General features: G+C 26.1%; 1 protein-coding gene across 3 annotated transcripts; it reads left to right on the top strand.

Moving 5' to 3' along the window:
- The first annotated feature begins 35,987 nt into the window (after positions 1-35,987).
- LOC145841072 (phosphatidylinositol 4-phosphate 5-kinase type-1 alpha-like) lies at positions 35,988-59,963 on the top strand. Of its 3 annotated transcripts, none has more exons than XM_082948438.1 (19): positions 35,988-36,067; positions 36,427-36,473; positions 38,222-38,415; positions 39,794-39,911; positions 40,510-40,662; positions 41,441-41,566; positions 43,208-43,387; positions 44,559-44,633; positions 44,965-45,010; positions 48,265-48,355; positions 48,597-48,680; positions 53,456-53,504; positions 54,085-54,163; positions 54,530-54,648; positions 55,513-55,579; positions 56,069-56,138; positions 57,473-57,580; positions 58,291-58,408; positions 59,458-59,963. In XM_082948438.1, the coding sequence occupies exons 1-19, from the start codon at positions 36,046-36,048 to the stop codon at positions 59,509-59,511; spliced, it is 1,800 nt and encodes a 599-aa protein (XP_082804564.1). In that variant the 5' UTR covers positions 35,988-36,045; the 3' UTR covers positions 59,512-59,963. The 3 variants fall into 3 exon arrangements, with proteins under 3 accessions (XP_082804564.1, XP_082804563.1, XP_082804565.1); XM_082948437.1 differs by having other exon boundaries at positions 58,291-58,450; XM_082948439.1 differs by lacking the exon at positions 57,473-57,580 and having other exon boundaries at positions 58,291-58,450.
- The last annotated feature ends 12,126 nt before the right edge of the window (positions 59,964-72,089 follow it).

Genomic DNA, 72,089 nt, shown 5'->3' with positions numbered 1-72,089 from the left:
ATTTCTCAACAACAACATATTTTTAGAACTTAACATATGCGATTATTACTAATACTTATTGATTTTTACGATTTTAACATAGTGAAAAGTGCAGTAACACTAGCTTGAAACATTAAATGCTTTTAGAAAGACATTATACATCTTAGAAAGGAAGAAAAGCGTTTCATTTGCATTAGTTTATCAAACAGAATTAACAAGTTCTTAGAAAATGATAACATGCTTGTAAGTCTTTAATAAGCAAAAAAACAAGCAAATTTTTGATTGTAAACATGTTTTAAAATTTTGTCACAAAAAAGCAGAAAAAAAAACCAAGATTTTTTGAAGGTGAAAACGATGTTTTTTTTTCTTTCATACCAGTTGGTAATATAGTTAATAAAATTGTAAAAGTTAAAATAATTATTTTATTTAAGTACCATTTAACTACAAGACAAACAAATTTTTTCATTATAAACTTTATTAAAAACTTAAGCGCTTTCGGAATGTCCAAATTCCCTTATCAAAATGCTAAACACTCCCTAGTTAAACTAACACAAAATAAATTGAGTGAAATTATATCATTTGTAAAAAACACAACTAATTAAAACGACAAGTAATTAACAAAAATGGATTTTTATAAATTATTTTATTTATTTTGTACTCTTAAATACAAACAAAACTGAAATACTTCTGCGTTAGAAGTAAAACTTAACATCTTTAAAGCTGTTACAAAGTTTGTATAATAAATATACGGAGTGACTTTTACAATATTAAATGCTGATTTCTTTATAGATATAAAAACTAACTAAAACCCAAAGTAAATTATAGTTTTTTTATATTGTTTACATAAACTTACTACTGTACTGTCATAAACTAAACCAGCTTTAATTAAATATGTTCCAAAGTATTAAAAGCTATCATTACTATCGACCTGAATTAAAACATAAATCTTAAGCTGCTAGTTTATTTAATACCAGTGTTTCTTCTTTCTTTCTCGCGCGAATTGCTTTTAAACTGAGAGAACATTTCTTTTTGTAAATAATCATTGACAAAGAGACATTTATGTTTTTGACAAACATTTGACTCTTACACCTTGTTTTTTTCTTATATTCTGTTTAAATGGTTTACGCTGCAAATAATTTTTGTACATTTCAAGTGTTCAGCAACAAAAACTCCAGTTTTACTACGCATATATCAGTTTCAAATTTCGAAGTTCTATTTGGAATTTTTTAAACAGTAGTTTCCACTTATCTGTAAAATTTTACAAAAAGTAAGCTGAAATGTATTTTCTATTACCCAACACGTTAAATCTGAGTTTAGTAAATGGTTATTAGTAGTGAGTCCTATATTATACAGTTTTTATATTAACAAAATTGTTTATTACAAAAGTTTTGGATACTGTACATATATTTATTTTTTATATGTTAAAGGAACAGTTGATTACGAAAATTGTTTAAGAATATAAAAATCAAAAGTTAAGAAATATAAACTTTTTTTTTATCTTGAATAGGTTAATATAACTTAGTTTTTACAAGCGTTTTCAAATTTTTCATACACTGTATGTTAACCATTTTACCGAAAGTAAAAGATAAAATTGTCTCTTAAACGCAAGTATAAATTGATTAAACTAAATTACTTCTTACAATAAACTAACTTTTCAAAAAATTATTTGACCAATAGTGATAGTTTCACCGTTGTGTTTATAGTATAAGTAAAATTTTGACATATTAAACACTTTAAATAACAATTTAGTAGTTAAAATAAAAATACTAAAACTAAAAACGATCTGTACAAGAAATGTTTTATTTGTACATATGCAAATTTACTTAAAAGTTTAATAAAACTCGCTAAAAACTATTTCAAGTACAAGTGGATAATTTAGTAGCAACACAGCAGTCTTCTTACTAATTAGCAATACTAATACTTTCTGAGGACCAGTTTTTTTTAGAAAACTCTCGTCAATTTTAAGTTAATGAGAATTTTTCTCAAAAAAAACGGGTTTTCACAATGTCACGGTGCAACGATGTATTGCAACAAACTATCGATTTTCTAATTTTATTTTACTTTCTTTACTTTTTGAAAAGCGCTCTTGATATATTTGCACGGTAATTGAACTTTTAAATTTACCGTGCAAATTAAATTTGTATCTAATTTTATACTTTTACAAGAAAAATCTTGGGTTATTGTTTGAAAAAGTATTTTATATTTTATATTAAACAAACATTTTGGTTGTTTATTAATGTTAATAAAGCTAATATTTATTATTACTAAAAAATACTTTAATATTTTGAAAATTACTTTGGTTGGTAAAAAAAATCGATCTATGAAAACACATTTCTTCTTTTCCGTCATAAAATAGTTTTAATGTAGTTTATACTAATAACACTTTTGTTTTGTTTAACGCTGAAACCTAACAAAATTCTCTAGTTAATACGATCTCTGCTTATAAATAATTTATCACTCCTCTAAAGACTTATTTTTTTGATCTTTTGAAAATTTTATATTCAATATTTCACTAATTATCAACAAATCAATAGCGACTCATTTAAAAAAACTAACCTTTTTTGCTTATAAATTGAAATAAAATATAAAAGTATTCTTTCACTAGGACAAATAAAAAACTTAATTTTAGTTTTAATATGTTTTGTTTATTTTATGTTTGTTTAATTCGAACTTGCATTTTTTATTTTTTTGTAAGCTACTACTTAACTAAATGTTGTTTAATTATCAACCAATTAAGTAAATGCAAACAAAAAAACTTATTATTGTAGCTACATACAACTACTACGTAACCAAAACTTATCCAAACTCACCAATTACGACATAAATTTAGCCTTTAAATTTTCTGTTTACTTTATATTATTTTAAAATACTTAAACTAAATTTTGTATGTAAAATCAGACCCTTTAAAATTTGAAACAAGTGTAATGTTTTTAAGTTTACATACTTCTAGGATTTTATTATAATTAAAAATCTGCTTTTGTTTTTTATCGTATTATTAGTTTTTAACACAAGTTTTATAAAACGTTATATGACCACTAACAGCTTTAGTATGAACTTCTTAAAAAATAACACGCCTAAATGAAATATTTAACAATCTCATTGATAATAAGTAAGTACAAAACTTTTGATGCTGAACCTGTATGTGATTTTATATTTTCAGAACGAAAAATAGTTGTTTTTGTTTTGTTTTAGAAAACTTATGTTGTTATTTAACTTAAAAAACAAAAAAAAAACACTCTGTTTATAACAAAATATACCACTTTATATAAATTTTATCCCGTAAACAAACAAATAACTTTTTAACGAATTTAACAGTTCGGTCTTGAATTATTATAAGTTTTACAAAGAAGTGTAAGTGTTTTGCTGTTTTATTAACTTATTTTTCTTTTCATCACTAATGCATCGTATTATTGTTTTAACTAGTATCTATTCTCGTGAACTGTAATTATTTTAGTTTCAACAAAATACACACAGTATGTTGTTGTATAACATTGTTGTTCACTAAGCTTTAACAAAACTAAACTAGTAATATTTAAAGTATACTCTCAAGTAAGGAAATTCCAGCATTTTCAATATGACTTTTTCTAATCTTTTTAGCTTCTTGGCTGTATGGGTAGTAACTAGATTACGAAAAGCTTTTGATTTTTTTTTGAAGCTCTTATTGATCGCAAAAACATTGTTTTTGTCTGACTTTTAACTTTCAATTAAAGCGAATGTTAGACGTCGAATAAGTTTCATCTGTTTGCGTTAAGAGTTGGATAACAAAATTGAAATTTCATGTAAACGGCACATTAGAAAGCAGTTCGTCGTATTTAATGCTTTTAATTGCAATAGAACAAAAAATAATAATTAGGAATATGTCGCTAGGTATTGCAATTAATACATTCGAATATTTCTGAGCTTAATGTTTTCAATAATAGAACTAATGCAAAGTAAGTAATTTATTAATTTCGATTGAAAAAGAGTTCGGACCTTTTCAAATGTAATAAAATAGTTTAAATAGAGCCTAATGTTTTAAAAATCTTGTTGGGAAAATTGTAAAAATATTTCTAGAGAACAAAAACGTTTGTTAGTTTTCGGTGTTTTTAGTACTTTAGTCTGCATTTTAAAAGTTTTTATTAAAAAGCTTAAACTTTTGTTTCAAAAAGCAAAAACACTAAAGGGGTTTTTATTTTAGATAACCTAATATTTGTAAACTTTTTATTTTTGTTAATTTTTTACATCCAATTTCATTTATTTTATATTTGATATGCACTAAAGTTTTGAATTCAACCTTTATATGAACAAAAAAGTTTACTTGTAAATCGCAGTTAAACATTTTTTTCGTTATAATTACTTTAAAATATAAGTACCATGATACTAATAAAATTTTTAATAACTCACCTTTAGCAATATTTTTTACTAGTGTTTTTCTAACATTGTTGTCTATATATTTATTTTTTTTTTAAAGTATTTTTTCCGATTTTATTTTCAGTTTTTATTCTTTCAACGTATTTTTTTGTTTTACTCTTGTCTGCTAATTAAAATTGTATATTTTTTATTTCTGAATCAATCACTTAAGTAGCTTAAAAGGTTTGTTATTGCCATATAAAATAAAATAAGTAAACCAGCTCCGTTAGTTTACTTTCTTTTTCACGTATAAAGGTTTAATAGACTTAAAACGTTCTTACATGACAAATTACTACGTTCAAAATATAACCTAAAAATGTAATAGCCATTTTTGTTCAATATTCTTTCAAATTAAATAATCGAAAACAGTTTTTAATATTTACTCTGTTCAAATTTTAATTTTTAGCAGAACCACAAAAAGCAGGAAAATAAAAAAATTAACTTTGCTTACCTTTTTTAACATTAGTTTATTTTCAGCATAGAATATTTTTAGTAAAGAAAACTTTGGAATCTACGCAGGTTAACGAAGTTTTCATTTAGAAATTATTTTTTTCTTAAAAGCTTAAGATATTATTATTATTAGCTTAATCTTGCGCTTAAAATTGAAAATTTAAGACACTCTTGAAAATTATACTTTTTAATTTGCGTTTGTAATGACAAAATCCAAAGAATTAATAAGTCCTAAAACTGTTATTGATCGTAATTCAAATGTTTTGTCTGACTTTTCAATCAAAGCAAATGTCAGACGTCTAAACAGTATTATAAGTCTCAAATATTGTAAGATGTGTTTTAAAAGATAAACAAAAAGTATGAAATTAATCACCATTAAGTTACAGGGCAATCTTCGATCTTAACATATAACTGTTTTATAAAGCATTTCATTAGCACTATTTTGCTAAAAGTAGTGATCTATTCATTCGAATATTTTCTGTTATTACTAAATTTTTAAAATGCTTTTCAGGTAAGTCTCAAGACTAATATAAAAAGAACTTTTTTGGTTCTTAAAAGTATTTCAGCATGTTCTTTGAAAACTGTCTTAAAAAGTTTAAATTTTCGACTGAAAAGCAACGGTAAAACACTAAATTTTTTATATGTTGAATAAGTTAAAAAAACTTAACTATATTAATGTTGTTTGTTGTTCTCGTTAAACTTTAGATTTTCTTTACAGATTTTTTTTTCTTAATATAATAACTGTCGTTCTTAAAACATTTTCATTTAGTGAAAATACTTTTAAGACATTAGTACTACAAAAACACTTTCAAAGCCTTATTGTAAACATAAGCACAACGTTTAAATAACAATTTATTCAAAGAATATTGAATAAATGTAAAGGGTTCTTTAGATGTTAATTTAAACTTTTTGTTTACTTAAGTTTGCTTACCTGTTATTTATATACTGTAAAACTTTGTTTCAAAATTAGTTACTAAAAAAAACTTGAAGGATTTGCTGTTAACTTCTAAATTAAAACAAGTAAACTAGTGTCGTTGTTTAACCGTACTTTCTATAAGCAAATTTTTTACTTAAAACTTAAACAAGTGCGAACTAACTTTTCTATTTATTACCAGGTTTCAGTGTACCTTACCAAGTATTAGTAATATAGTAAACTTCACTAGATTACAATAGTTAATTCGCACTGGTGAAGTTATTTAAATAAGCTTTTTACCCGGTAACTGAGCAATTTTTTTTACAAATAGTCATATGAACAAAGGTTTAAAAGATATTAAAGTGATAAAACATTACATTCAAAATATAACCTACAAATTAAAGTGTTATTATTTTTTAAATATATAATTATTCCGTAGGCAAAAACAATGAATACTGCTTTAAAAGCATATATTCTATCTTTTATTTTGGCATGACTTAGTGCAGGAAGCAATAAAGCAGTAAATTTCAATTTTGTTCAAGTCATAAACAAAAAACCATACGTGCATTCGAGTATATAAACTGTGTTTATATGTGATTAAAAAATAAAATTTAACTTGAAATTTTCAACTCTAGCAAAGAAAAAATACCTAAAATGACATCTTTTTAGTATTCATTTATGTTTAAAGTTGTTTAGTATAAGTACATTAAAGTTTTGATAAAGTTTTTCATCTTTGAAAAAAATTAACGTAAACATATAATACGTATATATATGTATATATATATATATAAAATAAGGTTAATGTTCAAACTTAAACACCTTCTACTGAGCCCACTTGAAGGGCTTTTAAATAATTTATTGAAATGGCGATTTTATAGTCAATTAACTGTTGTTTTCGTTAATTTTGGTTGTTTTATTAGTTAGATGGTAGATCGATTTTTTTACTGAATATTTGTAATGTACAATGTTCAATTCTTACGTCATATTGTTTTTGTTTTTTTGTAAACTTTTGCATCTTTGTTTACCAAAGTGCTTCTTATTTTAAATTTGAACTGACTACTGAAGATAAGAGACAACCTTCTTTGTCTTTATGAAACATATGTTCCAGAATTTTTAAAATCGCCATTTCAATAAATTATATATTTATGTATATATAATTAAATTTCTTAAGTAGAACTAATTTAAATAGTTTTGTTTTTTTAAGTCTGATACAATGCTATTATAAACGAGTATATTTCTTTTTTAATAAAAGTACTAGTACTAGTAGTTTTGAATAAACTTCGAAGACCTAAAGTTGTAACTATATATTCATCTCAAAATGTTCAATATTTTTTGCACTATTTTTGTTTTTTACAGCCAAATGTAAAAAATATTTTTATAAATTATCTTTATTCACATGTTATTTCAAATTGCTCTAAATTTTCTATTTGCCTTTACTTTATATAGCCTGTAAACAGACGTTAAAATAATTATTTAAACGTTACGAAACTAGTCGCTTATAACCTTTAAATAAGTATTTATTTTTATATTATCTTATAAGTAAAATGTTTAAATATTTTTCTATAAGTTGTGTGAATTAGTTAAGACTGTAAAGCTGTTTCTCTAAAAGTAAATCACGTTAAGAAAGTGTTAAACATTGAACAAAAAAGTTAATCCAAAATATCTATCTAATTACAAAACTAGTTGCAACTTGAAGTTCTGAACTAATAGACGTTTTCAGACCATTCGAAGAAAGTTTCATTGAGGTATTTTTAGATTTTCTGTATTTTTTTATTATTTTTCTTTATTTTTAAGTTTTTTAGAAGAAACCAAAAAGTTCCTTTGAGAAACTTTCTTGAAATTGTCTGAAAACGCGTAGAATGTGTTTTTATGATGATTGCTACATGTAAAAAAATGTTCAGCTAAAAACTCCAAGGTCGAAATTTTAAGGTCCCATACAATTTATATAAGGGTTGTTTTCAGAAAAATGTAAATAGCGTGACGGCGGTAAAAGGTAGGAAGCTAGTTTTTGTGCTGTCTTTTTATGTGATTTGCCACGCACAAATAGTTAAACTTTGCTCTACTACCAAATTTGAGGGGCAACAGATGCACCCTAGTGTACATCACATAGCTACTTAAACTTGTTCTATTATGGGGTATTTTCAATAGCGCATTCAAAATTTGTGCTCAAATTCTTATGGAAATTTTTGATTAGCATTTTTCATTACTGCTGAAGCGCACAAAATTTTACAGTAAACGCATTTGAATTTTGAGCAAAATGGTCATGTTATAAGTTGGAGACTTATATGAAGGCAACTTCAAAAACTAAGCTAAAACTTTGAAACTTTTTTGTTTTTCATTGATTTTTATAGTTGGAGCAAGTGCTCCATTGCCCCACCCCACGCGTCGCCCTGTTGTTTAAGTAAGCATCTACAAAAATTTTTAAACAAAAGTGAAAAAAAATTAAAAGCTAAAAAAAATCCTAAATACAAAACTATTTTCTACAACTTTTTATCATAAAAGGTTTCACGAAGTTGCCTTCATATAAGTCTTCAACTTATAACATGACCATTTTGCTCAAAATTCGAGCGCGTTTACTGTAAAATGTTTATACGTAAATGATTCTTACGTATAAACTAAAAATATTAAATTTGTTGTGCGTAATTCCAAGCGAAACCACAGTTCTTATTTTACGTACGCTTTAATCAAATGATTGAAAGTTTTTTGTTTATTATTGGAGGTTGCTTGTTATCTTTCACAACACTCTTAGTCAATTTTGAGATATTTTCGTATTAATATTTTCAAAAACAATATTTACATTAGCTTTTGTAAAATTAATAAGAACTACTAAATAAGATTCGAGCAAAGCCTTAATTCTTGCTGTAATTCGTATTTGAACTTAACTTTTGACCAACAAGTTACTAAATAATGTATAAACTTATAAGTACATCAGTTTTACTTTTAAATTCATTATTAGGTTAGATTTTTAAATACTGTTTGATAATAATTTATGAACTGCTAACTTATACTTTATTTACAGGTAAGATTTTAAGATTTAGTTTTTAAAAATTATACTATAAATAAAAGAACAGTTCTTAACCGAATTTTCAAACATTAAAAAAGTTAAACTAGTAAAAATAAATAGATCAATACAACTAATCTCAATCTTTTGATGAAATTTGTACCACAAAAGGTCTAGAAAAGTAGGTTGACTAGTGAGTTTAAGTATCAGAATAAACTTACAGTTCAAAATAACACTGATGTATTCCTTAAAATCAAAACTAATATAGAATGTTGTAGTTAGAATACTATTTTGTTTTTACCAAAACTAACTAAAAAGAATGTGATTAAAACTTTTCATAATAAGAACATCACATACTTTTTTTTTACTTTAAAACTATAAAATAGTAAAAACTGATTATGTTGAAATTTAAAATAAGTTTCTTTAAAAGTATAAAATTTAAATATTAAACATTAAACTTTTCTTTTTTAGTACAGTACTTTGCTTTTTACTTAAAAGTTTAAATTACTGGAGCTCTAGGTTTTTATATGTCAATTGCAAGTTTGTTGATTGTTGACAAAAGTTTAATATAAATCTGTTTATTTTAAAGCTTATACTTAGAGACAAGCACTTGTTTTACGTTTTCAACCAATGTTAATAAAAAATACGGTTAGTATAGGATTTTACTTTAAAAACAAAAACTAAACAAAAAAATTCTTAATAAAAAGATATTTAATTGTTGAACAATTATTTTAAATAAGTCAGTAAACTATTGATATTTTTAACCAATGTTCATAAAATTTGTAGGCACATTTTCCAGAATTCTAAAAATAAAGAGTTGAATAAACATTTGTTACAACTTGAATCAAATACTTAAGTAGTTATGTGACCAATTTCTGTTTCATATCTGGCAACTCTTCTTATGTTCATATTTGCAGCAGTTGACATATAAAAAGTTTGTATTCGCGTGCGAAAGAAAATATTTGTCTTTGATCGAGAAAATAATTGTACTGGTGTATTAACAAAGAAGCCTCCAAATGTTACAAACAGTTTTTGAAACTCCGCTCAAAAAAGGACTTTGAACCTTACCGAACACAGGGTTTTGAAACTTGATTAGTAAAGTAAACAGAGTCATCGAATCAGTATAGTTTATTAAAACAATTTTACTTTGTTCTCTTCTATGGGGATTCCCTTCAAGCGAGACAAGTGCATCACGTGTTGTGGCATCCAGCAGAGAACAAATGTGACTACCAGAGTCGCGCATGTTGAGTTAATTCCTTTACTGAATTTCGAACCTTTCAAATTTTATCTGTCGGGGGACTTAACCTTTCTTGAAACTTTGTTGCTGTTAATTTGTCTTTCGTTTGGAAATTTTCTTTATTTAATCTTTTGTTTTTACCACGATAAAATTGAAACAGAGTAAGACAGTAGCTCTAATTACAAAGTATACTTAAGAATATTTTACTCAATAGACTTGCAATAGTATTTAAAGGTATTATAATGATTGATTTAGAAGTATACGACTAACATAATAGTTTAAATAGTTATGTATCTTATGTTTATATTCTAAACTTTTTTTTTGATTGAGACTTGAGTTAAAAAGATATAGTTTATTGTGTATGCGTTTTTACATTATCTTTTAATATCTACGACTTAAAGATTATATTTACAATGTAACTCAATTGAAAACAATTATTACTATTTTATTACACCATAATATGTAATTACAAACCGTTTTAACAATAATTCCATTTGTAGTCGACATGACTAATCATTGAAGCAGAAAAAGAAAAGTTGTTAATATAAATATCTTCCAGTTTTAAGAAGTATCAAAATACTTGCAGTGTTTTGAAATAGCATTTGATCATGAGAAACCAAATTTTTTGAACTAGTTTGATTGATAATGCTCTGGTCAACATGTATGGTTTAATTTTAATAACTTTAAAACAGCCTAAAAATGTCCATTAAGTTTGGGTTCTTTTTAACTACATTTTTTGGTTTTAATTTAGACTTTTATTTGAAACGGGTTAACCTTAAAACCTTACTTTTGGTTAACTAATCAAAAAGAATATTATTATTTTTTTTAAGTCGGAGTATACTGCAAAAGACTTTCAATATTTTTCTAAATACATAACAAAAAACGTACTTGTCTTGGTTACAAATTTCATTTTTGGGAAAATAATTTTTATTAAGCTTTTATATGGTATTTTACTACAAGATGACAGTAAAAAAATAAAACTAGCAAACATTTAATTTAAATAAATGTGGTTTAGACTAAAAGAATCTTAAACTTAAAAATTAGTTTAAAATATGTTATAAACATACACACTGTTTTCAAGGCACTTGTATACTTACAAAAAAGCAGGCGTAGTAAAAATTAAAAATAAATAACAAAAAACTTGTAATTTTCCGTTTGAAGTTTATTAGAAACAAATATTTATTAAGCTCTATGTATGTGATAAAATTAAGTTTAATTAAGTAAATATAACTTTGAATTAAACTTTGCGCACATGTTTGTATATATTTTTAATACTTTTCTCCTGTGCTAATACTTGTACTAATGCTGTACATCTTATTTTAATTTTTTCAAAATTCCTTTAAAACTAAACCTAATAAGAATTTAAAACGTTTACTGTAACAATAAAAGTATTTACAGATAGGTTCGAAAGTTAAGACTTTATAAAAAACTGTAAGGATAAATCTTCTCAGCTTAAAACTTGTTAATAATTATTATAATTATTAGATTTAAAGCTAGCATTAACTAAAATTAGCGATAAATTTTGTAGTTTTTACACAAAATCTTAATTTTCAAAAAGTTAACCAAATAAAAAGAAAAGTATAACAATGAAAGAGATATGTTGGTGAGGAAAACAAAAAACTTAAAATGTTTTGATGTTGCAAAGCTATAGTTTTTTATTACATATCCAGTTAGTAAGACGCTTATGCAGTTAGACTGAATATTTAAACATACATTATTCATTACCTATTTAACTTGATTCGGACGATACAATGATATTATTTAATAAACTGTTTTTTAAGAAAGCAAATAAGTATTTGAAACAAGTTAAAAGCTGTTGCAACTTAGAGTCTAAAAAACATATTAAGATAAAAATTATACTGAACACTGAGTTTTGTGAAATTAAGACTAGTTATTTTATTATAAGTTTAAAAGCTTACGAAAAAACATATGTTTGATTTATTCTTCTTATATGTAAACTTTTATTTACACGAAAATAATTATTTTGTTAGAAGTTGTCAGAAGCCATAGTAAAAATTAAAACAGTTGTAAAAACTAATAAGTATATCTTAGTTAAAAATCAATGTTTCGCGTAAACTAGTAAACTGAAGGACTTGTTGTATTTTCCTTTTAAAGTAAAACATCTAGACATAAACAAATATACGACTTCAGCAAGCATTTATTCTAACATTATTTTATTTAAACTTTCAATGCCTTTAACAAATTTGATAATTCACATTCAGAATTAATTAATTAAAAGAAATTTGTAACAAAAATTCCAGTTTTACTGCGTATTTACATCGGTTTTTGTTTTCAAGTTAAGTTGGAAATTTTAACAGAATTTTTAGTTTGTCTGTTGGTATTTTCTATAAGCGGAATTAATATATATATCTTTTAGGACGTAGTACGTCTAACTGAACTATTATCAAATACTAGGCCGGTTTTATAACTTACAAATAAAATAAAAATATTAAAACATTCGGAATTTTTGCACTTAGTTTGGATTTTATAAATGCAGTTGCCAAAAAATACGTGACTGTTTTAAAAATATTTAACTTGAGTTAAAATTTATATTCAAGTCTCAGCAAAACCGGTTTGTATTTTAGATTTTATATGCAGAGATTGAAAATAAATTCTTGTGCAAATCAAATTACGTACTTTTTGACAAACGAATAAAAATCAATTCAAAAAATGTGTTTAATAGCAAGTTTTTTGGTAATACTTGTTTTATTTTCTTCCAAAATTTTACATACTTCAAATACAACGACTAATGTTTGTTGTTTTACAGCTAAGTTTCTTTGTGTATAAAAAATATTAACAGATATTAAACGTTACATTTGAATGCAGTATACCAAATAAAACAAAAACTAAAGCATTAAAAAATATATCATTCATCGTAAACTAGTATTTAAATACTAAAAAAATTGAAGTTAGCAAAGTTCAGTTAAAAAGTATGTCAAATTTCAGTACATCATTTAGTAAAAACACAGAAGCTTTCTTACTAATCAGCAATATCAATACTTTGTGAAGAATGTGTGTTTTTGTTAAAAATTCTCGTCAACTTTTTAATTTCAGTCACGGTGCTACGATGTATTACAACAAACTATCGATTTTCTTTTTAAGATGAGCTCTTGATATATGTTAATACTAATTAAACTTTAGCTTTAGTTGTAAATTAAGAGTGTGTTGTTTATATTAAACTTTTTATTGATCTGTTATTTTTTAAATTTTTTTCATATTTTAATTCAAAGTCAATTATGAATTAATTTTCTAATTTAAGCATTTAGAACCTACAACAGCAGTTAACTTTTTAAGTGTAAATACATAAGGTAGCTTTCGCACAAGAATATATTGTTTATTGAACGATAAAAAAGCGCTCGAAAAAACCTTTCGGTTATCGAGTCATACACCGCATGATTTAACAATTTCTTACGAGCTAAAAAATTAAAATACTTTAATCTGAACTTTTAAACTTGAAAGGAATAAAACAATCAATAAAATGAAAAATTGGAAGTAAAAATTGAATAAAAATTAACTAAGTTATAAGTTTTAATTAATAAAAATGAAAATACAGTCTAAGCCTAAAACTTAAAATTAAACATAGAAGTAAATAGTAGTTATAGACTTAAAAACCTAATTAAAACTTAATTTATAAAACGAGACAAACAATACTAATAGCAGACATGAAAATACTTAAAAAATAAGTCACAACTTTTTAAATAAGGTAAATATGTAAAAAGCTTAATTACTTATGCGTTAAATTTTATCAGTATTTTATGCTAAAAATCTAATTTAATCTTTTTTTTTTCTTTTTTCCATTAATTGGTTGAAATTGCAATGAAATCAACATTTAATTTTATAATTTTAAAGCGTGTGAATAACTACAGAATTTTCAGTAATAATGAAAACATTCGATAAGCTTTCTCAAAACAAATTTCCCAATTCCCAAAACAACATTGTATATTTGAAGGTGTTAATTTAATTTCAATTCGTATGTATTTGCGTTTGTCTTTCAAATACGCGTTTGTTAAGCTCTCGTTATGCTGTTTTCAGTTTTCAAGTTATGGTGATCTTTTGACGTCGACGTTTCAATATTTAGTTTGGAGAATCAAGAATATCAAATAGCTAGCATTAAAACGTCTACATCGTTAGTATTGTATATAACTTTACGATTGTTGATAAGTTTTATGTATTTTATTTGTGTCGTTGTTCAATAGTTTCTTTCCTCAAAATTAATAGCTATCACTTTAAATAAAGTAACTTGCATTGATACAAAGTGTGTTTTATTCATAACTTAGCCATAAGCTACTTAAGTACTGTAAACTACTCGTAAGTAAAGCAGTCAGTTTATAAGTACTTAGAGACCACGTAGTCAAGACATAAACATAACGAGTGCTATAAAAATATCACTGTGGTTACAGTGAAGACCACGCAGTGTCTATCCTTGAATCATCTGGTTAAGAATCTTTAAGCAGTCAACAGGAGAAATGCACACGAACAAAAATGACTATTGCAATCTTAATAACCCTCATCAAGCAGAGATGCTGGAAGACAGTCTTGAACTTTGTCCGTCAATTAGTATTCAACAACAATTTAGAAAATCAAGTGAAGTTAAGCAGCTAACAAATGAAAAAGATTTAAGAAAATTGCAAAACAAAATTTAAAGTATGAATATTATATTAAACCAATCTAGATCACCACATTACAAACGTGCGATGCTAGAAAAACGCGAATCTTTTCACGAAAATAGTAATCAAACAGTTTTAATAAATTTAGCGACACATTTAAGGCGCAAAGACCAAGTAGAACATTTAAAAAATTAGACTTTGTAAGAAACCCTCGTCATACTATAAGATATTTTGAGGAGGAAATGTTTAAAGAAGGTATTTATAGTAATACAGGAAAGTATAGGTTTTTAGTAGGGTTTTGGCCGAGAGAAGAATTGTCAGATTATCACAGAACGATGTAAAAGAAATTACAGTTCTTCAAGAATCTTTTTTATTAATAGGGACAGTCAGTTAGCTGAAATTTTAGATAAAATTCCAATTTGGAACGGGTGTACAAACTTTAATAAAATACTTTCAACAGCCGTAAGTTGGCCAAATGTCCAGAGCAGGACAGAATTAAGTTTTTCTTGCATATTTGATGCCCCTTTCGATCTAAGATAAGATTAGGGAACAATTTGATGAAAGCTTAGAAGTTTTCAAAAGAAAAGGACAAGCCATATGGAATGCGCATTAAGAAAACGCATTAAAACCTAAGCAAGTTAATTACGATAGACTACAGCAGTATGAGCAAAATTATTATAAGCCTAGAATAAATTAGCATATGCGAGGTCGGCCTAATCATTAACAAAATTTTCATCTAAGAGATAATGATTTCAATCATAATTACAATTATAGTCAACATAATCAAGACAGAGATAATGTTAAACCAAGAAAGTTATACAAAGGGAATGGTAGTAACAATTTTAACATAGTACAATGCTTGTCATGTCATAAACACTTACCTACAAAAAGATCTAATATAGCCAAAGCGTTTTAAATAGCCAAAGAAAAAGCTCAGGTAATCAAAAAAACTATAGCAATTGGAATAACTGGTCAAGTAGTTTGGTTTAATGTTCGCAAAGGTTACGTTTTTATTCAACGAGATGATCGGAACAGCGATATTTTTGTTTATTATAAAGCTATCATCAAAAACAACCCTAACAAATTCTTAAGGTCTCTTGCACAGATAAAAAGTCCAGTTTGATATTGTTGTAGGTAAAAACAACACGTCTGAAGCCGCAAAAATAACAGGTCCTAATGGTAAAACAATTCAAGGGTCTAAGTACGCTGTAGAAAAGAATTCAAACTACAACTAAAGGTTTCAACAAAAAATATTAAACCGAAACCATCATTCAAGTAACCTCCAAACAGCAGAAAAAAAAGCTAATAGAGCTTATAAGCAAGCTTTTGCTTTTACAGCAAAACAAGGTAAACTTAGCAAAAAAAAACATCAAAAACAAAAACAGAAAAATAGCAGTTACAATAAAAAATATGATAGCGAGCCAAAACATAGGTGCCAACAGTGCAGCTCAAAAGTTATAAAGAAGACTCAGGCTAACACAATTCTTCAAAAACAAAATCAGAAACTAGTGTATCAAGCAACATATTAGCTAAAGAGAAAAACAATTTGGTAGTATTTGAATCCTTTAATAAAAAAGATGTTTTAACACATAATAGAAAAGGGTCAGAATTACTACTAGCAGGTCTAAAAATTTTAACGTTTATTATAAAGCCCTTTTGACAACAAACTATAGGAATTTTCGCAAAACTAACTAAACAGGATTTAATATGGTAAAAAATAGGAAATTGTTATTAAAAAAAATTAATTTAAAAATTCAGAAAATTTTATAAAAAGACTTTAACTGAAAGAAACTGTTAAGTGTATTTGTCTTGTACTCTATTTTTTTGATAAAGTTTATGAATCATAAATTTCATAGTTTTTTTTTATTTTTAATGATGTGTAAAATTTAAATGAAGTTTTTTATATTTTAGATTATAGTTTAATTTTTTAGTATCAAGCAAAAAATTTGATATAAGAATTTTTTGATAAAAAGTTTAATAAAGCTATTTTTTATATTAAACTTTTAGTAACTACATTTTTCTCTAATTTTAAAACAAAATAAAGTTATCAGACTTTTTTGTTCGTAAAATAATCAAGTTCAAGTTTATGGCTTTCAAATTTGACTCGTGATAAATTTTTCTTATAAACTTTGAATTTAAAGGTACTTTTAACTACCATTAGGTTTTGACTCTTAACGACCGAAAAAAGCATTCGCTGCATTTTCTCTTTATAAATTTCTATAATGCATCAAGTTTTGTGTCGTTTTAAAAAGAAACACTTTATTCTTGAATCTTCTAAAAGCTTATTTGTGCATGAAAAAGTATATAACAGTACTAGATGCTTAGAAATATGTTTAAAGAAAATGTTATCTTTTTTGTTTATCAAATTTTGACTTTTAAATATTAAGAAACTATGTTTTTTTTTGTTAAAAACAAAATATAATACTGTTAGTTCTCTTTTCAATGCATTTTTATGCTCAGATTTTTTTTTGTTTTATGTAAAATGATGGGTTTAAAAAAAATACTGACAGCTTCATTTTGTGCGGCATAGTAGCACAGTAGTTTTTACTAAACTTTCTTGAAACAATATCTCAACAATTTTTTTTTTTGAGCCGTGTGTTTACAATGAATTCTTTCAAATGAATACTACTATGATGGACAATGAAAATATGACTGTTTTATATATCAACAAGTGTATTTGATCAAACTTTGAATTTGAAGTTTAGAATAGAACGATCAATTTCAAACAATTCGTTCCTGCCCATACTAAACCACTGTAAAAGACATAGAAAGGAAGAATCCGGTTGGAAGCAGCCCGAGGACAAGAAGCCCGAGCGCAGAAGCCAAAAGGCAAGAAGGCCGGAGAGAATGATTAAAGAAAACTCAATGACTTTATCAATTATACTTATTTTTATGTTATATTTTATCTTAATTTTTGTAAATTGTGTAATTTTTGTTATAACAAGAAATACAGTTTCTTTTTTTTACTTTTTTTGATCTGCGCATTAAACACTTATGTAAAAGTTTAAAGTTAAGTAGGATTTTAACGATTTAAACAGTTTTAACCAGGCTTTACTCACTAATTTGAAAATTTAAAGTGAAATAGTGTAATGAAATCAACATTTCATTTTATAATTTCAAAGCGTGTGAATAAATACGGAATTTTCTGTAACAATGAAAACATTCGATAAGCTTTCTCAAAACAAATTTCCCAATTCCCAAAACAACATTGTTTATTTGAAGGAGTTAATTTAATTTCGATGCGTGTATATTTGCGTTTGTCTTTCAAATGCGCTTTAGTTAAGTTCTCGTTATGCTGCTTGCAGTTTAGTTTTGATACGATTTACGGTGATAGTTTGACGTCGACGTTTCAACATTTAGTTTTGAGAATCAAGAATATCAAATAGCGAGCATTAAAACGTCTACATCGTTAGTATTATATATAACTTTACGATTGTTAATACTTTATTTTTGTGTCGTGATTCAATAGTTTCTTTCCTCAAAACTGATAGCTATTACTTTAAATAAAGTAACTTGCATTGATACAAAGTGTGTTTTATTCATAACTTAGCAATAAGTTATTTTAGTACTGTAAGCTACTCGTAAGTAAAACAGTCAGTTTATAAGTACTTGGAGACCACGTAATTAAGACCATAAACATAAACAGCAAAACAATATATTTTTGTTGTTTAGAAATACTTAAAGAAGTCAATATTTGAATAGAAATATGTATATATATATATATATATATATATATATATATATATGTGTTATAAAACTTTTATTACTTTATAATGAACAGAATTTGACCATAAACTCAATCTTATTTTATAAATAATAATATAGAAATAAGTGCTGTAAAATATATACACTATGCATTTAATGAGAATTAAAAAAATGAACAAAAAATAAATAAAGCAATAACAATAAATATTAACAACAAAAAAATTTCTTCTGTTAGATTTTTTTTATACTTTTCTAAGCCCAAAAATGTAACTTTAGAGAATCAAATAATATTTGCAAACATAAAAAAAATATTTTTAGGTTTCCTCAGAAAATTATATTGATTGATTATAAGTTAACTTTAGATAATAATCTCAGCTTACCACTTATTTGTGCACTTAACTCTCTGTTAAAAAGTACAAGTATCACTTAACTTTTATATGTGCACACTGGAGAAATAAATAAATATATATAAAGAAGTTTGTAAAAATTCTTTAGCTAGTTAAAATTAGTATATGATCTAAAGAACAGCCAGATATAATATGATGTAATTTAGGCTGAACCACTGTTATTGTAACCAAACAAATCAAATTTTGAACTAATTTTTTTATGTAATAGATGACAATTATATTGACTCCCTAAACAAAAGTAAATAAACAAATAGCACTGATCACTGGCGACTTTGATAATAACTATTTAACAAATAACTTTTAAGTTCATCCTGGAACTTTTCAAAATGACTCAAAATTTTTTAATATATCAGTAGCTCATTCCATAATTTGCTATCTTGGTAAATTAGAAATTTGTGACCACTCTTGTTGTTGAATCTAGGTGGGGAAAAACTTGTTTCTGAAGACCTCGTAAGATAATTATGGACATTTTTAACACTTTTAAAGTAATAATTAAAGCTAGCTGGTAACAAATTATTGTTAAATTTAAGCAAAAAGAGACCTAATCGTATAAATAAATACAGACTTTCAACATTTAATTTTTTTTATCGGTTTTTATTTTTCTAACACAATAATCATATTTCTTATATTGTATACATCTAAGTGCTCTGTTTATAAGAAAGTTGATATCATTTATACATTTTTTATTTTCTCTTCCCCAGCTTAACAAACCGTATCTAATATTGCTCATAAAAAAAGATTTAAAGGTTAAATATGATGCTTTTTTGTTTAAAAAATGTCTTGTTTTTTATAATACACCCAATGTTTTTTGTAGTTTTGTTTTTAAAGTTTCTATATGTTCTGACTAATTTAAATTTCTGTCTATAAATACACTCAAATATTATTTTAATTATGTAGGATCCCAAATTTCAATCCCAAATAAACATGAGTTCAATTATGATTTAATTATGATAATAAAATGACTATTTTGAAATATAAATAGTTGTATGAGCTTTATAAAGTTAAAAAAATTAACTATTAAAAATTCAATTATCCTAAATTTTCAACTTATTTTGTAAAGTTTGTTTACTATTAAAACTTTATACTGAAATATTTAGGTTTACAGTACTTTAGTTTTTATTAAACTTTGTTTACGTCGTTATTTTAAACTTTTAAAATCATTTTACTAGTTTTATATATCCTTTATTTAATTAAACTAACGTAGTTTAAACTAATCAAAAAAAACGTTTCTTTAGTTGTATTTTGGTTATTCATCGTAATAAAAAAAAACTTTAGTTATCACTAAAAGTTATCTAGATATTTAAGAAACTATTTCCATAACTATCTTTTAACAAACTAAATTTTCATTTTAGTCTTTATTTAATGGCCATTTTTCTTCTAAACAAGTATTTAATGCATGAATATAAATGACTAATAAAAGTTTATGTATTTGCTTAACATTTCTTAATCAATCATTTAAATGTAAATGTGTGTTGTGCAATAATAAATTAGCAGAGTTATTATTTAACATTTTAGTTAAATAAAATGCATATAAAAAGTTATTTTTTTATATTGTTACCCAAAGTAAACTACTTCAAAATAACCAGACTTTTTTATTGTATAACTAAAGCCTCGTAAGGTAAAAAATATGTCTTGTAATCTAAAACTAACCCAATACAGGCTAAAGAAAACTTAAATATTTTAAAAAAATTAAATGTTATCAACGCAGTAGTACTAGTAGAGTTTTAAAAACTTTTAGAGTTTTTTTGAAAAGAAAACGAATCGATATATAGAAACACATTAGATAATATAAACTTTAAGGTGCTTTTGATATAATTAAGTTTTTTTACTGACATTTTTATGACTTATCTAACGCTCAAACTTTAACTAAACTCTTTAGTTGATACGGTGTTAATTCTCTGCATATAATTTTTTAAACATATCTCAAATTTTTTTTTTGTTTTGATCCTTTTAGAACTATAACACGACTCTTGGTATAGACTATAGAGTGTAGAATAGTGATCTACCGAATCAAAGATTCGGACTCGGATTCGGATTTGGCCGAATCCTAATTTGAAAATGAAACTCGGATTCGGACGAATCCTAAATTTCAAAATAAGACTCGGATTCGGCCGAGTCCAAATCCGAAATTTTGGATTCGGTAAACCACTTTTTTGAATTTTACTTAAATTTTTGTCGAAAGTTAGATAAAATTTAAAACTAGTAAGTATTTCACACTTGAGTGGATAAAAAACGGTTTTTCACACTTATAAAAGCCTTAACAATTTTTATTTAGATTTTTGCACTAGTATAATTACTATGATATATTATTTTTGTTAGACTCTCAAATAAATTTAAGTGCATAGCTAAGACGTTTAATCTCAGCTCTATGGATAACCTCTTATTTAATCATCATATGTTTAGTTTTTTATTTTTGGTCGTTGTAATGAACTGCTACATTATTTTAACAAAAAAAAGTGCAATTTAAATATGTAACATTAAAGCTGATGTTGGCATACTTTTAGCCATATACTTTTTGATAATATTTTAATATTTATATAATTGATAATTTTAATTTATGATATATTTGTCATAACTTCCAAGATTTAAATATTTTATTTTAAAAACAATGTTCGAAAGAAAAAATGATCTATTAGCAATAAAATCTTAATTAATTTGCAATGAACTGCTGCAATTACTTGCATTATTCATTGTTGAACTCAGAATATTAAGAAAATATTAGTTATGAGAAATAAGGCTTAAAATCAACATTTCATCAAAAAACTTTTGCCTAGTGATTTAAAAAAGTTTTAAAAGCAGCTTTTATTTTTTGAGTAAGAAATTTTGTAATATTATTGTGCTGTTCTTTTGTATAATAGATACATCACCAAAACTATCTTACCTAACTTATATAAAGTAGTCTAGAATAGTCTTTAGTATTGATATATAAAATCAGTGATACAAAATAATAAGTTAATATAAAAGCATTTAAGAAATGCAAATCGCAAGCTGCCTGCAGAGGGTCCTAAGCACAAACCTGCTAGAAAGTCACCCCTTCTGCAAGGAAAGTATAGGCAAAAAAATCAAGTTGACAATCTACCCACAGACAGTCAACCAGACCCAACTGAAACTTTGGATAATGGTCAACCAACATCCATAGCTAATAAATATTTAATAAATTTTTTTTTTATTTGAAGCTCTATTGATGGAGTAAAAGATTGTTACGAACAAAAATCTTAAAATAATTAAAGTTATTTCATTCTCTTTACAGGGTTGTCAAAAAACCTAGAAAAACCTGTAATTTTGAACAAAAATCACTCAAAAACCTAGAATCTTTAAAAAATATACATGTTTATAAATATCATAAAGATAAAAACTTTTTGTTGTCATCGCTATTTTTTTATTATTAAAACACATTTGAAGTAGCTTTGAGTATTTTTTATTTTAATGTTTTTATACAATTTAACACAGCTTCAAACCTTAAAGTAAACTTTAAACTGAAAATAGACCCAAAAATAATTTTTTTTTAAAACCTGGAGCAACTTTTAAAAACATGGAGAAAGTTTGCCAAAAACATTTGGCAACCCTGTCTTTAGCAATAAGTGGAGACTGGAAACCTTTATTTCATATATTTCTTTAAATATAATAGCTTTAAGTTGATTTGGCTAACTTTATACTGTTTTTAGTGCATAAGTATAGTGTACAAAAACATTATATTTTTAAATGATTTTTTTTTAGCTTTTATTAATCATAGCAATCAAGGATTCTCAAACACTCAAGGTACTCAAGGAAACGTAGGGTATTTTTATTTTTTAGAAAAGCTTATATTAAATCATAAAAAGCATACCTGTTTCGAAGCTAATCAAGGTGGTGAATACAATAAAAGTTTTCTGCTTAAAAATAACATCACTTTAACTTTCTAATTTTATTACCAATCAATGTTTTACTAGTTTAAGTTATTGAAACGAGTGATATGTTGTTTTGGCAATAAAGTTGGAACCTTGAAGGGTTTTTTAAAATGCTGTTTACAAAACTGTTTTTAATGTAACTTTAATGAAACTGTTTTTAACAAAACTGTTTTTAATGAAACTTTAATGAAATTTTTACTGAATTTTTTTTAAACATTTTGAATCTTTTAAATGCAAGAACTTATGCTTGGTTTTTCAGCTATATATTTTAAAAATACAAGCAAATTTTACTTCTAGAATTATTTTCATACTCATTAATGTTTTTGAAATAAACTATTCACTTAATAAATTATTAAATACCGACAAACATAATTTATTTATTTACTTGTACTTTAGACCTCAATTATTTATTTTCTAACCACTTCGACAAATGAAGAATAAACGAAAAACTAAGTTAAAAATTTCATTTGTTTTATCTCATTTTGTGCTAACTTACTGTTTCAATCTTTTTTTTTTAATTTGTTGCGTTGCTTGTATATTCTTGTATAAGTTTATTCATATCATATTGTGAACAATTAACTTTTAGTTAAAGCTCTTTGTATGTAAGCAAATTTTATTTTCAAGTAAAGTAGAAGTATAAAAAAAAAATTATCCTAGAGCTAGATAATAAATATTAAGTTAAGAGAGCTCTTGTTTCATTATCAATACATACTGAGTTTTCTAAATTACAGCTAATATATTTATATTGCGGTGGTTTAAGATTAATAGTTGTAATCACTGAGAAACTGTTTGAAAAATGATTACATATACAAAACTTTCAAAACTTTATGTTTAAATACAGATCAAAATAAAGTTTTTAGTCAGTTCTATTGAGTTTTGAGATATCTCATAATTATATGTAGAACTGGCATAAAAGTATTAGTAATTAAAAAAAATTCTTAGATTTTTCTTTCTATAGATTACAAACAAAGTTGTTACTAATAAACTTTTTATTTAAGTACAAGCTGTATATGTTAAGAAATAGCACTTACCTAAAATTAATTATATACAGCATGAAAAAAAAAAAGATACTAGTCTAGTTTGCAAAATAGTTTTGATCCTACGCATACTTCCTGCTGCAGTTCAATAAACTTAATCGCTTCTTAACTTTGTTCTGAACCTTAATTAGTTAAAAAGTTTTTTCAAAACTAAAATTTAGTTTCTGACGCATGTTTTTTTTTGTAACTTCTACAAACGTCTTAGCTGTAAAACTTACAGATACGATCTTTAAAGTTTAAGTAGTGCAAAAACTTTAAAATACAAGAATGTTAAAATATTAAAACAGTAGATATCAGAAATAAATCAATACCGCAGTTTCAAGTTAAAAGTTATGTTAATTATGAGCGAAAGTGACCAGGAAAATCCTCCTATCGCTTTGGATGACGACCGCAGGAAAATTGCTGAGCTGGAGCAAAGAGTAGAACAAAACTCAAAATTGATACATGAACTACGGATAAAAGTCGATGATGTGGAGAAACAAAGAGAATCGATCATTTGTGATGAGTTCCTTACTGCGGCCCGGAACAATCGAGATAACGGAATAGCGCTCCAAGTTAATGAAACTAATGAAGTAGGCAGTGAACAAAGTGTAAATAAAGATGTAGGGGCTGAAAAAGGTATAAAAAAAGATGCAAGCAGTGAAAAAGGTGCAACCAAAAAAGTAGGAACTAAAAAATCTTTAAATAAAAAAGTACGAGCTGAAAAATGTGCTAACAAAGAAGTAGTAACTAAAAAAGGTTTAAATAAAGAAGTAGGCAGTAAAAAAATGCAAGTAAAAAATTACGAACTAAAAAAGATGCAAACAAAAAAGTAAGCACTAAAATGGGTGCTAATAAGTTGGTAGGCAGTGAAAAAGGTGCAAGCAGAGAAGTAGGAACTGTAAACAGTAAACGAAAAGAAACTGAAAAAAGTAAGAACCAAGATGTTCCTTTAGTTTATTTGGAAAACAATACATTTTATAAAGAAGCTTAAATAAATGATGACAAGCTTGCCTTGTACGAAAATGTTTGGAGGTTGCTACAAGATTTTAAAAAAAGTACTGAATTATCAAATTACAACCTAGATTTGAATATGGTTAATGATGTTTAAATATGAATGTTATATACTTTATTATTTTTAATTTCAGTTTGATTGAGTTATTATATTAAGTTGATTATAAATTTATTATTTATTATGATACCTAAGTACTATATACAGATCTGTCATAAGAAATGAGAGCTATTGTAAAATAAATCTTAGATTTACTATAAATTAAGTACAAAGTCATTAGTAATAAACTTTTCAAGTAGGTACAAACTATCAATAAATAGTATTTTTCACCAAAAACTATACTTTGCTTGTTAAAATATATATACTAGATATACTTAAAAAACTAACATAAACAAATACCATATACTAAATTGCTCGAATTGACAGCTCAAGAGACTTATGAGTTTTACTCGATGCCAGAGTGGCACCCAAAATTTATGCGGGTCGTTAAAGTCTACCCTTCAAGAACGGTAGTTTATTACGTTTATTTCGATGGAAAAAAAGGCGACCGGGCCAACGGTTTCAGGAGCATTGTCACGCTTTGCCCCTTTAGAAAAGATCATTTAAAAGAAGATGAAAAGTTCCTCGACGATGTAATCAATAAAAATAATTACAAAGTTGTTTTATAACTTATATAAAATATATTTATTTCATAAATCTTTTAAGCAAATAAAAATAGTTTTTTTTAACCAAAATACTTGTCAAACAATAACCATGAAAAACGTTGGGTTAATTGGCTATGTAAGATGTTTACTTGGTGATTTATATTTTAGACTACGAAGGAACTAAGGCAGCATGGAAAGAAGCATTCGTTCACTTAAATCCCAAAACCCATGTGAAGTTAGAACTCAGAGCTAATTTTGAAGTAAAACTGACATCCGTAGATCAGCTTGAACCTTAACAGGGAGCGGGTCAGAATGACACAGCGACAAAATGACACGGTCGTCAAATAGACACGGTGCGTCACTTTGGCACAGCGACAAAATGACACGGTCCGTCACCTTGGCACGGTGCGTCACTTTGGCATGGAGGGTCACTTTGGCACGGCGACAAAATGACACGGTGCGTCACTTTGGCACAGAGGGTCACTTTGACACGGCGACAAAATGACACGGTGTGTCACTTTGGCACAGCGACAAAATGACATGTTGCGTCACTCTGGCACGGTGCGTCACTTTGGCACAGAGGGTCACTTTGGCACAGCGACAAAACGACACGGTGCGTCACTTTGGCACGGAGGGTCACTTTGGCACAGCGACAAAACGACACGGTGCGTCACTTTGGCACAGAGGGTCACTTTGGCACGGCGACAAAATGACACGGTGCGTCACTTTGGCACAGAGGGTCACTTTGACACGGCGACAAAATGACACGGTGTGTCACTTTGGCACAGCGACAAAATGACATGTTGCGTCACTCTGGCACGGTGCGTCACTTTGGCACAGAGGGTCACTTTGGCACAGCGACAAAACGACACGGTGCGTCACTTTGGCACGGAGGGTCACTTTGGCACAGCGACAAAACGACACGGTGCGTCACTTTGGCACAGAGGGTCACTTTGGCACAGCGACAAAACGACACAGTGCGTCACTTTGGCACGGTGCGTCACTTTGACACAGCGACAAAACGACACGGTGCGTCACTTTGGCACGGAGGGTCACTTTGGCACATCGACAAAACGACATGGTGCGTCACTTTGGCACGGAAGGTCACTTTGGCACAGCGACAAAACGACACGGTGCGTCACTTTGACGTGGAGGGTCACTTTGGTACAGCAACAAAACGACACGGTTCGTCACTTTGGCACGGTGCGTCACTTTGACACAGCGACAAAACGACACGGTGCGTCACTTTGGCACGGAGGGTCACTTTAGCACAGCGACAAAATGACACGGTGGTTAATAAGGGAGGGAACGATTTGTTGTGAAACTTCAATCTTCATTGGTATGGACAGCGATCTTGTTTTTCTAGGAAACTTTTCGGTTTCCTGTCTTCTAACCGGTTTTGTAGAATCAGCAACATTCACATTGATTAACTTTAAAAACAAAGACCGCAGGAATTTTTGATTGTGACTTTATAAAATACAGTGAAACACGTAATGTTTATACCTTCTATTGTCCATCGTTGTACTTATAAACAACATACTCATTTTTAAGCAGTAGCAAGGTGTAAGGTGTGCTTAAAAGCTGTGCTCAATAAACGACAAATAATTATTTGTATCAAACAAAGTTCACAAAGATGCAAAAGCAGCAACTTTTTTAACAAAATACGACTGCCAAAGTTAAAGGATATTTTTTTTGATTTCTTTCAAATGGAAAAACTTAAACACAGTTTAGTACTAGAACTTGATACGAGTAATAAAAATTAAAAAATGACTTGCCATTTTACGACTAAAAAGATAAAAACTCATACAAACATATTTTTTAAACTTCAGCAACATTCTGATTTAAAAAATACAATCTACATTTTAGATCAATCATTCAGCACATCAAAACAATAAACTAGTAGGTGTAAATACAGAGGAAAATTTGTTTTATAAACTAAAACTCAGACGTTATCGAAAACAACTTTTCTGCTGTTGTAATTCTAAATTCTAATGCGGTTCTTATTTTTCGATTTTATGCTTAAAAAAAGTGATACTTGCGCTCTTTTGACGACTTAATAGGTTACATTTTTGAACTAAAATACTGCGTTTCCTGACGATTTACGTTAGTAGCAACATCTTCAAAAAATAATTGTGCACTTGATTTAAAAGATCGAAATTTTGCGCCTCTATGCGACTTTTGTTAGTTGCAACATATATCGTAGAAGTAGAAGTATAATGCTTATTCGCAAATAAAATTGTGCACCTAAGCACTAAAACTGCATAGATAAAAGTATAAGTACAAATAACCGCAAATAAATTATTTTTTGTAGTAAAACATTCCCTACATTAAGCATCTGTTTAAATAAAACTCAATAAACCACTATTACACACTTGTAACAGACTATTGTAGACTTGCTTTAACAAAGTACAATTTTCCTTACTATTATAATACTAAAACTAATAGTATAAATGCTGTTTAATTCCTTAAATGCAAAAAAAACTATAATATCTGTCATATTCTAAGTTTAATTCTTTATATTTTAGGCTACAAAGTTTTGTAAAAATTAAAAAGACTTGTAGTATTAACTTTATTAGAATTAACTAAATTGACGATAGACTTAACATTTAATACACTATTTTTAAGAAAAGCTAATTTTGATTTATTAGGACTCAAGTTGTATAACCTCTTGTGCTTAATTTTCTTAAAAGTGATAAATTTATAAATGCGCATGAATGGTTGCATCAGAGTCTTAATTTTCTCTCAACTGTTCATGATACTATTTTTAACTTTTTCATAAATTTAGGCTCGAGGACCGTTTATTTTAATTATTTGCTTTTAGACAAGTTTATTATACATTTTCAATACAGAGTTTTAAGTAAACATCCTAACTTTTTAACTTTTGTTGAATATTTTTTTGTATGTTTTTGGAAATTTAGGAGTTAACATTAAAAAAATTTATTTTTAACTGCACGTAATAGATTGTTAAAGCATGTGATTTACAACTCGATAACTGAAATGTTCTTTGGTATAACTTTTCGAGCGATAACCTTTTGTCGTTTAAAAAACAGTAATAATAAAACTTTTATGTTTAAACAAACTACTAGGTTAAAATATTAAACATATTTGATATAACTGGCTAGATGCTACAAAAGCAGCTAAACTCAGCATTTTCAAAAACTAGAGTTAAAACACGCATGACTTATTCTTACAACGAAATAACTCTGTATTAAATTATAGTTATTTTTTATAACAGTTCCTGATAATAAATAATTAAACGTTTAACAGAAAGTACTAAATTTTATTCATTACATAAGTATAAAAAGTTGTGAAACGTAAAAAGTAAAACTTAAGAATGTTTTTGTTTTTATACTTGTACTTAAATTTTAAAGCATTGTATCATATATAGTTTCAAATGTATCAAGCTACTATAGTTTGGAAAAAATATAATAAATCTTTTGTTTAACTAATTACTATCAAAGTTTTACAGTTAAAAGTTATATTACTGAAAAAAGTTTAGTTTTGCTTATAAGTTTGTTTATTCATGCTATAGTGACGCACCGTGTCATTTTGTCGCTGTGTCAAAGTGACGTATCGTGTCATTTTGTCGCTGTGCCAAGGTGACGCACCGTGTCATTTTGCCGCTGTGCCAAAGTGACCCTCCGTGCCAAAGTGACGCACCGTGTCGTTTTGTCGCTGTGCCAAAGTGACCCTCTGTGCCAAAGTGACGCACCGTGTCGTTTTGTCGCTGTGCCAAAGTGACCCTCCGTGCCAAAGTGACGCACCGTGTCGTTTTGTCGCTGTGCCAAAGTGACGCACCGTGCCAGAGTGACGCAACGTGTCATTTTATCGCTGTGCCAAAGTGACGCATCGTGCCAGAGTGACCCACCGTGTCATTTTGTCGCTGTGCCAAAGTGACGCACCGTGTCATTTTGTCGCCGTGCCAAAGTGACCCTCCGTGTCAAAATGACGCACCGTGGCAAAGTGACGCACCGTGTCATTTTGTCGCTGTGTCATTCTGACACCCACCCACCTTAACATGTACAATTTGTTTGATAGAAACCAGTGTTCACTTAAATAGAAAAATCGTTTAGTTATTTTCTGACCGTACCATATATACCATGTATAAAAGCTTTCGTTCGATAATTTTATTGTTCTGTTGTATTGTGAACCTTTGTTGTTAGCTTGTAGATAAACTCTGTTCATTACAACTGTTTTTTTTCTATTGTTAGTCTTTTTTCAATGCCGCACTCACACAGTAATCAATAATTCCAAACGAACAATTAATACCATACATTTTTTTAAAATACAGAATAAACCCGTAAAATTTAGTTTAATTGACAGTTAATTTAATTACCGGCATAAAGCACAAATGAAAGAGCTAGTTTTAGATCATAATAAACGTCGTTATAAATGTTTTTTAAGTTTATTAAGTTTTAAGTGTGAATTAAGTTTATGAAGATTAATAGACAAGCCTGCTCTAATACTAAACTTAAGATTTAAATTCTAATTTAAAAATTTTTGTAACCAATGATTGGTGGCTTTGGCATAATTAGAAGCTAATTGGAACTTAATGAAATGAAACCTAAAATTGTATTTTAAAGACAAACACTTGCATTATTATATTGTTCACTTAATTTGAAAATTATTTTGTTGTTATTAAAACCGAGCTAAAAGTGTTTAATCTTTATGTAGAACTAATTTTCTTTGGAAAATTTTTTCTTATTCTTAAAAAAAATTATTTTTGTTCTTTATTTATTAAGGAGTGATGTTAATTATTTAAACATATGAAAAACAGTTTTAAGTTATAAATAGTCTATTACATTTCATGTAAATTTTTATTCGAGACTGTTTTAACCTGTTTTCTTTGATGTCATATAGCGTATACTAAAAAATTATTTACCTCCCTAAAAACTTGTAACATACATAATTTATCTTTTAGATAATTCAAAATTTCAATGGGGTTTCATAAGTATTACAAATGTATATAAAGGATCATATAGCTTTAATGCCCCAAGTAAATCATCTTATAATCTTTTTCTTAGAATTTAATAACTGTTGTATGATGGACAATAATTTTTTAGGAAGTTCTATTGGTGGAACAGGTTTAAACTGCTTTTTGATTGTTTTAATTAGTCAAAAGTCTAATGTCTGACAAGAGATGTTTAAACAAAAGAAGCGAGTTTGTATCGTCTTGTAGACATATAAAAAAGTCGCTTTTAAAGTTTAACAAGTTTTAATTTCATCTTAAAATAACCTAAATTTCAATTTGCATCTTAGTTTTATCTTTATCTCTTTCAATTATCTGTCCTAATATATAGTTACTCACTGAGGTTATATGAATTTTTGCTAGTTTATTGTCTGTTGGTAGATTAATTTTTGCACAAGCCGTTTTGCATGAGTTTTGATAGTTTCAAAATTACGTCATAATCTATTTATGCAAAAAATTTTTTACTTTCATTAGTGATTTTGTTTTGTGCTTTATTTTAAACTTGTTTTAAAGCTGATGAGTGAATAGCCACGAAATTCGAGTCCTTTGAGTTTTGCATCTTTAAATAAACCTTTATATATATATATATATATATATATATATATATATATATATGATTTCAGTTAATATATAAAAAAGCGTATGTAAAAACTTTTTAAATATTTGTTGTAAAAATCTTAAAGTTTACCTAACGAAAAATATTTGACAGTTTTATACTATTATACTTAGTTCTTTATATCACACAGTTTGGTTGAAAAACTTTTTCAAGTGTTTTATTTTTTTAATTAAGTTGACCGAGTTGGTTATATTAAAGTTAAATGAAAATAATAAGTTTAAATGTTTATTTATTTTTAAGTTTTATTTAAACATTTATCGCAATACATTAAGCTTATATTAAACGTTAATTTTATCGTCTTAATTTGAAACAATATTGTAAAAATTTATTCTTTGCTTAAATTAATAAATAAATTTAAGAACAGATCTACGGAGTCTCAAAAAGCCTACTCTTAAAACTTTTTGAGACTCCGTAGATCTGTTCTTAAATTTATTTGAGAGCAGTGTAACGCCGTTAGTTGAAATAAAGTTTTAGCACAAGAACATCTGTGCTGTGGTAAATATTGTGTTATGTCAATTGTTTAAAGATTGTTTTTGATACTTAACAACGATTTTGTCACGATTTTGATCAAAAAAAAAAAAATTAATTAAAAAAAATAGTTAGTTTAGAAATTGTTAATTACGAAGTATATTTTTACATAACAAGATTGCTTTTTAACATTGTAAGTTAACATGTAGTTGATGGTTTTACAAAAGGAAGTTTTAAAATTTCTAAAATCTTTTGAAACATCTGCTTTGAGTTTAAAACTTTTTTGAGAGTTTTATTAAAGCAATCAGATAATTTATTGCTTAGTTATTTTTATTTAATATTATTTAAAGCTGTTTTTTTAAGTTTGTTGTATAGAAATTAATAATTATAACTTTTTAAAAAATCTTAAACTATTTCTAGTAACTTTAAATAATTAATAAAAGTCTGCTTCGTAAATTTCTGACAAAATTAGTAGACAAAAAATTAAAAAATCTTCTAATTATTAGTAGAAAAGTATTTTTTTTTAAATCAAGCAGCTTGTCAATATTAAAAATATTTTTTTGTACTAACTGTACTGGTTTGTCTGAGCTAACTTTTTTATAACAAAAAAAACTAGAATGTATAAATTTTTAACCAAGCACTACAATCATTCTTTTTTTTTGAATTTAACAATTTTCTAGAGCATAACAACTTTATATAATACATAAAAACGCTTATTAAATACTTAACGTTCAGAGTATTGACAACCTTGTCAAAAACATATCAGTAAAATAAAGTTAACAAAGTACTAAAAGACAAGAAAAGAAAAAGTTCTTGTAGACTTTGTTTAGTTTTAGATTTGTTACTGCATAAACAAGCAGTTTTCTTTTGACCCACATTAATTTTTTTTGATCATGTTTTTACAATAAGAAAAGAAGCTTGACATTTTTGTTTTGTTAGTTTCAAGAACTTTGTAAGTATGCGTAATGCAAAAAGTCTACTAGGTGGAGCAGTTGTTCAAAACTAAAAATAATTTTCTCAAGAAAACTTCACTCAATTAAAATAATAACATTCAATTACTATTAATAGCATTTGATTTAAAATTGTTAAAATACTGTTAATTATTTGGTGTTGTGAGTTTTACTGAAGTTTTTATCATTTTATGCAATAATGTTCAAGTTTAGAAACTAAAAATGCTGAAAACATAGGTCACCTTGGGTTTTTATTTAATAAAATTCTACAGGGTGGCCATTTAACCTGGAATCAGGATAATTGAAAATCCTAGCAGAAAAAGTTTAAGATTTTTCTTATTTATAGCTATTAGTACAGGTCAAAAAAAAGCCTAGCAGTTTTGTAACTTGATAACTGAAAGATTTTTCTCTATATCAGCTCCACTTACCAAAGTTGTGAGCATTAAGATTTTTTTTTGTAGATTGAATTTTGATTATGCTGAAATTTTTAAATTATTTTTACCATGATACTTTTTTTCTAATTTAAAGAAACAGTCATCATTTTCAGTTTGAAATTAGCCAATATTTTCAGTTTGAAATTAGTTATAGTATTTTTATTTACAAGAACATAGTTTACAAAAATAGCTAATAATAACTATTACATATTGTCTTAAAGTTTCTGTTCTAACTAAAATATTGGTTTAATTATTTTTTAGTTCAGGTAAGCTAAATTGATTATAAAATTTTTATTCATGCTAAATGTTTAGGTTTCAACCGTTAATATTTACTCTAGAAGTAGAACAAAGAAAAAAAAATTTTGTATCCTTTTGTTTTATATTTTTCTTTCATTAATAAACATTAAAAAAAAAAAAAACATCAGTACTTGATTAATAAATAAATATAAATATTTACATGGTTGCCACTTTATCTGGAAAAACTGGAATTTGACAATTTAGGCAAAAAAAAAACTGGAAAAACTTGGAACTTTGAACAAAATTACTACAAAAACCTGGGATGTTAACAGTTTTCACATGTTCAGTAGTAAAATTTGAATTTAACTCAAAAAATCTATCATATATATAAAAGTTTTTGTCAGCATCAAAAATTTTCTTTATTAAAAAACATATTTATAGTAGCTTTACAGTATCTTTTTTAATTTTTTTATACTATTTAACACAGTTTCTTACTTTAAGCTTAACTTTGAACTAAAAATCGACCCAAAAATGTCGATGTTTTAAAATGTTTTAAAAACCTGGAAATTAAAAAAAAAAACAAGTGGCAACCCTGTATTTAAAAACTATCTTAACACCATAAATAAGTTGGTTCACTCTAATTATTTATAGAACAAAAGGTTATTTTTGAAAAATAAAACAGGACTACTTTAAAAATTTGCAATCAGAAAGCCAAGGTTCTTATCAATTTAGTACAATACTTCCCAAAATAAGTTGGTTTTATTCTGGTGTTATCTTTTTAATTTTGTCATAGTGTTGATAAGCACTTGCTTTGGGATTTGAGCTTCATTGTTTTCAACACTGGTTTTTATTGTTGAGGCTGTAGCCTTGTGAGTGTTCACCAATTGGTGCGCCACCAAGAGTTTTTATTAGTTAAATTTATAGTTTCTGATTAAATTTTATTTTGGTTAATTAAAAGTTTATTATTAAGTGAGAAGATTATACAACATACATGATATAACGTGTTTGAATTTGCCCAGAAAGCATTTATGGTTGCAAAGGGTTGAGTTTGAGACTGATTTAAAAAAAAAAGAATTGTTTACTCTTTTGGAAAATCATTTATTTTACTTTACTTGATTCTGCATCAATGATTTTTAAAAGCTTCAATTTTTTATTTACTTATACCCATATCCACCTTACCCAAACATATTAAAAGTACATCAGAAAATAAAGTTTTAATACTTAAAATTAAAAATTAAATGTTTTTGCTGACTCAGCAAATATGAATTGCCTCGTTATGCTAATGATTTGCACAATTCTCAAGCTACCTATAAAAACACCTACTATCTCACTGAAATCTGTAAACTTTGGAGGTAGTAAGTAGAAATTTAATAATTAATTTTCAATATGTCATTTATAAACATATTGTATAATAATCGCTCTTTATTATTCTAATAAACATAAACAACAAAAAGTATCCTACACAATCAATTCTTCTACCCAACATACAGCAATATGTTTTTTTTTCAAAAATACAAATTGTTTACTACTTATTTAATCTTTAACCTGGTAAATATTCAAATACTACTATGGCATACTTCAGGCTTATAAATTTGTACATCTTTAGTCATTTGATTTAGTATTCTTCTAATTTTTTTTTTCAATTTTACTGTATTTTTGCAAATATATATTTTTATTTTTAAACTGTATTAGCCAATATTTATATCTAAGTACGTTCTAATATTCTAATTAAACATTAGTTTATATTACATATTTCTAAGTTGAAAAACAGCAATACTTTGTAGATAAAACAGATTAAAAATGTTTTGGAAAGCCAAAAAGTCATTTTACTTTTTTTTATAGTAGTTTATTTATTAGATTAAAATGAGAGTCTCAGCAAGTTTATTTTGAAGATAAATTTGGTAAGTCAGTGAAGAACACACATTAATATTATTTTACTTATAGAACAAGCATAAATTTTATTAGGGGTGTCTTCAACTAATAGTTTTACTTTGTTTTTTATGATGGAAGTATATCTTTAGTATTTTTGTAACTTTATTTGAAAACAGTTATTAAGTTTTAACTTTTTGCTGAAATTTTGTAACTGACAAAATGCTATTTAAGTATTGTTTTTTGAGAATTAAATTACAACTTTTTTTCAGAGATTTTTTTTTTGTTGAGTTTTTCTTAGCTATTTGACTTTTAAATGTTGAAATAGTGGTTTTTCCATTATAAAAATCACAATTTTTATACATTAAAGTTTATTGCAAACAAAATACAAAATAGAAGTACTTTTCGGACACGCTCTTCAGTATTTTTTTGTGTCAATACATTTATCAGTAAATCATTATTTCAGCTTGTTTTGACACGAAAAAATACTGAAGAGCGTGTCCGAAAAGTACTTCTATTTTGTATTTTGTTTGCAATAAACTTTAATGTATTTGACTTTTATAACATAAATTTTTTCTTATTAAATTTTAAGATACAAACAATTATAAAAATTTAGTAATTAAAAAACAGTTTCAATAAGACTAATGTTGTTTTAAAATTAGTTAATCTTTGTCTGTGTTGGCTATATTAGCTTATTATTAAGCACATGGTCTTCTTATAATTAGATATATAGATAAAGTAGTTTGTTACAGTTAAAAACTTACATTTCTATGAGAGACATAAATAACCTATAAACATGTTTTCCATGAAACGTATTTATTTTTGTTAAAGGGCTTAACATCTTAGATCAAAAGCTATAAAACAAGATCAACTTATAAAACTTATTAACTAATTAGTATTCAAATTTTATCAATAAAATTTGGTGTAACTTGATCAAAATATTGATAAAATATGTTTAAGAAAGTTCTATTAGTTTTTTTTTTTATTTAAAAATTATTTAAATAGCTAACTGAAAATTGCTTTTTAAGTTTTAATGTTAAATATTTTATAATTTTTTAGAGTTGCACAGTTTAGTTTAGACATTAGTTTCACATATTCTTCAAGTTTTACCTTTACATTTAAGTAAAACTTTCTATAACCTTTTCAAAGTTTTTATGAAATTTAATGAGTTTAGATTAAAAAAACAATGCTCTTTTAAAGGCAGATATAATTAATTTTATGAATAAACAACCAAAAACTGGTTTACCTATCAACGATGAGTACTAGTGTGGATCAAGGTTAGTGCAAGTACAATTTTTTGTTTTATAATTGGTAATTTTAAAAATACTCTCAAGATATTGTTAATAAAGGCTGTTAATTAATGATGAATATATTTAAACTAAGTTTTGTTCATTATCAATTTAAATTAATTCAGTAAATGGTTTTTTGATTTAAAACTTATCTTACTAATTTTTTTAATGTGAAAGCTAATAATTAATGGTATTATTTTTTAACAGTTAAGTTCAAGTATTTTACTTTAAAAATTTATTTAAATTTTAAAAATGTAAAAAGAAGTAAAAAAAAAGTGTTTATTTACAATAATGTAAATAAATCTTAATTATATATAGTATATAATTTCAAAGATAATAATTTTCAGATTTAAACAAGAAAACAGCAAATGGTGGAAAGAATAATGCTGGAAAAGTGTGTTTAATTATTTTATATATGTTCAAAAAGTTTATCCACAATCTTTCATTTTAAAATCAGTTTTATAACATACTGAGCAGTATTATAAAATAAACAGTAAATATACAAATAATGTTTTGTTTTGACTATTATTCAAAAAGAACATAAAATGTATTGAAGACATATAAAAGTTATTTTAGTTAAATATTTATCATTAATTAGCAATAAAAACAATTAATTTATTTTTAAATTACTTCTTTGATATATCTACAAACTTTGATCTTTACTTTTTGATAGTATTTGGTTTTTTTAATGAACATATTCAATAATTTTTTTAAAACCATTTTCTATGATAACTTATTAAGTAATTTAAAATAATAATTTAGCAAGATAAAATATTTTACTGAAAAAAGAATAAATAATGTATACATATTAAATAAGTTATGTGGTGTTGTTACCAGGGACAGAGCTTAAACAATTCAGCAATACTAAAACTTATTGAGTTTTTCATAGCTTACATGTGATTTGAAATAATCTTCCTTTATGGTTTTAAGAATAAATTGTTTGTTAAAACAGTTTTAAATTAAGATATTGATCAACAGTAATGTTTTTAAAAAGTTTAAGAGTTGTATATTTATGTAAGTTGCGCGGCTGCTTATTTTATAATAAAAATAACAAACTTTAAGCCTAATTTCAACTACCATATTCTTGTAGAGTCAAACCAAGTTTTGACTTCTTAATCATTTTCTAGTATCTAAGCTAGTTACTTCTACATTTCAAGAATCTTTCTTTGTATAATAAAAAAAAAACTCTAATAAATTTTAAAGGAATTATTCAGATATAATTAAAGTTTGAGAAAACATTTTTATGTAAAAAAAGTTCTTTTAACTCAACACATTAAAGAAAAATTCACCAGAAGTTATTCAATAATTTACAAAGATTAAATTGAGAAAGTTTAAAAAAATGTTATTGAAACTGTGGAATAGTTGATAATAAATGAATTGGTATTTTTTCTTCATAGTAGTTTGCAACTGTTTAGCTCTTCAACTTTGATCAGTTATATCTCAAATACTAATTTAAACTATAAAAGTGCTGTAAAAAGCAACTGGTATCTCAATTGATAAATTTGTAAAGTTTGTCTTAGCTCCTTTAAGTAAAGTTATCAATTACAACACTAAAACTTTTTTTTTCATACATGATAATAGTTGCTTAATTAATATATTGCATTGATACTAAAGTGAGAATTTCAAAGTAAGGGCATAGGGGGGTTAAAACACTTTTTTTACAACTTAATCTTAATTTATATAGTATTTATTAAGCTACAAGATTCTTTTTACAGATTTAAAAAAATCATGATAATTTTTGAGATATAACAGGTCAAAATCGGAGGCAACAATAGGTTCCTTATGGGAGGCCCAAACTAAAACGCAAAAATAGACTATTTTGCTAAAAATCTATCTTTTCCTACGTTTTTTGAGATAAATACCTCAAAATTTCAGGATTTTTTCCTTGATTAGCATTATAATTCAGATTAACCAGAAGAAGATAAGCCTTTTAAGTGTTTCTCTCAGACAAAACTAAATTGTTTTTGTAATAAACTATAGTAGCAATTATAAAGTGAAATCAAATAAACTAAAACTTAACAGATCAAGCAGAAGAAGATAAGTCTTTTAAGTGTTTTTCTTAAACAAAATTAAATTATTTTTGTTTGAATTAACTATAATAATAACTATAATGTGAAATTAAATAAAGTAAAACCTCAACAGATCAAGCAGAAGAAGATAGGTCACAGGAGGGTGGACGCCAACACTGGTCAGACCACTTACAAGAAAACATCATCATCGGCCCTGTCCAGCTGCATTCAGCTGGGCATCACTCACACTGCGGCCCAACCCGACGGCATCAAAAGAAACATCCTCATACAGGACTTCTCCGAGCTTAAAAACATGGAGTTTCCACAGTTAGTTTTGATGTATATATTTTCATTTGGTAGTGAGTATTAAGAGATATCTATCTTAAATAAGATTCTTTTTGAATAAAAGTTATTTATTTACTGATGAGTTCCAAGAGAAAAACTATGTGAAAAGAAAGTTATAAGTTAATGTGTTTATTTTAATTTTAATAGATTTCTGCTGTTACTAACGTTTTAATAGTTTGTTTTAGTTTTAAAAGAGAGACAAATTAGTTATGCGTAGAAAGCTCATCAGTACAATACGTAAGTTTTACTAGAAAAGAGTTTTGATTTTTAAAGTCTTAGTTCGTTTATGTTACTTTGAATAGATTTCTATAGTTGTTACTAACATTATATTTTAAATTTTTTTAACAGATGTTAAATTTATTTTGTTGTAAAGATTACTTTAGTGCTATCTGAAAAAAATTAAATATGTACCTTATTTATTGGCAAAATGTGTTTATACCGTTGATTGATTGAAACCAGTTTAGTAAATTAGTTTGAGTTTTTTGATAATAAGAATGTTATAATAACCAATTTAAAGGAAATTATATTTACTTTTTCTGTATTATTATTATCTAAGCTCTAATATTTTAAAAGAAACAAGTTAGTTTTTATCCTATGTATTTTTGCTACTCTTTAAAACTGTATAATATGCTATCTTAAAAAGAGTTTATTAACAAATTATTACAATTTAGTTAAAACATAATTTATACTATTTATTTCAAATATTTTTAGTATAAATGCTGACAAGTTTTTCAAAACTCTTAAAACTTGAATTTAATATTGAAACAAGTAAAACTAAGAATATATATAATTTTTATTGACTATAGAACCAATTGTCTCTAATTACAGACAAATTATCAAATCAGTTTGTTTCTTATAAAAAGAAAAGTTTTTAATGCTCAGCAAATGTCATTTATTTTTTATTTTTTAAATATTGTAAATATTGCAGTCAAATACTCAAATATTTAATTATTTGCTTATAAAACTTTGAATATTAATAACAGACAAGGATTCCAAACAACAATTTATACTTTTTTTCAGTCTAGTGTGCTCATAAATTTACCTTCTTTTAATTTAACATGTAATTTTTTATTGAAAATGCTGTGAACCACTAAAGTCCTAAATAAAAAAAGTTTAAATTCTCATCAAATGCTACATCAAGCAACTTTTTTCATTGATTTTAGAATTCCCAAAACGCTATATATAACAGCTTGATTGCAGACAAACAATCAATTTTTATATTTATAAAACTTTTATTGATAACACACAATGATCACAAACAACGCCCCCGATTTTCAAATGAACTGCAAATATTTTTAAATATTTTTAGCCACTGAATCATTACAGACAAATAATCCAGTTTAATTTTTATTAACAACAGGCAAGGGTCGCAAACAACACCGGCGCATCACAACGGGGACTTCACCTTCACTTGTCACGCTCCACTGGCGTTCAGGTACTTCAGGGATCTGTTCGGCATCGAACAGCAAGATTACCTGGTCGGTTGATTGTAATTTGTGTTTTGCTCAAGAACTTAATTTTTGCTGCTAATATAGTTTATTTTAATATATTTTAATTCATAATTTTGTGATAAATGATAGATCTCTTTTTAAGTGTTTTGTTTTTAAAATTGAGACTGCTTTTATTATAGTTATTTACCTTAACTAATATCATCATCCTGAAACAATCTCAGCTTTACATAATTTCATACTTTTTATAATGATTTAATAAACATATTTTCTGTCTGTGTTCTTTATTAAGCATTGTTCTCATTAGTTTTTGATCTATAATACTCCTGAGATAGTTCCAATATTTTTATCATTTTAAAAACAAATAATAAACAAAATAGAACAATCGCACAGATGTCCTTCAGTTCGGCCTTTTGTTAGATTACTTTAATGGCTGCTTGTATGTACTGTTCTAATAAATGTAATACAAATATTAACTACTGGACAGAAATGAAAATATTCTAATAAAAGGAAGATCCTTTTTTCAAGTGTATTGTTTTTAGAGCTGAGAAAACTTTTTCAATGGTCTTTTCAAAATAATATTACAAAAATAATTTTAACTTATTGATTTTATACATCAATCGCGCAGATGTCCTTCAGTTCGGCCCCCCTCATCGAGTTGAGCAACCCAGGAGCATCCGGGTCACTTTTCTTCGTTACCCACGACGACGCCTTCATCATAAAAACAGTTCAGGCGAAAGAAGCCACTTTTCTGCAGCAGCTATTGCCCGGGTACTACATGGTTAGAGTTTTAAATTAATATTAATTAAAAAATGGTGATATATTAGTATTTCCATGTGTTACATTGTTTTTAGCGTTGTAAACAAGTTGTTTTGAATAAAATGTACATAAATCAGTAATTCTCGAATGAATTGAGATACGTAATTGTTGTTACGTTGTTAATTATAAATATATGATGTCCAAAACTGCAGTTTAATAAGCAAAATCTTTGTTAACACTGCATAGTAAACTTTATTGAGCATTGAAAACAGTATTCACCGTTGTACATAATTTTCCCTTAATTAAAAACTAACAATACTAACAAACATACATGTGTTTACTACCACATAGCACAGTGCAAATGCAACTACTTGAAACTAATATTTATAAGCATGACTTTAACAAGTTCTAAAATAATTAATGTGTTTTGTTCATTTCGTGTTATTTATTAAACAATTTTTTCATAACAACCAAAATATTTGTTGAGCAAAAACATGTTTTCCCTCGTTTAAAACTTACAACACAACTATTATTTATTACAAATAATGTTCACGTTGTATTTTTCTCTAATTTGACTTTTACTTAACAACTGCTACTCCTTCAGAACATAGTGTAGAACCCAAGAACACTCATGCCCTAAATATAAAAGAATTATGCTCTAAAGTCTAAATGTTAGTTGAGCAAAAAAGTACAATTTTCACTCGTTTAAAATTTATTACATCAGAAAATAATGTTTATTCCAAATAACGTTCGCTTAGTGTTGTATTTTTTACTCATACTTAACCTTACAACTCCCGCAGAACATAGTGCAGAACCCGAGAACATTGCTGCCCAAGTTCTACGGGTTGTACACGGTTAACACGGGCACCACCGGAAGAACCATCCGCGTGTGCGTCATGAACAACCTCCTGCCCAGGAAAATTAAAGTTGGTTTGTTTTTTACATCAAATATAAAGTTGTTTCGTTCATAAAATATCACTTGAAAATGTTTTAGATAAACTAAAGTACTAGTAAAAAAAATGCGTGTATTTATTAATTTTTTTCAAACACAGAAGCAATATTGTATTTTTTACTGTAATTTTGTTGTTGGTTTGTTTTATTAATTTGTATGTTATAATTTAAAATTCCCAGTTTACAACTTGATTTGCTCCAAGGGTCAAGTCAGTTTGTCAAAAACAATTTCAAGTAATATAAATGTAAGTTTTTATTTCAATCTTATGTAAACAACATAATACCAAACTCAGTTGTATAACACTTCTTACCAATATGTTTTTATAATTAAACCAACACAACTCTGATCAAAAACAGTGAAATACATTGGGTTTGAAAATAAAATTAAATTGTTAGCGGCATATCGTTTAAAACAAAATTACTGAAATCGTTCTCAATTCACAGATGCACATGAAGTTCGACTTGAAAGATAAATTAGTTTTTTAAACTTATATTTTTGATTCAAAGTTATTTAGATGGTCTAAAACTAAAAGCAAGACCCTCTAAACTAAAAGTATAAACAAAAAGCAGTACGTACTGTAAAATACAGTAGACTACCGCTTAAGTACGCAAATTGAACCCGACCAAAAAGTGCGTACTTAGCACGAGTAGTGCGTACTTTTTGACGACATAGTATAATATGAAATTTACTTGTTTGTTTTCTTTCTTACAACTAACCACATATTTTGTTTTGTTAGAGGGAAAATACTAAACTACATTGTGTTTACCAAACATTTTCAAAACATCAATGTGTGTACATTTAGATTAAATTATGACTTAACTATGTTGTATTTATAGGTTTTTTTAATTTTGTCATCTAGATTTATTTATCTTATAGCATTACAGCTCAAATATCATTATTCTTTTCACTTTTCTGCAACCACTACATAACTATTTAGTTTATTAACATTTAATAACAGGACTGTCACAATCTCAGGCCACTTAGACTACTCGGGGTTACTCACCCTAGTTTAAAAGTTGTAAAAGTTTCAGGCTAACTCAGCAGGTTGGCCATTCTACCTGGAAACATAAAATAATCTGGAAAAACTTGATGATTGAAAATTTAGGCAAAAAAACTGGAAACTATTAGAAGTTCTAATATAACATCGTTTATTTTGATAAATAAATTGTACATATAACGGCACAGTTAAAAATGTAGATTGAATTGTATCTTTAAAACTTTTATTTTTCTAGTTTCGTTAACATAGTTATTAAAATTTGCTCTACAATGATTCTCGCAAAAAGTCTGTGAAAGCAATTATTCAGGTTATTTGTTTATTTTAATTTGATAGAAGTATATAAAAAAATTATAAAACATATATATAAAATTTAGACTTTTTTTTTTGTCTTTCTGGATAAGTGCGTACTTAAGGCGGGGTGCGTACCAAAAAAAGTGCGTACTTAAGCGGTAGTCTACTGTAATTTAAGCTAATATAGAAAAAAATATTCTCAAGCAACTCCAATAAATTCGCAGATGCGTTAAAAATGAGGCCGTTTATTCTAAACAACTTTAAAAACATCGCAGATAAACAATTTGTAACAAAACTACTGAAATAAATCATTAACAATTCCTACAGATGCACATGAAGTTCGACTTGAAAGGATCGACGAAGGGTAGGAAGGCGTCGAAGACCGAGCTCAAGAAGTCGCACCCCACCTACAAGGACCTGGACCTGGTGAACAAGTACTCCAACAACATATTCGTCGACCCCGACATCAAGCAAGTGCTGATGAAAACAATGAACTCCGACTGCCTGGTTGGTGGATCATAAAAAGAGTTGTTTTGTGTGCGAACTATAGTCTTTTTACAAATGGTTTATATTTGTAGTTTTTCTGAAATTGTTGATTTTTAAATACTGTCAAGGCTTTTTGTATTATGTTTTTCGGATTGTTAGTAATTTAAGATTTGTGTAAGTATGATTTTTTAAGACTTGCTTGGTTAGCCTTGAATGTGTTGATATACAAGACTGATGTTTAAGTATTATTCAAATTTTTAATTGTAACTTTTCTTATTGCGTTTAAAAGTACTTTTTGCTACTTGAATATATGTTTCTCAAGTTTAACAGGGTTGTCTCACACTCAGGATAACTCAGGGTAATTTGTAATTTGAAATTTTAAACTCAGGCAAAGTCAAGATAGTTTTGTTTTTTATAAAAAACGGGATAGTTTTAAGATTTCTGAAAGTTTCAGACCATTTTTTAGATTTTGAACGATAATTAGTTGCTTAAGTTTAAATATTATTTATAACCAATTTTGTTGAAGGACTAGATTTTTCAAGATTTGAAAAGCTTTTATTGTTTATTCTAAGAATTTGGAAATTTTCAAATTTTTAAGATGACTCAAGACATTTTAAGATCTATCAGGACAGTTTTTTTGTTTGACTCAAAGAGTGGCAACCCTGGTTTAAGTTAAAACCTGAAGTTAAGTGAATACTTTTCAAGTTTTAATAACTTTTGATTAAAAACAACATAGCAGCTATATTAAAATGTAAGGGTTTAAAGGTATTTTCATGTTGTTGGTTTTAGTTTTGAGTTTTTTAGTAAATAATAAATTGAAGCAGACTATACATACAGTTGCCATAAATTCCCGGCTATTTGAACTTTTTTCAGATTACTGTAAATTTTTTTTGCAAAAGTTTGGTTAGGTTGTTTTTTTCCTAAATCTCAGGCTATTTTTATGGTTTTAAATTTATGTATATTTATAATTACGATATTATAATACAAAATAATTATACATTAAGTACTATGATTTGTTCTAGTAATCAAATTTGATTCACAGTGTTCAGTTTTTTTTTGTGAAATTAGATTTGCTTAAGGTAGCTTTTAATCACTCAGGCTGGTATTGCCGCTTCAAAAAGTGGCAACTCTGTACATAAAACTAATTGTTATTAAAAAATCAAATAACCAACCTTGGAATTTATTGTTTTAGGTGCTGAGCTCGTTCAAAATAATGGATTATTCCTTACTCCTGGCAATTCACAATATCGATAAATGCGAGCAAGAGGTTGTTGTTTTTATTTAACTATGTTTTATATTTTATTGATATTTAATCATATTTTTATACTATTTCAATGTTAATTAACTTTTCATGGTTTTGAAACTTTTTTTTAATTTATAACCCGTTTCGATACTTTTTACTGTTTCTTTTAATTTTCGATATTCAATTAAGAATATACAATTAAAAAAGTTTTTTTACATCTTTTATGTTTCACTCATTCTTTGCAAAAGAATTTTAATTTGATAAAGATATATTTTTACCAACAAATGTATTTTTTTGTCGAAAATAGTTTAAGGATTTTATACTGTGCAAAAAAATTTAAAATATTATTTTTTAGGCGAAAGAAACTCAAGCAAACAACAAAAAAGCTGACAATTGCAACGGTTAAATGACAGTTTTTTTATTAATATATTTTATACTTGTTTTATCATTTTTTATGTTTCAATTTGAAATCAGTGCATCTTAAAGTGTTACTAAATGCTATATTAATTTAGCTTTTTGTTTTTTATATAATTCCAAACCAGCAATTGTACATATTCGTATAAGTGTCATATTTAATGCTTGTGATCTTAAGTTTACAATTTTTATAGAAGTGTTTATGATATGCACTCAAATTTTTCTTCACATAGTTTAAATATTCGCTGCTGTTGAAATTTAGTTAACTCTCAGTGTAGCAAGGGTGCCTGCAAGAGTATTTAAAAGTTGTAGATTAAATTCAGACTAGTTTTTATTTTTCAAATTCATTCTATGTTAAAATTTATTCCAGTAACAATTATTATAGACTTTATGTGTTGTTTATTTCGGGTTAAAGTTATTTTTTGATCCTGGTAAAGTATATGTTTAGATATTATTTTGATTGTTTAAATTTAATGCTGTTGATCAAAAGTCTTATAATAATTTATAAATATAAGTTTATCATTACACTTTTACTTTGTGTTAATTTTATCGTCATTTAGCAGCTTTATCGTTTTTGATACCTATACTTTGATATTTATTATCGGTTTATAAACATGTTTAAAATTAGTACATGAATTTTAGCAGTAAAGTTGTCAGTATTTCCAGGTACAATTTATTTTTATATTAGTTCATCAAAAGCATATTTGAAATATTTTAGTTGTTGTGTTAACATTCAAAGTCAACAATGAAATGAAAAATAAACAATATTAAACAAACTGCTAGTGTTGTTGCAGGTGCTAATTGTTTTTAAAAAATGTTTTTGTTGTAATAAAATAATTTTGAATAGATATTTTTAATAAAAATGTGTGTTTAGTTTTGTTTTTTGACATATTTTGACTGCTTATTCTTGTTCTCCAGTTTTTTAATATACTTCAAAATTCTTAATCGGTTAATTTTTGTTAGTTAGTTGGTTAATCAGTAAATTATAAGATACTGTTAGAACTTATATGGATTTCACAAAAATAAAACATGACTTTTAGTTAAAAACTTTTTTTTCCTCTGTTTAACAGTTTATACACCAGATGTTGGGAAACTCGTGAAATAAGTCTTAGTTGTGACAGTACAGTTATTATAACTAATGCTTAGCATTTTTTTACTCAGTTGTTTCAGATTTGTTATAGATTCAGTTTTTGTATCCTATCATTTTTTTTTTGTTAAGGCAAGCAATCTTTGAATTTTTTATAACTTATTGTGATTTTTCTATTATACTATAATTATTTAAGAATATTTTTTTTTAATTGTAGTAAAAGTTAAACTCATGTCATAAAGAAGTTTTATAACTTGCTATTTTCACACTAACTGTAGTATTGTTGTATACAATCGTATGACATACTTAAGTGATTACTCATACCACACGGTTGTAGGTTATAATAAGTGAAAGTAAATGGAGTCACAAGCGCTTTATTTTAAGCTTTGTTCATAAACTTGGACATTTTTTGCTACTAAAAATTCTGTACCCTTTTGAAATTAGGCTTTTGATTTAAGTTTAGTGTGAACTCATGGCTGCAAAACTTTTTAGAAAATGTTATTTAAAAAAATTAAATTCAAAAGTTATAAAAAATAAACATAAATGGTTTTATTTTCGGCTAAAAAGTAGTGTTACATAGTTGCAATACTTATTGTTGTCAAGTTTTTTTCTCACTCTTTGTTGTGACTTGTTTGTTAACGCAATGATTAATTGAACTTTTAATTGTTTTCCTGCATTATTTAGGAGTAAAGAAGATAGTTTCATAAAAAAGTAAATTTCAAGAAGTTGTTTTTGTCATGAAGTTTTTCATTTTCTTGCTTTATTTTTTAAATTTCAGCCTTGTAAAATGTTTTGGTAACCTTGCTTATTACTTATTGTACTGTTGTTATAAACTTAAAGTGATAATAATAGCTGAAATTTTATTACTGCTAATAAGCCTTGTTATGTGTTAAAATAAATATATGTCTTTAAATTTTTATTTAGTTTCAAAAAATCGTTGCTTATTGTGAAAAATTAGAAATAATTTTGTTGTTCTCTATAATCTAATAAACTTGTTATGATTGTGTTATTAGATTATGATGGTTTTTATTAGTGTATACAAGGGGCGTCGCGTGTTGCACTGTCGCAATTGCACCACCTTAAAATTTTGTAAGAAAAAATCAAGTATCTATAACGTTTTCGTTATTTTTTAAAACAAAATCTTCTATAAAACTCCAATTTAAAAAACGACCATTTTGCTCACTTCACTGCCGCAAACTCTTAGCTGACTGCCGCAAATGAATTCAAAACAGCAATATTTCTTCAAGAATTACCGCAAAATCAATATCTTGCGGTAAGTAAGCAAAGTTGAAAATTTCCTGAAACAGTACAGGTTTTAATATCATTCCACAAGTTATTGTAAACAAAAAATGAAAACAAAGCTAAGCAGAGCACAGGCGATTCAAGCAGAGGCAACTCGAGCAAAAGCATTTCAAGCAGAGGCAACTCGAGAAGAAGCAACTCGAGAAGAATCAACTCGAGCAGAGGCAACTCGAGAAGAATCAACTCGAGAAGAAGCAACCCGAGAAGAAGCAACTCGAGCAAAAGCAACTCGAGAAGAAGCAACTCGAGCAGAAGCAACTCGAGAAGAAGCAACTCGAGAAGAGACAACTCGAGCAAAAGCAACTCGATCAAAAGCAACTCGAGAAGAAGCAACTCGAGAAGAGATAACTCGAGAAGAGACAACTCGAGCAAAAGCAACTCGAGCAGAAGCAACTCGAGAAGAGGCAACTCGAGCAAGGACAACTCAAGTAGGGGCAACTCAAGTAGGGGCAAATCGATAACCTTCAACTCAGATTTTTTTTTTCTGCACCACCTAAGAAAAATACCACGCGACGCCACTGGTGTATACTAAAAGCTAACAACAATTCAGATTTAATTAAAGATTTACATATATTATGTAAATATAGTTTGTAGCAATAAACTAACAACCTTGTTTTCTAAAGAAAAATAAAAAGAGTTTGAATATTTGTTCAGTTTCCACTTTTTTTTCAAACTACTCTTTTAACTATTCAAAAATATTGTTTGTATAATTAAACTTCTCCAAGCTGATATATCCTCAAGTTTTAACCTAACAGACTCCAAATACTTTATTTTACATATATCTTAATACAAATTATTGCAAAAATCAAATTACTTGTTGGACACAAATTCAAATAACTTTATCATATTTAGACATGACTTCAACTACATCCAAGCAAAAAGGTCCCTCTGTTCTATCTAACACCATGTTAAGAAACAAATATAATGCCGACATTGACCATTGGTTAGTTAATTCGTTTTGTTTTTTATATAATTTTGTTTAATTTTTTTTTTCTAAAAGCTGTCTTAATGCGAGTCCTTGTACTAAAATATTTTTATTACAGTTTTAACAGATTTTCAGTTATTGAATTTAAATTTATTTTACCTATGTACTAAGTCATAATAAATGAATATTTATTGATTTCTTGATTAAATATATTTTATAATGAATTAACTTAATATATTTTTATGAAAATTTGTTACAGGTCTGGTGGGATTCCAGCCAAGAACAAAAACGGGGACAGATTGTTAATATTCTGCGGAATCATCGATATACTGCAGTGTTACAAGTATGTTCACAAGTGTTTTATTTTTAACTTGAATAGTGTATTGCTCGTGTTTAATTTAATTTAATTTGTGCTAGAAGTATTTTAATGTAAATCTACTTAATTTAATTAAGTATTAAAGAACATTTCTTTGACTGGTGATTGCTCCATGGTAATTAATGGAAAATAGTTGTATGTTTTAATTTGTTTGTATATCTTAGAGTGGTAAGTTGTAGTTTGTGATAAACTAACATAACTTTAACAGCTCTAATTTTACATGTTTTTTGCATTTTTTCAATTAAAATAAGGTTTTGCATTAATAAAATTCACTGATTATTCTGATCAATACTTAAGATACTTTTTGCGTGTTTATTAGTCTTATTTAAGTGTATTTATATCCTTATATACTATACAAAACGTAAATACTTGTTTATTGTAATACAGTTTTTTCACTTTTTTTGTCTGTTTACATTATTGAAATTAAATTATATTGATAGTAAAGTATTTCAGTTAAGTTTTATTATGAAAAATTAAGTATCATTTTTCATTTAGCCAAATTTTTAAATACTTGTGTTTGTTTTACATTTGTTTATACTATTAATTTTATCATTTGAAGTACTTTAATATATAATTTTAAAAGTATAGAGTAATAAAATAAAATTAAAGCTTCTTTTGAATTTATATGATTGTAAGCTTGCTATAATTAATTAATTTATTTCATCAACTATTGAAAGTATAGGCATAGCAACACTTAGTTATTCAGTATTTTTTAAAAAGAAATTTTAAGTTTTTAGGCATAAAAATAAAAAAACAAAATAAATTACTTTGTGGTTAGTTTTCAAAGTACTAACTATTCAAATTGATTGCTAAAATGTTTGCATTTCTATTTCAAAGGAGTTAAGTTTTTGCAAAGCGTGAAAACGTTACAACATTCATATTAGTCATGATAACAAGTTGTTTGTTTCATTCAATTTTTTTACATTTAATATTGCAATATTGTTATAAAACTTCATAGTGATCACTTTTTAAATTTATTTATGCTTTTTATCTACAATAAAGAAGTAAGTAACTAAGTGTTTTTAAAAAAAATTATTATTTAAAAAAAAAATAATTGTGATTTTAAACTTTAAATTAAAAAAAATAACCATCTTCTTTTAATTTCTCCTGTGTTCTAATTTTTCTGAAGAATTATTGTAACAAGATATGACAGTACGTATGCAAACAACAGAATGCGTTTTATTAAATTACAAAATAGTTTATAATTTTTTTAATATACATTTAATTTGCGTATTATTAAATTTGAGTAACTAAAAACCTTAAATAACCTTATTAATATCTTGAACAGAAATTATTATTGATTTATAATTGTAATTATAATTAATATTAAAGAGTATGCGACTCAAGTATTTTTTTATTATATTATTATAGCAGGGTTGCCACTCGGTCAGGAAAAGTCAGGAAATCAGGAAAAGTCAGGAAAAATTTAAAAAAATGACAAAAGTCAGGAAATTTGATAAAATTAAAAAAAAAAAAGTCAGATTTTATCAGTTTAAATTTACAAAATTCCTTGTTTTCCAAAGCCTTCAAATGGTAAAAATTAATTAAAGGTCCTTTAAAGTCAGAAAAAATTTCCAAATTTTTCCTAGAAATTTACAAAAATATTTAATTTTATTTCCAATGCCTTCATCTGGTATAAATTAGTAAAATATCCTTTATAAAACTGCAAAATTTTTCTATTAACATATTGAACAAATACCCTACTTGAACAAGCAGGTTTTGTAAGTTTTTTAGTATTGATGATCTGTAGCAAGGACACTTCCATAGTGAAACTGTGATATATAAACAAAAGTTTATCAAGCATAATTTTAGAATCAAAGTGTTTATTGTTTAAGTAAATAATTGAGTTCTTTATAACTAAGCAGTTAGCTTAGTATTTTATGTAACAAGTTAATGTGTATACTGAACCGGAATGCAGACCAGATGAAGGAAACCATATCTTCATTAGATGAAAAGGTTGAAGTTCTAATAAAAAAACTAAGAAAATAAATTTTAGTACATACATTAAAAAAAACAGTATTTGATTAAGATCTTAATTGTTTTAATGTTTTAACTGTAAAAGTTCGTTATTGTTTTAAGGTTTGTGTTGTGAAAGTTCCTTATTGATTTAAGGTTTTAATGGTAAAAGTTCCTTATATGTCGTTTGTTTATCTAGATACATTTATGCTAGGAAATGCTAAAAAATTGGGTCTTTTTTCAGACAGGCTGTGTTTATAAGGTAATAATACAAGTATTTTGCTGATAGAGCTGTTTATTACAAACATCAATCATACACAGATGGTTTAAGTGATGTACTGGAAGTTTGATGATAGAATTCAGCAAAAAACTGTTGTTTTTAACCTGTATTGAAATTAGATTGAAAGCTTTATATAGTTTTAAGTGTTAGGTTATGTATTTTAGAATAAGTTTAGTTTAAGAGTTTGATTTAGAAAAGTCAGGAAAATTTTTGTAAAAAGTCAGGAAAAAGTCAGGAAATTTTTCTCAGCTTGAACAGCGGCAACCATGTTATAGTAAATGTTTATAATCAATAGTGATCAATAAAATAGGTCTTTCACAAGACGGGTTTTTATTCAAATAGTTTTAAATTCACAAAGAAACAGATAACAATGGATTTACGATTGTGTTTAAATTCTAATTTAAATTTTTTATAAAACAAACAAAACAGTAAGGATATTATGAAAAATAGGAGAAAATATATGTTTTTATTAATATTAAAGAGTATGCGACTCAAATATCTTTTAATAAAAACATCTATTTTCTCCTATTTTTCATAATATCCTTACTGTTTTGTTTGTTTTATAAGAAATTTAAATTAGAATTTAAACACAATCGTAAATCCACTATTATCTGCTTCTTTGTGAATTTAAAATTATTTGAATAAAAACCCGTCTTGTAAAAGACCTATTTTATTGATCACTATTGATTATAAACATTTACTATTAGCTTTCCCACAGTTTTATTTTTTTTGTAGTTTTCAAATTTAAATTTTAATATTTTAGCTTACATACTAAAAATAGATTGATTGTTTTTAATTTATTATAAATTAAAAAAAAAGACGTTTAGAAAAATTATTATATCCATGTTAAATTGATCACTATTAAAGTGATAGTTTTCAATATTTTTTTTTATTTTATTTAGAATTAAAAAAAAAACTATTCTATAATTAAACGTTAGCACAAGTTTAACATATTTTGTTGTAAATTAAAGTGAGGTCAATTACTTGATGCTGAAAACTATTTTAATAATTTTAAGTTTTAACCTTTTGAATATTTTAATTACTATACATCAGTGTTAAGTCCACATCAGCATTGTGCACATAAAAACTTATGTGCAGTAAGGTTTTAAGAAATATTTGCTAAACATCATATAAACTAAAATGTTATCAATTTTAACTTGTTTAACTTATTCCCTAGTTTTAGTAACTTTTTTTGCAGTATTTTTTTGAATAGTGGTCAATTTTTCTTAAGATTTGTAGTTTTCTTGCTATAAATTCAAGCTAATTTTAAGTACTGTTTCTAATAAAGTCCATCAAATGATCTTTCAGCAAGATTTTATTTTTTCAGAAACTTTAGTGTTTATTAGAGTGATCCATCATTAAACTTTTACATGCAAATCAAATTGTTTTCCAGAAACTGTTTCCCAGACTTTTTTTAAATATAACCTTGAATAGATTAATATTGCAACTATTTAAGACCAACAAACCCAAATCAATTTAAAGAACTTTCTTTTCTAGTCGAAATATCTTCAAAATTTCAACAAATTTAAATAAGTAATGAATAATTTGACTAAAGTGAGTTCAATTTGACCAATAAAACAATTAATTTATTTCTCTATAAACATGTTTAATCTTTTAGTAGAAAAAACAAAATACTTACTATTAAATAAAGAAAAATACATTATTGCCGATTAATAGCTGAAGTTTTTTCATTCAAATGTTGAAATATTCTTGTTGAGAAATTGATTGGTTGTTTTATTTGTTAATTTGAACTCAGTATTGGCAAACCACAACTCAGTGCAAAATTTTTAGTGCTTGTTTAAATTTATAAGAAATGTTAAAATTTTTACTGGCAAAGAATGATTCGATTAGCGTATAATGCAAAATTTGTTTATTATTGCAACTATTGCGTGTTGTGATGGTAAATTGACAATTAAATTAAACTGATGTTGTTATAGTAATACCTATTGTAAGTAGAGTTTAATTATTTATTAAAACTTTTTAAAGCATTTCAATTTTATTGGCTTTGAAAAACAATGGTTTTAAATATAATGTTTTAAATTCAATTATTTTGTTGTGTTTATTTTTTAACTATATTTAAAACATTTTCATAACAGAACGCTATTTTATATTTATTGTGTACATGTATTTATGTGCTGTATGTTTCGAGTATTTTTAATAAACTTTATTTTAAGCTGTGAAAAAAACCTTTTGTAAGAATGCATAACCTATCAAAACAAAAAAATGAGTAACTAAAGTTTTTTTTTTTCAAAACTTTACAGATTGTTAAATTTTTAAAATTCGGTTTCCTTAAAGCGCTTACTGAACTATTATTTTAACAATCTATTCTAAAAGCTAATTGTAATTAGTAAATGTTTTTTCAATTATTTTAATGAGCTCGTTTAAACTTTTCTGCTATCTTTCTTATCAGTGTTGTGTTTACTAAAAATGAAAGTTTAATTTTAACATTTCAATCGTTTATTTTATATTAAACACGGAGTTTTTCTTAATATTTTTTTGTCAACAGACTGTCCAAAAAGCTGGAGCACGGATTCAAGGCTTTGTTCACTGATGGGGTCAGTTTAACGTTGTTTGTGCATTTTTTTTTAACATAAATGATTTTTCTAGCTGCTAAATATGTTGCGAACTTTTGAATAAATTTAAAAAACACGGTTTTGCTTACATCTGTGTATTCTTTGTTTTATTATCATGTCTGGTTTAAGTTGTTTCGTTTGTTTTTTTTTTACAGTAAACAGGGTTGCCAAAAAATTTAAAAACCTGGAATTTGATTAATTTAAAAAAAAACTGGAAAAACCTGGAATTTAAAACAATTTTTACATGTTAAGTAGAAAAATTTTGATTTGTCACAAAAAATCTACCATAATAAATAAAAACTTTTTGTCATCATCAAATTGTTTTTTATTAAACACATTTGAAATAGCTTAACAGTATCTTTTTAATGAGTTTATATTATTCAACACAGTTTTTTACCTTTAACTTAATTTTAAACTAAAAATAAACCCAAAAAACTTATAAACACCTGGAGAAAATTTTCCAAAAACATTTGGCGACCCTGAGTATGAAACGTTGTTGTGTTTTGACACCAATGTTTTAGTTTCTAATTATTTTTGATGTAATATTTTCAACTTGTTGCAGGACACAATCTCAGTTCACAAGCCCAAGTTCTACTACAAGAGGTTCCTCGATTTCATGGAAGAAAAAGTGTTTCATGACGGTGAGTTTTTGTTTAAATGTTTTCAAGCAGTTTTGTTTTGAGTATGTATTTAATTTTAAGATATAGTAGTTTTTATACCTTTTCATTGAGCTTGTATTAAACTTTTTTTAATTAAATTGAAAGTAATATTTTTTGTACAAAGTAAAAGTTAAAACTGATAATTGTCATAGAGTTCTTAAAATAATTTAAATACCTAAAAACCGTCTGTTTAAGGATTTTTTGTTTAAAAAACAATAACTTTAAAAAGGCTTAATTTTTATTTCTTGCAGAGTTGTATTTTATTCACTTCAGCAAGTGTCTTTATCAGTTGACTATGTTGGTTATGAAACATACATAACATTTACAAACAATCTAATTAAAACGCAGACCCGGCCGCGAAACCGGTGACAAAGAAGCAGGGCGGTCACCAGAGGCAGTCGATAGCCGGCTCTTCCCAGCATAAAAACAAGAAGAGGCCTCTGAGGAGCCAGACCTCCAACAACATTGTTAGTTTGAAATAATCAGTGAATTTTTTTTACTGTGATTTCGAGTCCAAGTTAGACTTTTCCGGAACGTTTTTCTTAGATTTTGACTTTTTGTCAAAATTAAATCTGCCAAGTTTAAGTGGTTACTAACAGTTCCCTTTATTTGTTAACAAAATCAAAAAGTTTTTTAAACATCTCGGTGCTTTTAAAAGTCAGAGTGTAGCAAAGTTGTCTCTAAAAAACAGTTCTCTGCAAGTCGTGGCAAAGTTTTTCTTTTGTTAACAATTAGTCGCATTTGAAGTTGGAAATTTCGTTACTTTTAAACTTGTTAATCCAACAGTCGCTCGCATTCTTGTGTTAGTGCAAAAAAAAAATGTTTATTTTCATTCACAATTCAGACGTTTTTTATTCTTGCTAACAAAGAACGACAAAAGCGTTGGGAAAATTAAAAAGTTTTAATAAAAAACAAAGCTTGTATGTTTATGAATAGTTTTATTGTTTAAAATTTATTAAACAAACAAATTTTAAAAGCATAGACAATTTAAAGAGTTCTCTTTTACAAAACAAAATTTCGATAATAATTATATGATTTTATTTCCCATTTTTTGACACGTAGCAATTTTGTACTTTAAATTTTTTTTTATGTTTTAAGATTATTGTTTCTTTTAATCTTTGAAACGTTTTATTCTTTGAAATACTTGCGTAAATAGTTGTACATGCATCTTAAACTTCATACTCAAAACAGTATGGGCACAACAACTATACTTACTCTTACTCTACCAATTGGTTTAAACTTTTTTACGATTTCGTCAAAGATGCAACTTCTCTTTAAGTTGTTTTTGAAACCTAATTAACTTTATGATTTTTATTACTTATTTTCAACAGTCTGTGGAAGCGAAGGCGGACGGTGTTAAAGAAACCTCCTTCTCTGCTGCAGACAGCAACCCATCAGGTATATTTTGATAAAATAACCACTCATTTCTGCTTAGTGTTTTATTTTGATCGTTATAAATTATTGAGTAACTAGTTGTTTAATTAATAAAAAAAAATCTCATTTTTTTCTTAAAATATGGTAAAAAACTGCCAAGATAAGCTGTGTAAATGACAAAAATAGATTTAAACTTTTAAAAAACCTGATGTTTTTCTTTAATTAGTTCAATATATATTTATTCTTTTTCATATTTCCTTTTCAAGGTAAAAAGTGGTCGGATATATGATTTTTTAGTCAATAAAAAATTAGTTTCTTACTTTTTTTGCAAATTAACCAAAAAGTAAAAACTCTTACTGTAAAAAAACAAGAGTTTCAAAATGGACAAGTTTTTACTTTTTTTTGTCTTATACTTTTTTAATTTAGGCGTTTTATTTTTGTTTTTATGATAATTTTAATAACTTCTAGCATTTCCGACAAAACCATTTATGATATTTTATTATGTTTAAACAGAAAAGAAAATTGAAACAACTTTCCCTGCTTCAGCTGAAGTGAGTAAAAAAGAACAAACAAAAGAAAAAAAGTTAGTGGTATTTCAATAATTTAGTTTGTGATCAGTTAATAATTAGATTTGGAATTAATTTAGAAATCTGTTTGTTTAAATTTTTGAATTTGTTTAAGTTGTAATGTCTTATTTTGACTGTTCCAAATAGTTTTTAAATTATTTAACACTTTTTTTACTTTTTAATAACGACTTCTGTTATTTACTTGAATAATACTTTAATCAACCAAACTTGTACTTTTTTGTGTTTCCATATTTAGTGGTGGCAAGTGTCAAAAAATATATAAATAAATACGCAAAAAATATGTGCTTAGCCTCATACTTTCCAAACACGTACAACCTCCGCCGTAAATGGTAAGTTTAAAATATGACAAATTCTCAATGCGAAACGCTTTGTGTTTCATTGTGGCGTTTGTTGCAGAGTTTTCAAACAAAATAATGTTTGTAACAGAGCAAATATTTAACGTCAAAAATATTTTCCAACACTTTCTCATCAGGCTGCCCACGTTAAATGATCGAAAGTTTATTGCGTTTTAAAGTTTGAATTTGTTTTATCAAAGTTGACAAGATTTAGAGGTTAAAAAAGAGGGTTGAATACTTCGAAAGTTCAGTTTTGTATCATTTTAAAAAACTTTTTAGTTTTAAAGGATTTCAGTTTATAAATTATTTTTATTATTACATTTAATTATTTATTTATTATTAAAATATATTATTACAATTACATGAAAATTAAACAATATATATAGTTGAACTTCTTTAACCCAAAAAACAATAAAACTAACTTCTCATATTTTTTCCAAGCTGATATATGAGAATAGTTTTGTACACAGTTTTCATAAAACAAATACTTAAAAATCATAGTTTAAACTCGTTCTGGTTTGTCTTAAAAAACTGTTGTAAAATTTCTAAAAAAAATTAATTTTATACCAGTCTAAAAAATTTTCCTGCGTACTCACTACTAATTAGAAATGTGCAAATTATTCATGCTAATTGAATTAGCCGTTGTCGTATCGTCCCAAATAGCAGAACCAGTTAGCAAAATGCAAATTGCTTCCTTCTCTCACAAACAAGTAATTTATCATAAAAATTGAGTACAATTAATTAGCACTGCGTTTATTCATCGAGTTTTAGACATTGTTTAGTTTTACTTGATAGCAAATTCTATTTAACAGAAGGATATTAAATATGTATTATTATTTTTTTTTTCCAATAGAACCTATCAAAATAACATTATTTATTGCACCGACGAACATTTTAAGTGATTTTTTTTTTTGCAAAATAGATTTAAACGTTTAGTTATTTAACAAAATTAGATTATTTGATTGTTTAAACGCTTGTTATTCCGGATTAAGCAGCAGGCAGACATCGACGATGTACATCGAACCAGCCTACAACAACCGACGTGTGAACTTGGGCGCCGTCGTCAGCAGGAGAGTTCACGTGATCGATGACGTCACGCCGTCGTAAGTGACCATGACGTCACGAGTCAAAAACGCGCTCTCATGCTAACAACACGTTTTTTTTCCTATATTACTGACCAGCCTTTTTTCATGTAACCGATTCTTTATTTGTTCTCCTCGGTTTTGCTGATCGGTTTGAAATCAGCTTTTTCGCGGGACTGTCAAATAATTTCATTTTTAAAACATCTACTCACTACTTCTAATTAAGATTTGTAAAAATAAAAAATTCACATATTTTTCTTAATACTTAAGTTACATCATATGATATGTCATGAGATTTTCAGTAAAATGGGTGTAAAAAAGTATTTTTAAACATTTTATTCATTATTTTCTTGTTTAGATCAGTAAAATATTAATCAACAGAAATATCTTATTTATAAATTAACTTCCTGTTCAATACCCACTCTTTGTTTACTAAAATAGTTTGGCAAAATCAATATTCATCCAGTGTTATTTCTCAGTAGTTATTACTTTTATATACAACAGCTTGAACTAATATTTCACCCCAAATGAGTTGTATGAAAATATACTTGTTTTTGTTAAACCTATTGGTAAGTTTTTTTCATTTTGCAACAACTGTGCTTAGCAGTCTTGTAATAAATACTTCATCAATTTATTTTTGTCAATAAATATTATTTTCTCAAGCACGCACTCACATTTATAATTGAAATAAAATCTCTAAATAAATTTAAACAAAAAACAAAAATTCACAGCCAGAAAGACCCGCCTCCCAGCAACGAGGACGCGTCCGGGGATTCCAACAAGCAAGACGCGTCGATTGTGACGTCACAGCAAGAAGTCGACCCGTCGCAAGTTCACTTGACCTCGCAAGTCAGTTCTGTCACGTCACGAGCGCTCGGTAACGACGTCACGGTGAGGCCGCAGAGCTCTCGCGCCGTGCTGTTTGAGAGTGCCGTGTGATGTTGCGTTTGTAATATTTTTGTAAATGCAAGAAAAAATATGTGAACTTTTTTCTTGCATTTACTTGCTTGTTGATTTGAATGCATTTATATATATTTATATTTTTTATGTATAATATGTGTTGTTTGTTTTTTTTTTTGCATATATTTCGTGTGTCATTGGCCGGCTTTTTTTTGTTATAAAAAGGTTTTGCTTTGGTTGTGGAGCTGTGACTTTTTACGTTTCTTAAAAAAAGTCTTGTGTTTTTTATAATAGAATTTTAGAATTATTTTGATTGAAAAGCGTTGTTACAAATACACATTACCAGAGCTTCACACACTCAATTTTACGTCATTGTTTTATGAGGAAGCAACATGACTTTCCGTCTCGTTTTCAAGTTCGCATTTACAATGTATTTGACAAAAATCAAACACATTTAAATGCGTGCTATTAGCATGCTTTTTACGTACTTCAAATATTTTTTGTGTGAATTTCATTTTCATGTTTCCAAAAATCGCACTTCATCTACTTCATTTAAAATTTAGCATTTTTTCAGTCACAAAAGCCTAATTTTTACATGCAAATTAATTTCACCGTTTTTGCTAACTTTAATTCCTGCAAGGTTTTATTTTGCAATTAAAAAAAGTGTGCATGAGTTCTGTACATTTTATTTTGTTTAGTACTTATTATTAGTATTTTTTTCAACTAACAGAGTTAAATATTTACAGTTTCGTTATTCCCTCCAAAAAAAAGCGGTTTCTTATTTTTTTTTTAATATTTTTATACTTAAATTTTATGTTCGTTTTTTTATTTAAAAGTTTAAAGTTGTTGTTTTGTTCTAAAAAAAGTTTTAACCTTGGTTTATATTCGTTTAATTATTATTTTTAACTTTTCGTTTAAAAAGGTTCGTTGTTGTCTCTAAAACTTTTGCGCATTTTTAAAATTCCTTCTGAGAAAACATAGGACTTGTTTTGTTGTAGGACGACGAAAAAACTGCCAGCCGGTCGCTGGATGACGTGGTGACGGCGTTATGACGTAACACGGGGACTTTGTGACGTATTAGTGCGAGATACCCTCCCAGAGAAGAGTCAGAATATTTTGATGCCATACATTTCTTTGCTGTTTCTAAACATGAATAAACGTTATTTTCGTGCCAGTTGTAAAAAAATTAGTTTGTTTGCAATTTTTTAAATTTAACAGTTTTCATAAAATTCAAAATTTTGTCCGAAACGAACGATAATGTGTCAAACAGGTTTTTAGTTTTTTCTGCTTTTTTTTTTTTGTTTTAACACTTTTAAGCTAATTAAGTCTTTACGCGTTTTTTTTTCATCATAGTGCAATATTGCATTTTCTATTTGTTCTGAACACCCAAGCATAATTTAAAACTAAAGCTGGTGACATTTTTCTTCTCATACTTATATATATATATATATATTTATTTTTTTCAATGAATTTCGTTGAGTTTTTAATAAATTTAATGCCAAGATTTGTTGGTTTTCATGTTTTACTCGAATGTACATTTATGCATAAAAATTATTTGTTGAAAACTTTGTAGTTTCATACAAGCACATTTTCATCTTCTGAAAATATATTTTATTTTACTACCAAGTATAACAAAGTTAAAGTTTTGTATTTGTCATCACTTAAATTTTTTGGTATGATAAGTTTTTATTAAATTTGATTTATTACAAGTATGTTTAGGTTTATTTATTAGACGTTAAGCTTTTATTTCTTTTGATTTTATTTAATTAACAGCTTAAGTTTAATAACCTGGTTGAAATTTTGTTAATTGAAACTTATTTTTACTTTAAAACTGATTTGATCACCTCAACTAGTTTTTACTCCTAAATAGTGGTGTACCGGACTCACTATCCGGATCCGGCCGGATATTGCCATTTTTGTCTGATATCCGGATCCGGCCGGATCTTAATATGAAAAAAATGTCCGGATCCGGTTCCGACCGGATCTTGATATGAAAAAAAAGTCCGGATCCGGTTCCGGCCGGATCCTAATTTAAAAAAAAAGTCCGAATCTGGTTCCGGCCGGATCCTAACAGAGATCCGGCCGATTCGGATCTAGCTAGTAAAAAAGAGCATACAAAAAAGTATTTTTTCAAAAACAAACCCTTTGTAAATCAAAAAGAGTCATTTTTGTCAGTTAGAATTAAACACCTACCATGATTGGCTCATTTTGAACACGTGACTAATTTACATTTGTTTACAATTAAACTATGAAATAAACATTTTAGAAATGCAACTCTTTACCTATGTTGTAAAATTAAAAACTTTACCACCAAATTGTTAGGCTAGTTTTAAAATTTTTTGAAAAACTCAGGCTAGTTTTCTTTTAGATTTTGAATGAGTTTAAGCTGATCCAGTTTTCAATATTTTGTGATTTTCTAGTTAATTTTGTTCAAGAATTTGATTTTAGATTGGTAAGGCTATAGGGGGGGGTCCTCCTTGATTTTTACAAGTTGATCTTATTTAATAGATTTTAATCTTAGCTACCAGATATTGTTTCTGTGATGTACTTTATCTTTCTATCATTTTTCCTTATACTAAATTTAAAGTTATTCTTAGTTTTTTTTTAGCTTTTATAGAAATGAAATTTTGAAACTGCAAATGTAAGCTCTACTTTTTATGAAAAAACTAGTGATGTACCGGACTCACTATCCGGATCCTAATTTGAAAAAAAAGTCCGGGTCCGGTACATCACTAGACTCCTAAAGGACTTTCTGATAGATTACACGGAACTTAATCTGACGACAGTAGTAATAAAATATGTAAGCAAAAGTTTTTTTTGTAAAATATTCGTTGTGTCACAGTTTATCAGATCATAACTCCAATTAGCAAGTTATAAATTTTGCCGTTTTCATACAGCTGTAGTATAAAAATAAAACATGCTATTTATTTTTCTCAAATTGTTTAAAGTGATAAAGTAAAAATATAACTTTAAAAGTTTTAAATTGCTGCAGTTTATTAGAGTATCAAACCAGGTTTCTCTTGAATTGTAAATCATTTAAAACTTGTTTACAAGTCGGTAGCTGTATAAATAAAATATCTTATTTAATTACTTTTAAGTATTAGTTTTAGTACATTCCAAAAGTCGCACAAAACACTTTGTTACGTTTAAAACATTTAGCCTAGAAAATTACAAATATAATTACCGAATCTTAAATTTCCCTATTTTAAATTGCTTCAGTTGTTTTTTAACAAACTTTATGTGTCAGTAAAATTAATATAAAATCCTGGTTTCTTAAAAAATGTTTTAATGGTCAACTGTAAAAACTTTTTAAAACCTTTAATACGATGGGACTTTCAATAAAATTTACAAATGACAGCATTTGAAAATGGATTTTAAAATCAGTTTGTGGATGTTAGTTAGTATCAACATTTGTTTACTTAATTATGATACTTTTTTTAAATACAATTATCTTTTGTTTCTCTTTATACATTAATTTTATTGCTACTTAAATTAAACGATATCAACATAAGAAACAACCTTTTTAAAAACTATAATTTGATTAAGTTGGAATGAAAATTATTAACAGAAATTCAAATTAACAGAAAGCTTAAATGTAATAAAATTTGACACGTAAGTAGGTCACAGTTGATGCAACTCTCTAACTTCTTTACCTCCTTAATATTTGTCATAGTGTCTTTTGAAACTTTCTTAAACTTCTTCTAACTCAAACACAAAAGTTTTAAAGAAACTAGATTAATTTTAAAACATACTTTGATCATCTGAGAGTTTTAAATTTCAATTTATATCATACTTATTTAATAACTTTTTACTCATGTTTTGTTTTTATAAAAAGACTGTTACTTCCAGTATGGAAACTTGATCAAAGAAATGACCACTTTGTATATCCAGATTTTTTTCTAATTTTTATGGAAATGACTTATTAAATTAAAATTTTTAGTATTCTTATTGCAAATGCAGAACTTAAATTGTTATGAATATCATTTTGTAAAGTAAAACTAGAATTAATGAATTTTCAAACTATAAAAATTGATTCTTATGCTGAAGACAAAATTACATGTAATTCACATTCGTGAAATTTTTTGAGCTTAAATCCACGTATTTAACTAAATATTTAAATATGTATACTTGTGTCAAACTTTTACTATATGTTAAACGGATTTAAACATCTAGTTGTTAATAAAGCGGTTGAAAAATGATAGCATATTCATTTTAAATAAGTATAAGTGCTACTTTGTTATTAATATAGCTGTAATAGTACTAATATGTAGTATATATTAAGGATTCACATCATGACATACAATATACAAAAACTATGAAAGCTAAAGTAAGCATGTAAAAGTAGTAAACTAGAGCTCAAATTAGCAAAAAAATAACTTGATACACAAATTTCTTTGGTCTTCGAAGCTAAGGTTAAGACGCAAAATGTGGGTTACTTTTTTAATTTTTAGATAAAAAATATCCTTTTTAAATTAATTTTAAGTATGCAAGTTCAAACTATTAAACGTTTTTATATTAGTTTAATTTTTACCTACTGCTGAACTAATCATCTGAACTGTTCAATACTGGATACGAAACTTCTTTGCATTATTAAAAACTCCTACACCGTTTAATAAACTTTGTATTAAGTGATAAATGACTCTGTTTGACAAATCATTGGTGGTTCTACTTTGTTAAAAAAAATTTGTTTACAGTGGCTATGGTTATGATCGGTTAGCTTATCTTTTCGGTAAATCTCTTTAATTAAAATTTGTAAATTTATAGATCTATTATAAATTAAAATTGTCGTTTGAAGTCTTATTTTCTACTAACTAAATTTAAACTCTACAAAAATTTGAAACAAGTAGTTTATTTTTTTGAAAAATTTTCAATAACTTTAATTTAGATAACAATTAAAGAATCAATAGTGTCCAAAAGTCTCAAAAGTGTTTTTGACGTTGCCGAACTCGACCATTAAATATTTGTGAGATTAAGTTTTATTTGACTATCATTGTTGTTCTTTGCATTGTCAAACAGGGCTATCAATTTTTTTATAACTTTTTATGTTCATAGAATTTGATCCATTTTTAAAACGATTAACATTTCTAAAGGCTTATTTTTTAATTTAGTTTAATTGATATTTTCATCCTTTTAAACTTCAGTTTATTCAATATATAAAAAATTAAAACTGTATACCTGAAACTTAATATAAAACTCCAGTTAATTTTGACTGGTTTTTCTCCGGTACTCAATGTTTGTACTTGTGTTATTACGACTAACTTTTGAAAATAAAAAACGACTGATTAATATGTTTTAGAGTTTTAAGATTGGCAGTATAAACGCTCGAGTTACATGAAAATTTAGATTCGGATAACTTGAATTGCGACAATTCAAATTCTTAAAAACATTTTTTATTTAACATATTTAAATAAAAACGGTTGTAGGTCTATTTAATGAGACAAAAATAATAAAAAATAAAACTGAATAATAAAAAATCTATAAGAATATTCAAAAATGACCCAAAGTTAATTACATGAAAATTTAGATTCGGATAACTTGAATTGCGACAATTCAAATTCTTAAAAACATTTTTTATTTAACATATTTAAATAAAAACGGTTGTAGGTCTATTTAATAAGACAAAAATAATAAAAAATAAAACTGAATAATAAAAAATCTATAAGAATATTCAAAAATGACCCAAAGTTACTATATTAAATATTTTGTTAATCATATCTCAAAAAATATTTACAATTAAAAAATAGTTGTTTGTAGGTATTAATAAGGCTAATTTCTTTTTTCTTCAACTATATTTTATTTTTTGAGATTATTCTCTTACATATTTTTTTAAAGTTTGAATTGTTAAAATTTGAATTTTCTGTATTTGTATAGTCATGCACCCAAATTATCGATAGAGTAATTTTTATGCGTGTTCTAAAAAATTGTGTTGTAAAAGTTTATCAAAACTATATAACAAAACAAAACTTTTGGTAGCAAGTAAAAAATGTATTTAAAAGTTTCAATGAATTTAAGTACTAACTTTAAGAAGATATATTGTTTTTCATTAGACTGAGATAAAAGTTGATTTAAGAAATGAGGATTAAAAGCAAAACACTTTCTATTTTATCCAACTTGTTTAGTTGTTTTAAAGGTAAAAAGTTTTATTTAATATTAATTTTTTTTTTCTAGAGTGTGATAGACATACAAAAAAAATTATTTAAATTTACAAGGTTTGTACTTTAAAAGTCAAAACCTTTTGTGCTAAAGGAATACTCTTCACCTAAATTCTTAGAATAAAGACTAAACGATCAATTTAGTTTCAACTGTAAGTAAACCGTTATTTATTGTGATAAACTAATACAATCTCGCTTTTAAAATCTTAAAAGAAGATGTTGTGATTAAACCTTTAGAAAGTTGCTTTAACTTTGTCCTATGGTACGTTTCAGACGAGAATTAATAAAAGTATTTAAAATTTCATCTTATAAATTAAACTTTATAATGAAAAGTTATAAAAAACTACTTAACGAAATACATGTTGCATGTAATTGCATAATGGAATGTGTTTAAACGAGCTGAATTGATTTTGTTTCTTTTGCATAAAGTTTAAGCACTTTCTTTTGATACAAAAACAAATGTCACCATATTTATCTAAATATATAAAGAAAATAAATATTAAGCTTAAGGTACCTTAATAAGCTTAATTACTTTATACAAGAAGGTTATTACTAAAATATAATATATTATTTATAAGTTATATTTAGTAATAAACACATTAAACATTAATTATTAAGTAAACAAAGTATTTTTGTAAAAATTAATAGGTAAAATGAAATTTTTAAGCAACAATAACTAATAAATAAACTTTTCATTATTTAATTTTTATTGTAGTAGACATCATTAAATATAATCTTTCTACTTAGAGAATATGTTCTTAGTAAAGTCAAAATTTAAATAAGCTAAAGATAAACTTACTTTGATTAACTAAAAGTACTTATACTGTTAATACACTTGTTAAAATTTTATAATAAAAACCTGTTTATAGTTTTTTATCAGTATAAGTAAAATAAATAAAACGAAAATTACAACTTTTTGATTGAAAATACTTTTTTCCTTTCACTGTTAAAATGTTTTTTTTTATTTATGTAAGTTACCTTCTTCAACTAATAACTTGATTATTTTTATAATTATTATATAGTACAAAAACATTACATTTTAGATTATAATAAATTGCTTCAAAAACTAAACTTGTTAATTTTTACAAACAAATAGTTTATTTTAAAAGAATTTTGTTGCGAAACAATGTTTCACTTGGTTAAAAATCTATAGTTTTTATATAATTCTCATTTTATTAAAAAATTGATAACTCTAACTGTTACGCTTGAAACAAATATTAAAGACTACTGCGAAACAATTAAAAAGAGCGCAATATTTGACCATCTTTTTAATTGCACACGCTGTCAAAACTCTGGCATAGTTAAAAAATTTAAAGTTTTGAAACAATATAAACAAAGCGAACTCTACAGCCTGGAATTGTTTTGATTGAGGAAGAACGATTTAAGTTAAATACGCAAACAGCATTTTATGTAAACGAAAAACTATTGAAAATGCATTAATTAACATATCTTTACTTAAGTTTTACTTGCTAAACTCTATAAATTATATTTTTTTAATTTTCTATATGTCAAAATTATTATTATTTTTTTAATTTTTTTACTAACCAAATTTATTTATAGTTGATTAAACATTTTCTTCTTAAAAATAAGTCTGGTATAGTTTTGAAAACGTTCGTGTAATAAAATAAAAAGCAAAACTAGTAATCTCAACAGTCTACAGTCTACGCTCTACATAATTCGTTGCAAGTGGTATATAATTACAAAATTAGAGATTTATACAAATTTCTTTTAAATATTTTGGTAGGTGAATTATATTGTAGTTGTGCTTTAATCTATTTTTTCGTAATACTGAAATTATTACAAAGTGTACCTTTTAACTTCTTGGTAGATTGTTTTATAAATTATATAGAATTTTCCTCTACTTTTATACAATTAATATTTCATTATTTATCTCAATAAAAATAAATAATTATAATTTTTCAGAAAAAATACTTTATTAAAAACTTTTCAACTTTGTAAATTTTTGAATTTTGTTTTTATTTAAGAAGCAATGGCTAATTTTTTCGATTTAAAACCTATAAAAAAAATTTACGAGAAAGAACGATACTTAAAACTACACCAGGTAAGTTACAAATACTACACTAGTTAAATTTATATAATTAGTTCCCTGACCCTGACTATGTAGAAACTATTTTTGTTGTTGTTATAAAGTTAGCTAAATAAAAAGAAACACTAGTTCAAAACAGCCAATGAGGTACGGTTATTTAAAAAATTCAAATATGTTGTCATATAAACATAAAAATACAAAGCCTAGTGATTTCTAAGTTCACATCACTTTACTTACTTAAAATTTACAGATAACAGTAAAATGTTAACTGTTTCCATATAGAAGTTTCCTAATAAAAAGAAAGCTTATATTCATCATGATGAATAAAAAGCTTTATTTTATTATAATTTTTATTGGTTAGTTTAAATACTTTAAATTATATTACTTTGTTTAATGTCTAATGTAATGTGTTGGACAAGATGTTAAAAGACATCCAAGTGTTGTGCGACTTGATAACCCAAAATTTTACTTTGTTAACCAGGTCCTACATTCAAATAATTTGAGCGAATTTTTTTTTGTTCTTCAATAAACATATAATTCTAAAAGAAGTAATTTTTTAAATGAACGTACTTTGAATGAAGTATGTTGCTTTAATTATTAAAAAATAAAGTAAGTTAAAAAAAACTGTTTTCTTATTATATTTTACACTAACATCACAAAAATACTTTTATTAAAAGAGTTTTGTGATTTTGATATACTAAACACTTACTTACCTTACCTTACTGGAGTAAAATTCTAAAAATTTCATTATATTACAGTAAACTAGTTATTTTAAGTTGTTTGTAGTAATTTACCACAAAACAAATCAAATCTTTGATAACTTAAGCATTTAGAGATGATAGTTTTTAAACTAATAAGTAGATAAAAGTGTTAACTTTTTAAACAAATGTGAAATAGTTAGAAATGTTGTCTGGTGTATAAATAAAAAAAACAGATAGAATATTTTTTGTTATAAATTATTAATATTTGACAATAGTTTCATTTCTATATCTAAAAAATTTGATAATTTTTATTTTTCTAACAATCTCTATAGGTTGTGAAAGTAATAATTACTTTAGTTTAATAGTAAAGAATTATTCAGTTATTGGCATTTAGTTTTTAATGCAATCTGGTAATTTTAACAAAAATAAAAATGTCTGTATTTCTATGATGTTTTCATGTGATCCAAAGAACAAGCACTTTTTAAAAAACTAAACTTTAAATACTATTTAAAAATTATTGTATGATGTATAAGTTACTTTTGTAGAATATAAAATCTCAATTGAATTTTATTAATATATTTGACTTTTTTTTCAAAAAATTCTTATCTACAAATATATACAAAGCAAACTTTATAGGGGCATAGAGAAATAATTAATTTTATTTTACACATATAACCAAGCTACTACTTAATTTTTGTCAGAATAAAGTCAAAAATTTCTGTTTGGTAGGTTGTTTGTTGCCCACCTCTACCTTATGACCTTAGTTGTATGTAGAAAACAGTATAAACATTTTAATAAGTTAGTAATAAAATTATTTTTTTATTTATGTTTTCTTAGTTTTATATTTTTGATAATTTAATAATAATTTACCTGCTCTAAAATAGATTTTGATTTTCTATTAACCTCTAAGAATTTCTTGTAGGACTAATAGTGAATTCTTGTCTATCCCAAGAGAAACCAAAAGAAAATATCAGTGAAAAACTTGATACCAAAGTTGACCAAACTGAAAGTAAACAAGTTCATGACCAAAAAAGTTATGAAGATGAGCAATTCTTTAAAGAAAGAAATGCTCTACAAGCTGAAGGCAGAGCTGCTTCTTTGCTAGCTCCAATCATTTGTAGACTTCCTAATGCTAACTTCAAAAGCTTGGGTTAGTTTTTATAAAAAACTATGTAACAGAAATCAAGTATAATATACTATAATAAGCTTTCATATGTATGTTTATACAGAAAAAGTTGCTGAATTGTTGAAGGTAATGGCAAAAGGAGCAATTGGAAAGTATATTTCCTACCAACACAAGCATAAAATTGGTTAGTATTAAGCTTTCTTTAAAATATAGTTTACGCTTTTATTTAAACACACTATAAACTACAGCGCACTTACAAAGTTGCTTAGTCTGTTTTAAATTTAATTTTTTTTTGTCAAGTTTGTCAAATTACCTCTTTTTAAAATATATGAATAACTCTGTATTATTTATATTTGAGGTTCTAAATTGAACAAAAAATATTTTTATTCAATTTACTCTGTTTTATCTTAACCTTTCTAGATAACAACACATTTATATAAAACTTTTGTAATATTAGTATTTTAAATTTAGACTGTTGTTTAACTTTTAGTAAACTTTGACTTTAAAAAAGTTTTCATGTGTTTTTATTGAATTCAATGCATTAAAACTTATCTATTTTATTTTTTAGAGCATGGACCTATGCAGTCGATCTTAAATTCTCTGAGAAGTCTCCTTGATTCTGCAGAAGGTATAAAATTTACTTTTTTTTGCTATTCGAAAGTCATTTAACTTAAACTTTATTTTTGTCATGTGTAAAAGTAGTTACTGTATTTTTATTGCATATGCAGCTTACAATTTTTATACAGCTTATTTTAAATTAGCTAAAAACAGTATAATTACTTTTAGTTTATAGTAGCAACCAAATGTCATTATTTACTATACCATATTTCATTCAATAAGTGTAAGCAAGTTATTTAACTTTTTTAAACAAAAAAATTGGTTACAATGTTTAGCATATGAAATGCAATGTATGACTAATGGTTTATAAAGGGGCTATTTTTATAACTCAAACTTTTTTGTTTATCAGAAGATGGTTGGGTAGAACCCCATCAGTTAGAATCTTCACTTGTTGAGAGTTATTCTTACTTGATAGACTCACTGATGTCAAATCCTGAAGAAATGTCTATGGATGACTTTGAAGGTAAAAATTAGTTTGGTTCTAACTTGCTTTAACAGTATCTTTCGTTATAACGCTGAAGTTTATTATTTCACAAATAGTTTTTGAAAAAAAATTAAAAATAACAATAACTCATATAGAAAATGTTTGATGTAATACTTGTTGTTTAACTTTAAAAAACTTGAAAAATTTGTTTTAGATGTATAAAAGATTAATTCATTTTTTGTTAACTATAAGTTGATCTTTAAAAGACTTACATGAACTTTTAATGGTATGTTTGATATGTAATAAATTTTTTTAAATGTAGATTTTTAGTAAAATTGTCTTTTTTCTGTTTTTAGTTTGCACCTTTCATAAGGAGCGTATTGAGCTTCAACTTTGATCTGCTACATTTAAACAGTTACTTTAAACTAAATAATTGTTGAAAAGCAAATTATGGCTTGGTTGAAAACATAAAAAAAAATAACAAAAATTGTTTTGACCTTCTTACTATAGCTATATCAAAACCAAAATATATATATTTATAAAGTCAAAACACTAATACTTTAATATTTTATGTTTAATTAGATTTATATACAAAATTATTTACTATAAAAGTTGAATTTAGTTTAATATGTTCACAATTTAAAACACCTAAACTAATAGTAATTAACACAGATCGCATACATCGTTTAATACCCAAAGGATTTGAAGGTCAACTTGGTAAGTTTAAAGCTTATAGTTTTACTTCTAATTTAAATAAATATATGTCTTAATGTCTTTTTAATAATTATCTTATATTAAAAAGATAAGTATTTGCTAACTAATTTACATAGATATTTTTAATAAAGATATACTTGATGTAAATTAACTAAAAAGAGGTATATAAAGTTAAATATTGTATTTAATCAATTATTTGACCAAAATAAAAATATTATGGTAAGATTGTGTTTATATCAAATTAGTAAAACAAATTTTAACTACAGAGGATATATCTATGGAAAAGTTTATGAGATCAGACTCAGACAAGTCTTTCCGAGAAAAACGTCAAGCTTTAGGTATTATCTTTGTACATTGTTTAGTGTATTAAAATAAAATGTGTAGCTTTTTTATTATTTATTTCATTTCAAAACAGATAAAACTAAAGGACCAAGACCAGCTGTGGCAGCAGGTTAGTTATTTTTCATATCTTTCGTTATAGTTTATTTTCCGTTGAGGTATTCTTAACTAAGTCATCTAATACTTGGTTAAGTATGAATTTTTACTTTTTATTGTTACAACTTTTAACTAAATGTAAAAATAACAACAGGTGATGCCAGACCATCAATTAGTGGTGATTTCAAGTTACCTACTGGTGATGATGTCAGACCATCAATTAGTGGTGATTTCAAATTACCCACCGGTGATAATATCAAGTTACCTACTGGTGATGATGCCGGAATATCTATTCGTGATGATCTTAAATTACCCACCGGTGATGATATTAAGTTGCCAGTTGGTAATAATGACAAAATACCAACACAGTCACCTTCAAAAGGTAAGTATTTAATTTTTAAAATCATAAGTATTTATAAAATTGATAAATAATTTTAGTGTGTTGTCAAAAATTAAAAAAAAGAACAGCAATATTAAAATATTTGATGAATACAATTAAATACGATGTACAACTTAGTGATTGTTTAACACCTATTTTTTAATGCTTAATAGTTTAAACGTATATACTTATATTTCTATTAAATATTTTAGTATAAATATTTGTTATTAGGTCAACCTGGTGGGCCTTTTGACAAGACAGGAAGTTCTTTAGGCAAAACTTCAACTAATGAACTTGCTAGACCAAAGAAGGATGAACTATTTGCAACCAGTATGGACATCAATTTAGAAGATTTCAACGTTAAACCAGAAGACTTTAGAATGAATATTGAGGCCAGTGCTTCTTCTGCTGCCTCTACAGGACAAAGTGACAATTTTTTCAAAAATGAAATTAAAATACAACCTTATCGTCCATATGTGCCAATTAAACGTGAGTTTTTTTGACAACTATGTTGCATATTTTAACGTAGGTAGCTAAACTTTATTTGTTGAAAAAATATATTTATGTTTTTATAAAACAAACATTTTCAGCTTCAGAACCCCTACTTACAAATATAGATTTGGAAAGAGAGTTTCAAACTTTCTTTGAAAAAATAAAAGGTTAGTGAAATGATTTTGATATAACTTGGTAATAAAATGTTTTTAAGAAGTTTATACTAACTATTGAATTTATTTAGTACTTTATATATAGGAAAAAAAAAGTTTACTTAAGTTACTAATTTAGGCATTCTGCTCATAAAAGAAGATAAAAGTTACTTTTTGTGCATGGAAGCAGTTAAATACGGTTTGTGATTTATTTTTTCCTAAGTGTTGAAATTTAATAGATTTTATAACCATTTAATATTTTGTGATATGCAAGTAATATATATTTTTCAATTTTTATATAAACTTAACTTTAGCTCTAAACTAAACTATATTAACTTACTAAAAAGTACTAGTTTAAATAAATTAAATTGAATAAAAATTAGTAATTGA

The sequence above is a fragment of the Thalia democratica genome, chromosome 7 (genome assembly GCF_965202585.1).
Source record: "Thalia democratica chromosome 7, ktThaDemo2.hap1.1, whole genome shotgun sequence".
NCBI classification, from domain to species: domain Eukaryota; kingdom Metazoa; phylum Chordata; class Thaliacea; order Salpida; family Salpidae; genus Thalia; species Thalia democratica.
The sequence above is the reverse complement of the archived record's forward strand: the minus strand, read 5'-3'. Positions and strand labels throughout refer to the sequence as shown.

Excerpts from the sequence above, each read along its gene's own strand:
- LOC145841072 (XM_082948437.1), top strand. The coding sequence starts at position 36,046 with ATGAGTACTAGTGTGGATCAAG. Across the intron at positions 48,681-53,455 it reads GATATACTGCAGTGTTACAA|ACTGTCCAAAAAGCTGGAGC; the intron begins GTATGTTCACAA and ends TTTTGTCAACAG. Across the intron at positions 53,505-54,084 it reads AGGCTTTGTTCACTGATGGG|GACACAATCTCAGTTCACAA; the intron begins GTCAGTTTAACG and ends AACTTGTTGCAG.